We start from the raw sequence: 72,089 nt of genomic DNA, 5'->3' as shown, positions 1-72,089 counted from the left end.
TGAAAAAATATTCACTAATGTACACCATGATCTGGTATACTATATATCCCTCTACCATAGAACCCTTAGGATGTGCTCTTTGTCAAACCAAGCCCTTCCTTCATAAATTTCAAGTACCTCTCAACCATCCACACTGACCTAGTTTGTACAGGTCCACACAATTCAATCTCTTCAACTTGATGCTTGAGGTAGTGTTCTTGAGCATTGAAAAAAGTTGAGTGTAGACACTTACATTTCACACATAAGCTGTGGAATTTTTCTCTTCTAATATGTTATATTTATTTTTCAATTTCTTTAGATGATAACCACCTAAAAGAGATTCAACATGCAAGAACATATAAACAATATTTCAAATAAAAATATATAATAAATTACATAAAAAGTAAAGCAAGTCCTAAAATAATATATGTACACCAAATCTAAGAAATAACACTTCTAACCTCATGCATTTTTTAAGATCATATATAACTTGTTTAATCCTGTTGTCAAACTAGTGCGAGAAGGATAGATGTAGGACGTACTGCAAGCATTAAAAAATAATCTTTTGAGTATATTATGAAATAATACAATAGGTAATATAAGCAATTTTATAAATATATTATAAAGAAAGAACATGACTTACCTTGACGAAGATATGTCAATCATGTGTTTTCAACCCTAACCCAAAATCACCTTTCTTTGATAAGACTGCTAATATTTGCAGCAAATCCTGTGGGAATTTTTCTTATGACTTGTTTTAATGCATCACGTTGCTGCCCCGTTAACAACCAAGGAAGGGCATTCATATTTATGCGGTTTGCATTGCTATTGGACTCGATAAAATTTTTTAGCACATGATTGAATTCATGAATGTCATTACAAATTTTGGCATTTTTTTCTCTGTCATGTCTTCCGTCCAATATTTTCCATAGTGTGTCTGTTATATTCTTTCCAATATGCATAGCATCAAACAAATGCATGATTGAGAGATCTTTGTAGTATGAAAATCGACTAAATTGAGTAGGATAACTTTTTATTCTTTTAGAAATTTGTTTATTGATGCCTTAACGACCTTTATGAGCATCAATTACGTCATTACTAAATAAAAGACAATATCAAAATATAAATTTCAAACTTCAGACCACAAACTAAATATTACCTTGGTGATTTAGTCGATCGTATTTCAATTTTCATAGATGGGGTGTCATTCTTTGTGTGGCCTTGATGTTTTCTTTTCTTTCCCATTAAAAAAATATTTTTCAGTAATTTGATACTTATGATTATTGTGGAAAAAGTGTCTAAACTCATCGAACACCTGCTTTCCTAAACTTCTTTAATGACTTTCCTAAACTTCTTTAATGACAAGATTTCATTTTTGGACAACAAATTGCACATGTGAATTTTTCCTTTGTCTGAAAACCTAAAAGATCATGTACAATTGGATCATGTACAATTATTATGCATAACATAAACATACAACAATAATGTGTAAGCACTATAACAGATCAAAAATATGTGACCTTAACAATATAACATACCGTAAAAATGAGTTAGCCCAAAGGCATCATGTATTGTCCATTCAAACATTGCATGGAATTGAAACTATCTTTGTCTTATTGGTCTAGAGATGTCATACATAGTGACCCTATTCCATAACTTCAACAACTCGTCAATAAGGGGCTCAATATAGACATTCATATCTTTAACTTGGTACTTACCTAGTAATTGAATGAACATAAACATTACATAATTATTGTGACCATTTCGATGCAATGTCAATAAATTAATTTAGATAACTATTAAATGAAAAAAAATCTGGTACAATATTGACAGCATTGTGTGCTCCCTCTTTATGGATATCTAAAGAGGAATTTTATTGTTAATAACAAAAACAAGCCACACTAAGTAAACAGATCTCATATCTCCAAATGGATTGACCCCATCCACTATCAATGAAAATTTGAGATTACGAGGTTCTTCTTTAAAGTGTGGCCATATTTTTTCTATCTTTAAATGTAGAATTATTCGCAAGAATTCACATAATATCATCTTGATTTCTATTATGTGCATAGTAATCCATAAATTTTACCAAGCTAGTGCACTTGAATAATCATTCAAGATGTGAAATAATGAGAATGTACCGAAGAACCTTGTGAGACATTTTTTGTTATTTGATCTGACTGATATCTAATAATATGAAAATCAGGGCATTCTATTACAAATTCATGTTGTTCATGATACAGAATGTGATCATTGGAATATGCATGTATTGTCTGATGCTTTATTCTAGATTGATTCATAATAGTAGATAATTCTTTATACAAATGAGGTAAAATGTTTGATGGTGGTAACAAAAAATCACCTATCAACCTACAACAACAAATATGAATTGTTAAAATAATGAATAGTAATGGTATGTTAACATTGAAGATGACAAAAATAACATACCTAAGCATACATGACCTTTCTATATTCATAACTTTCAAGTTCACCAATAACACTATAACAGAGAGAAGAGTTGTTTGGGAGCCTTGGTATAGGAGCTCATATGCCTTCTCAAGTATAGGTATATCAAAACCATCTTCACTATCATTATTAGATGTGCTAGTACCATCATTGTGATCATCTTCATCAGTTGTGTCAATACCATCTTTTTCAATTATGTCACCTGACACATTATCATCTTCCATGGGAGCGTTATCCTTACCTTGGATATCCACACCTCCATGTTCCTCCAATTGGAAATCGATATTCACCAATTGATGAAAATTGTGGCCCCCTTCAACATAACCATGCTGCCTACAATGACTCTGGGTTGTTGCGATTAGGATTCTTCAATTCTTTAAGCCCTTACACTTTTTGCAAGGAAAATTACATTTATCAACTTTTCTTTGGAACTAAGACCTCAATCTAGCAGTTGTCTTGTTATTTTGTTTTGGGTTCATATTTCCAAGCATGGTCTTTTTTCATAGGAAAACATATCTACAAAAATATTGGACATATTGTACTTAATGTTTATATCTGCACATATGGTTTTGAAAGAATAATTTTGTGTAATTAATGTGTATATCTGCAAAAATATTAGACATGTTGTAAATAATGTTTATATATGCACATATGGTTTTGAAAGAAAAAAATTGTTCTAATTAATGTGTGTATCTACAAAAATATTGGACATGTTGTACTTAATGTCTATATCTGCACATATGGTTTTGAAAGAAAAATTTGGTTACCTCACTCAAATTCACCCATATTATAATCAATGAAAAGTTACCTGCTTACAATGCTCTTTGTTAATATCCTCCTTTGTGTCACTTAATTCTTAATTCTTTTTGAAGATGTAAATACTTAAATATTTTTTATTTCATTGATTTTTGAACTTTATCACTAAAACACCTAATTCTTGGTTTTTGAGTTTTTTGGTGTTCAATAATGGAAAACATGTTTGTTTAACCTTAGACATGAATTTCCTACCATTCCTAAAGGTTTGGGATTAGTTGGTGTCCATTAGGATAAAAAATGCAAAAGTTGCCATATTTGATAAGAAATTACAAATATGCAATTTTGGAAAAGCTGTCAAAAATGTCTTTTGGGCCTCCCAACATTCATAACCATCAAATTTTGGTTTGAACTAATTGGATGAATATATTTAAGACTCATTGTGTTCATTTCATAACTGATCATCAATTTGGATGAAAGAATCAACATTTTATGAAGGGAAAAATCTATTTTCTGGAGCAAATTTGTTTTGTATGGCTTTGTACAGATTGGTACAGATAGATGTTCCACATGTGGAGTTGGATGCTTGTGTTACCTTTCATTTTCAAATTATTTGGTTGAATTTGATTGAGTTTTGAGGTAGCTAAAGAAAATTCTGTGACTGTGGGTCTAAAACCCTCATTTCAAGGGTTTGAAGCCAAGAAATGGCCATAATCTCACAATTTCACCATTGGAAATTGATGCCCTTCGGTGAAATACAAGTAGGTAGGATCCTTTTTTAGACTTCAAAGGCTTTGTATAGGAAAAGCCCATTAGCCACTTCAAACTTGATGCCCTAGGCTAAATATGACTATGTATTTAGCCTTAGAATGTGTTGTTTGAGCAAGTAATCAACAAGGGAAGATTGTGGGTCAGATTTTCTGGATGGAACAGTTCATTCTTGGTCTGTAGGAGGTCACCAAACCAATAGACCACTTTTATGCACCCAATGGAGCCAGTTCTAGAAAGCCCTAGCCTAATTTCTAATCAATAAAGGAAGAGACTATGTAGTGTAGTGATTTTTGTTTCAAATTTGATTAATATTACATCAATATTAATATTAATTTATGCATTGATGTAAGAAAATTATATAAAATAGAAGTTTTTTTTATATAGAACAGAAAATAGTTAAGCCAAGTTTGGAAGTAATTATAGTTTGGATTGTATTAAGAGTTGTTAAAATAACTCATATTTGGCAAGATGTTCCCTATAAAATAAAATTTAGAAAATCCTATAATTGGAAGTAATGATAGTTTGGACTGTAGTAAGAGTTGTCAAAACAACTCGTATTTGGAGAGTTGTTCCCTATAAAATAGGATCCATAAAATCTTATAAATATGTTGAACAAAATGTGTGTGTGTGTGTGTGTGTGTGTGCGTGCGTGCGTGATATATATATAATCTTGTATATAGTGATATTTGAAAATATATGTGGTTCTTTCTAAATTTCTATCAAGTAGATGAACCTTAGAGATTATTGTCTATTAGCGAGATTGGTTTTTTGGCTTGCTCTTAAAGTAGTTGTATTTGATCCCAAGCTCTTTTTTTCCAGAACTATATAGCAACCTCAAAGTAGTTGTATTTGATCCCAAGTCTCTTTTTCTAGAACTGTTCAACAACCTCAAAGTGAACATTCAAGGCAATGAAGCAATAGGTATGATGTTTATATATGCTATGTATCAAAAAATAATCTAAGCTATTGATCATCAATACTTTGATTGGAGAGTGCAAGGGCTTGTTGCATAGCACAAAGGATACTTCTCATTTTAAAATGTGGATCATCAACAAGAATTAGCATAAAATGATAAGACAGGGTGAGAAGAAAACAAGAGATGACACTCTAAGCCAACCTTAGTATTGGAGAGAAGGCTAAGAAGTTAAATTGAATAGAGTATCTCATGCTCCAAGTACTAGGTGTTGCTTTTGATCTAAGCTAAGTACTTGAATTGAAATTATAGCTAAGTTATTCAAAGAATGCAATAATTGAAAGGCACTAGCTCGTCTGGTTGAGAGCGGAGGCCTAAGGCTGCTGGCTACCCCCATGGTCTCAGGTTCAAAACTCTCTCCACAATTAACTGATGGGACAGCTATATGAGCCTATTGTCTCATCCATAAAGGATTAGTCTCACCTCAACTTACCTCTTCTGAGCATTGGGCTAGGTCGTGGGGATACCTCTGTGTTAAAAATAAATAAAAAATAAAAAAATGGAGAAGAGAAGCAACATTTAAAGCCTCAGACATAAGCACAACCCTACAAAATAAGCATAGTATGCCACAATCATTTCATTGTTGAAATGAGAACCAAGCAATAAGATACTATACAAATTACAATATTTACATAATTTCTTGTGTGTATCCATAAATGCTTAGAAGATAATGCAAATACTCTCCCATACTTCTCATTCATTTCTCTACTTCTAGCATCACTACGAATATGATATAATTCTAAGTATTCAACTATTCTTCAATTGAAAGAGTCTCAAACACAATTCAATTTAAGAAGCTTCACAATTAGAATTATAGGAGTTAGAGTCATGACAACATTAACTACTCGCTTGACATAGATTCTTCAAATAATCATGATGAGCTTGATATTACAAAAACTTCTAATCAAGCATGATCAAGTGTTAAAATGATACAAACTTCACAAAAAATCAAAGTCTTGGCCAATCATAACCTTAACATAATAATGGAAATAGCATATTGATTCCCATCAAATTCAAGCATGGTCTGATATTGTTTGCTATATTGTTTTTCAAATCTTCTAAATAGTTTCATTCTATAGTTGTTGCTGGTTGACCTTTTCTTGTATATGCACTTGTTTTTTCATGATGAAACAGGCATTAATATTAAAAATGCTTTTCAAAAATACAAATATATCACTTAAGAAAGTGAGTAAAGCTAGGCATTAATATAGCAAGAGAGAAACTTAATCATCATATCCAAAGAGAGAAACAAATCTGGTAAGTAGCAAGAGCTAAAGCACCATTAGTAGAAGGCAAGTCACTGCCATCTAGTTTCCACACATTTAGGTTATTCTAATCATTAGCAGTAGGTTCCCACCCAGCAAGATCAACTTTACTTATCTTCAATAATTTATAATTTTTAGGAGGTTCACTAGCAACCTTTGTAAGAGACTAGCTATGGTGAGATGAAGGATTTTTCTATTGTCTGGTCATTAAGGAGCTCCTCTAGTGCAACGTTGAGAAGATGAATGCTGATGGGATGATTGGGACCAACCATGAACACTATGACTGTAATCTTGATACAAGAAGTATGAGAATCATCAAGTCCATGCGTATCTTGACTTCTTTCATGTTGATGCCTTTGTGATGGGGATTGATCCTTGTTGGAAGATATTGAAGAAACTCTAGTAACTGCATAAGGTGCATTACTCCAATGGCCAAGAAGCTCCTATAGGTGAGTCACTTGAAGTGCAACTTTATTAGCTTGCACTTGTAGCTACATTGACAGCTGGAACATGTCATAAATTTAGAGTACATAGAAACAATATTGTCACCAATGCATCTAGAAAGTAGAGCATAATTCTCATCTTTCCAAAAGCTAAATAGGATTCTCATTTTGAAAGCATGCAATATCAGAGTGTGCATTTATGGATTCAACTATGTAGGTTTTTGTGGCATCCAAGTGTAATTTAGGAAAAGTATGTGGTCAATCTCCTAAAATCATTAGAGAGGTATTGTGTTGTGGGTTTGAGAAAAAGAAGTTGGATGAGTTTTTGATGTCATGGTTGATGTCAACATGTATTTATTATCATTGGTGGCTAGTTGTTACAGATGGTCTTAAGTTTTCCATGTGGTGGTGGTGTGAGATATTTTGCACATTTCTCCTATATTGCAAATCTATTGATTCAATTTGTGTATGTTGCTAAGTAGCATTTAGAGATATTAGATTCGGGATTTTGTGCTTTGGATCTCAATTTAGAAGAGTACTCACCAGTGTGTGATAGTTTTTGATAGGGTTTCCTATGAGAAATACATGCTCCATATTTCTTGGTTGTTGGTTTTTGGTGCTGAGGATTTGGAATTGTTCTTATGGTGATTGTATATCTTTGTTCAGTTCTATTGGTGTGAGTTTTTATGTTTCAAAGTCGTGTTCTCAAAGTCTAATTATGGTTTCTCTAGGTTTGGTCAACCTCGAGTGTTTACACTTTTACATAAAAAGCTTCAGCTGGTAGAGTAACATGTATCTACATTGAATTCAGAGTCGTATTTGTGACAACATTTATGCCTCTTAGTGAATTATTCAACAAAATTAATGTTTTGCAAGAAAATGCACCTCAAGAATTGTTTGCTCATAAGCAAGAACATTGGTGTTGAAACCGTACAGAAAGTGATTGAGATGAGAGGTCCACAAGTGAAATAGTAAGTATATAGATCATGTTAGCAAAGTTTTGCAATTTTTTGGTTAACTTTGTTCATTTTGTCATCCATTTATATTATTAGAAAATATGCTTATATAATGAGGGATGAATTACAAAATTTAGTTGAGATTTCTTCTTTTTAAACTTTTCATGCATGTTTGTCATCTACCCTTACCATACATGTCATGCCTACATATGATTATGGGACACATTGAGGATGATATGAAATCTTTTGTAAAATCATTTCTTTTTGGCCCAATGAGCCATTTAGAATGGCATCCTAACATATATGAGAATATATTTAAATCATTCTAGTCATATATTTCTTCAAATTACTTTACAAATAATATATAACTAAATCTAAAACAGTAAAACAAGGCATTCAACTAGAGAATTGAATAAAGCTAAAGTAGTGTATAGAACATTCAGCTTAGAATATGATCTCGGGGCTTTATTTACCTAGCATCAATATCTTCAAGAACAATTTTTTGAAAAACTCTTCTTTATACGTACTACAATTGTCTATGGATAGCTATAAAAAAAAATCAAGTATATTGATAGGTAGAGTGGAAGAACTTAGAGAATACCAATGATCCATCAGTCAAAGAGAAAGGAGGTGTGGTGGTGATTAAGATGATGAATGAGAAATATTAACAACCAATTGGGCTTGTGGGGATTATTAGGAATAGGATCACCAAAGTCTAAAGGAAGAATAGAAGAAATTTAATTTGAGGTTTAGCAGGCAAAGGTGAGGTAGGAGAAGTATTTGAATTAGTATATTTGTCATTTATTAGTAAGTAAATAAAGATACTTTCATGAAGAACATATTTGAAATAAGTTGAGGAAAATGCATTAGAAGATGCGCAAGGGAAAGCTAGAGCTAACTTCTACGTAGAACAAACAAAATCCTTTAAAAAATAGCCCTCATTGTAGACCAATCATATCTAAAGAACACTATTTCCTTCAAAAATATCACCTGAGGTCAACCTTTAAACAGATCAAAATCTGATCAAATTTGAGCATAGAAGGTATAGAAACAATTATACAAGATGAAATCCACCTTTATGAAAATCTTAACAACCTTTATGAAACTGGTGTTGGGTCTTGTTCTCCATCAATTGAATCAATAGCTTCAACCACTGGTAATAAAACTATTAGATATGGCCCATTGTTTCTATAGGCACTTGGAACCGAATATGCATATGACCCTACTATGCTTGAATCTAACAATGGATTTAGTCTATCGTGATTTGAATAGGAATTGGTACCCTTGGTTTCCTACTCTTGTAGCTAGCTACTTAATCGCTCTGATAATGTCAAAAAATTTCTCACATACCATGTCCCAATCTCGAACACTAGTGTAAAACTTCTCGCAAATTTGATGCCCTAACAAGGGATATCACTAAAAAATGGTAGGCATCAGTCAATGGTGCAAAAATAATGGTTTCTCTAACAATTCAAAATAACCTACTAAGAACTATATTGAATGGCAAGACATGTCTAGTGTCAAATCTACACAATACAAGACTAATTGAGTCAAAACTTTTGCTGAGCCATCAACACTAACCTGAAATGGCTCCTGAGCAGATCGTCGCCAAACAACACCAAATGTAAATTATGAAATCACGATTTTCTTTTTTTTCATTATGAACCCAATTTGGTCTAAATTTTGACCAAATTGGGAAACCCTAATTTGGTCGACATTTCGACCAAATCAGGCATTAAAAAAAAAAAAAAAAACTCATAGGCCAATATGGCCTTTGGTCGAAAAAAAAGAATGAAATGTACTAGTGAACACTCAAGAAAGGCTTGCTTATCTATTGGGTGTGCTACGTCAAGCAATACTAATGGCTAGAAAAGACACATCAAAAATGGAAATTGATCCATCATCATTCAAACTCCAACTCAACCTGTGTCTATAATTAGTTCAAGATTACATTCTCATTTAAAGTCAAATGACAAGCAAGTAGTGAGGCAACATCAATGGATGTTCCTAGGCAAGATCGATTGTTTTATTCCCCGTTCTTTTTCCCTTGGTGCTTGCACTCTGAATTGGTATAATAAACACTTATGCAAATATATTGGTATTAATAGAATAATGACAATTTCCTTTTATTGATAAAAAATGTTGTCACATTGAAGTTAGCCCACCCCCCGCCCCCGCCCCCCCCCCCGCCCTCCATCTCCCATTCCCTCTATCTAGTATCTTTTGTACTTCAAAATGATCAACTTGATTCAAGTTCATTAGAACTATTGAATTCTCAACCCAAGAGCTATATGGTTAAACTTTGCTATTTTTTAGACCATGAGATGACATAAAATTCAACTTGCCAATGCATGTCATTTAATGAATGTGATAATATTTTTTAAATGAGGTAAAAATCATGGACAGTGGGAATCAATTTTTTTTTCAACTCTATCTAGTTTTAATAGTATTTGAGGATAATGGTGGTAGGGATAGTGTGAGAAACCAAGGAAATATTATAACTTGGATAAGGGATAAGAGGTAAATCCACAACATTATAGAAATAACATACTACATCATAACACAAAGAAGGCGCAACACCAACCATATTGAATGAAGGAATACCAATAATAAAAAATCTTTTATACATATGTACAAGTGGGTATATTATAATGAATGGAGCTATAAGGCTTAAAGAAAAGTGAAACACTAAAAAAAGTAGTGACCTAAATAGAATAATAGATCAATATATAAGAGGTAGAGGACACTAGAGGAGATGGTTGGTAGAAGATTGAGGGAGATTTCAATATAGCAACACTACAAAGAGTTGGAAAAATCTATCATATTACTAATGAGGAACAATATTTCTACACATTTTTCACTCATAACAAAACTATATATGTTGGAGTTGATGAAACAACCACAAAAGCTAAGGATCATCTCTAAGCAAAACATGATCATGCAAAATAGATCGAGAAAAGATGATATGCTCTATAACAACCCTAAATTATGTATTGATTGCAAAAATAATGAGATGGAATACATTATAGTGAATGGATTTCTTTATAGAAAGAAATAGTGCTAAAAATGTCCAAAAGCTAGAGCTTACTAAAAATAGGAAATTGGAGCCAAGATATGCAAACTAGAAGTACATGATATGTGCAATGTGAAAAATGGAGTCTAACTAGACTAGACTAACCTACACTTAGGATCAACTAAATGAACTTAATATAGAGCATGAATATGCAAACATGTTATCAATTTATGCATTATAGTATGCATGAGAGTATTCTTCAGTAAGTGTATAATTAATTAATGTAGCAGTGTATAATTAATTAATGTAGCATATGCTAATGTACTTAATGAAACTAATATGCATGCTCTAACACCCCCTCTAAGTGAAACTTAGGGAAACAAAAAAGATCTAAGCACTAATGGATCCCAACAACAAAGGCCTTAGTAGGTGCTCACTTACAAACCAATACGAGGAAATTTAATGGAAACTAATGAGGTCTCTCTAAGTAGAGAAAAGGTAGAAAAATTGCATAGGAAAGAAATCCCTCTCCAAAGGCAAGAGATACAATGAAAAAATAGAGAAAAAAACATGTGACTAAGATGGACTCCAATTATCCTCCCAAGTATTGAATTGTCACATAAGTACAACAAACACCCCTCCTCATAAGAGAGGGAAGGAGATGCAAAGGGTTCTCCCATAAGAGAGAATCTCTAACATTGAAGATAAAGGCTACAAGATTAATGCTAAAGAAGATTTAAGAGTGGAAAACCATGTTTTTCCTCTTAAGAAGAAATCAATCAAATGGCCAAGGTTGAAGCAATTGCATAAAAGGAAGAAAATGTCTCATTGTGTGTGTCACTAAAGACTTTTCAACTATCCAACTATTTGAATCAACTGAAGAAAACCCAAACAACTTTGTAGATGCTTGATGAACAATCTCTAAAAACACTAATGATGAGATGATAGGAATGCTCAAATTGCCATTTGGGAGGAACAAAATATCCTCAATCATTTCCCCAATCTATCAAATGTATAATAAATCAAACATTTATGTAATGTTTGGAGTGTGTGATGTATCAAATAATGTTGCAATATCTATGAAGTAGTCATCTCACTCCACTGAAACTAGAAATGAACAAATATACATATGAATTTAACTTGAAGAAGTAAGAGGCGAGAGAGTATCAAAACACATCTCAGTAATAATTGGGAATGATTGAAGTATACCTAGGTTTAATTGATTAAACCTCTCCATAGATGTCTAATACAATCTTGATGCATGAGAGTCAAGACCAAACAATGGAACGGTAAGCTCAGTGGGAGAAAAATGAGAGAACTCGTAAAGTCGTAATGCAGGGTCAACTCTACCAATTGCAATGATATCTCTACCATGTGAATCTTTGATAAGCACTAAATTAGGGGTGAACTCAATTGGGTTTCCCTTTCCATGGAGAGTAATCTTGTAGATGGAAAGGAGGTTGAATGATGAGACAAAAAGAACATCATTAAATGTCTCCTCATCAATCTCAATAGAACCACTGCCAATAATATTCATGTAAGCATTATTATCCATCAAAATCTATGGAAAATGATGATGCTCAAAAGAAGAGAACATACTCTCTAATGGCTCTAGAATATGTGAGGTTCCTAAATTAAGAATCCATTTGCTAGACTAGGTGTGTCCAGGCAAAGAGAGTATGGCCTTGTATCTTATCTTCATCATTTCCCATAGAAGATAACCCAAAATGTGTAGGTTTTGATGTGGTAGAAGAGGATCCATGAGATGGTGGTTGAATATTGTGCTTTTGTGGAAGATGTGCCAGCTCATCAATCTTATTTGCATAACATCTTTGCTCATCATGTCATGGCTTGGTGCAATATACACATGCTAGTGTATCCTTCTTTGATGATTACCTGTTGGAAGGGGAAGAAGAATCCAATGAATCGTGTGATTATGTTCATCTCCTTGGGTTTATATTTCTTGTGTTTTCCATGTAAAGCCTTCCAATTTGTGGAACTCTAGGAACTAATAAGAGTATATGATTTGGAAGCTTTCAATATCTCCATCTGAACCAACTTGGTTTTCTCTTGAGTTAGTTGAGTAGAAAAATCAAGTGAAGGCATGGTGTATAGAGAACCAAGTACATCTCTTTGGCATAAAACATGGAATCAAAAATTAAATAATCAGGACCAAGCTTGGCAAGGATTGAGAGAATCAACTGAGAGTCATCCTCCTTGATTTTGCACCACTTTAACTATAATATGAGAGGCTTGAGTTTGGTGAATTAATGGGTGTTTTCAAAAAATTTAGGATTCAAGATAGCAAGCTCATTCTCCAACTAAACCCCCCTCAATATATCTTGCTTCCCAAACAAGTTCTCAATGCAATCTAAATATATGATTGGGTGTAGTGTAAGAATAAACATCAAAGAGGAGATTGAGAGATAAAGACATGCATAATTTATCAAAATCCTAATCACACCTATTAAAACATTTTTCTCTTCTTAGCAAAACCTGTAGGCTTAGGTGGGGGAAGCAGATAAATGGAAAGAAAGGGCTAAAGTATGGGAGAAATTGGAGAAGGTAGGTATAGCAAGTTACATTGCTAAACTCCAGGGCTTCGACCCAGATGTTACCAATAGTATGGTGAACTCTTGGAAGGACGAGAGAGTTAAGGTGAATGGAGTTTCTTTTCAAATTATAGAGGAAGTCATTGCCCTTGTGTCTGAAATTTTGGCGGAGGGCTTCAAATTTTATAGAGACAAGAAGCTGTCAGTGAATGCGGTCAAAGAATTTGCAAAGAAAACGAAGGAGAGGAATGATATGGTAAAATGTGAAACGTACTATGAATTGGATTCCATCAAAAAACTTTGGAGGTATGTTTTACGTGTTGTTATAGAGTATATCTCTTTGGATACCAGATTTGATCAGGTGATAACCTATCACTTTGTTTTTCTCAACCATTTTTGTCATGGCATCAAAATTTCTTTCCCTTATTACTTATTTACTTCTATGAGCAAGGCCATCACAGGATATAAGGAAAAACCTTCTATAAATCCTACCCTACATGAGGGATTATTGTTGTTAATTTTTTAGTATTGTAAAACCCATACTTTAAGAAAATCCCCTCAATCTGGTGTGGTTGCCTCTGAGGACTCAAGTAGCTCTAGCATTTTCTCATATTCTGAGGATATTGAAAGTATCAGCTCGGAGGGGGAGGAAAAAATTTTCTCTAGAAAGAAGGATAAAGAGTCGAGAAAAAAATCACCCTCACCTATTATCCCAAGCAGGAAGAGTCCTAGAGGACATGGGCCTAAAATTACAGGCAAGGGTGATGAAGATAACAATGAGGATGGGGAGGACTTAAAATCTGATGATGATGATGAGGCGGAGACAAAAATTAAGAGGGAGGAACCAGTGGCAAAGAAAAGGAAAAGGGAAAAACAGATGGATGCTAAGGGGGTTTTAGGGTTCGAGAAAGATACCTCTGCTATTCCTCTTTCACCTATCAATCCCCAGGAGTAGGAGAAGGAGAACATTGGAGGAGAGGGTGGAGATGTGATTATTAAGGATAGGCAGAATGTATGGAGAAATTTTAATGTCAGAACATCCAAGATGGGGATTGTCAAGGAGATGATGAATCCCCAAATTCTGGAAGAAAAACAAGGCCAACTCTAATTTGAAGAACTTATCGATCCAGCTATGGTGGCAATAACGGATAATGCTAGAGAAACGAGCATAAATCTATTGAACAATGCTTGTAACAACATGATTGAAAACTTTAAGTCAATCAAATGGCTTTATCACGAACTGGAAGAGGTTAGGGAGAAAATTGGCCAAATAGTAAATAGTAGGATTGAGCCAAGTCTAGGAGATCAGAAGAATAAGGAGGATAGAATCAGTTTAGCTGAGAAGAGAATCCTAAATCTGGAAAACTATAATCACAATCTAGCAAACCAAATGATCTCTATCCTCAATTCTATTAACGATAACATTTTTTCTATTACTGGAATGTTAAAAGCCAAAGGCCTGCTGGACGAGAGTGAGGATAAGGACTTGGATAGAGCTAGGGGGGAGGAGGATACAACAACCAAAATTACTTTTAGTAGCCTGGACCGGGAAGCCCAGAAGAGTCAGGAGTAGATTGTTCAGGGGACTCATAAAGTCTATGAAGCAACTTAGACGATGCAGGAGCTGGAGCAAAAGACAGAAGAGTAACTTTGTTTTATTTATTCTTGTCTTTAGTTGTTAAGTTACCATTGTTTTTTGTTAAGTTGGCTTTTTTGTGTTCTGGTTTTTTGATGTAAGTTGAATTGGCCTTTTCTGTGGCCTTTTTGTTGGCTAGGCTTTCATGCTTATTATCAGTTGTGTGACTTGTCTTTGTTTGGTTGGGCTTTATATGCTTATTATTAGCCTTGGATTTTGTTTTAACTTTTGGGTTTCAGGATCCCTATAAAACTTGTTTTCCTTATCAAAAACACTTGTAGGCTTAGGTTCTAATCCCATGGTTACTTTGTATAACCCTATATGCTTGAGGTGTACCTGTATTTTTTTTTTCTAACCAAAGTGGTTTAATGGAGTATGTAGTGAACTATTATGTGAATACATAATAATTTATGAAAAAAAATCATTGAAATGGACTAGCACAACAATATACATTCTCTCAATGCCTAAATATTCCACTTAAACCACAAAAACACCAACTAATTTGCATGTTTTCCAAGAAAGAGCCCAAAAAGACAAGATTGAGATCTCTAAGTACTTGATAAAAATTGGCAGATAAAGACCTAAGCCATATATAAAAGACATCGAGAGTTTTCCAATGATGTGTAGAAGTTGGAAAACATATTTTGTTTCATCAAGTTATGGCTCTAGAAGCACAAAAAATAACCCTTATTTTTTGGGCCTGTCATAGAAAATTAGTGATGAATACGAAAGAATTGAAATGGTGGGAAGATTGATAACAAAATCAACTTTCCAATAATATCTTGTTTGTGTGATTTTGTATGCTCAAGTTATGAGTAAACTATCAACAACTATTTTTTATAGCTTGGAGGATCAACCTAGTCATCAACTAACTGACAAGATAAAAATTGACTACAATCTAGCTATCATAGAATATTCCCTATGCTAGAAAATTGCATTTACTTTAAAAAAACTTAGTTGCCAGTAAATTCCTTTGATTCTATGGAATATTTTGTTGGATACTCCAAAGATTCCCTATCCTCCAAAAATTGGAGGTTACTGATGATTTTAGTGATGGTGAGTAAACTTGGAAGACTCCCAAATATGGTGGGGTTCATGGCCCAAAAGGGCCTACATTTTCTATACATGTAGGTTGTATGAGCCTACACTAAAGTGCCCCTTTTAATATTTATAAAGTTTTTTTTAAAAAAACCTAGAAAAATCAATACCAAAACTTTTCAAACACAAAATAGATTGTTTCCAAAATTTTAAAACCCCTAACTTGCATCAATATTGATTGTGCAACATGTTTGTTCAAATCAAACAAATTCTTCGAACATTGTGCCCTCTAAAATGATCATCCTAAAATTGACAATGTTAATATTCAATGATTTAACTATGAAATTTTCATCTACCCTTAAATTTTGCCTCAAATTTTCTTCTACAAAACTCATTTTTCATATGTTCAAATTTTGAGAGAAACAACAATCGATCTTAGACACTACAATGATGGCAACTTCGGTTTGAGCTCAATGTACACAAAGAAATACCAAAAACTGGATCCCTCAAATGTGTGGATAGAAACATGTAATATTTGACGCTTTGATACCATGTTGGAATTGATGAAACAACCACATAAGTGGAGGATGTTGTCCAGCAAAAAAGGTCGTTAGACAATTATCGGTGCGGACACGGTTGTGTCGTTTTATCAGCACCGTTTCGGATATTATAAATGTTGTGAACACTTATGTATTTTGGCATCATTATCATTGTTATGTACGAAAGCATTTGATAATGAATAGTATTTTGCATTGACTATATGTTTCTTTCCTGTTCACCTACAGGTTGAACATTTTGTGTCATTGCTAGTTTGAATTTGGAGTAGTATGCAAGGACGAAGATAAATGGGAAGAATAGTACAAGACAATTGGAAGACGAATAACAACGGTGAAAAATAAATTTTAGAAGAAGAGCATGAGGTAGCATAGAACTTTCACATTCTGTATTGCGTAGGTCTGGAAACTTTTGTACGGAGGGAAGCCGCGAAGAACGGGGTTATGACAAACAATGTGTGGGATGCTATGCACGCAAGCCCAACCATGACCAAATTTCTAGACCAACTTCCCCATCTGATCGCACAAGCCTATGTGGCACATAAGAGACGTCAAGTGTAAGTAGAATGTGAAGAATGCCATTAGGAGATCCTCAAGAAATTCTATGAGGAGAGAACTGCACGGCGTCAGAAAATTGAACCATGAGCTGTTGCACTATGGTGTCTAGGGCACTTAGAAGCCTATAACTATTATCACATAAGTCGACACATTATGTATACAAAGTAAATAAATAAAAGAGTGTTCTATTTTGTTTTGTTTTATAATGGCATATGTCAAATGCCCAATCATTTAAATAAGAATATGAATTTGAGGGAAGAAATCGATGAATTACAAACTATGTGTGGCAAAGTTGAATGACAACGGAGAATAAGACAAGTCATCGAGGAATAGACTGAGGAGTAGTTAAAGAAATCACCTAGTGTGGTGGTCGTAGCGGGGTTCACAAGAATCAACGAAGGGTGCCACTGTTCGCGAGCAACGAAGATTTGCTCGAGGAAACTCGACATAGATTAGCGGTGCTTGAGGAGACAAAGGAGCAATGTTTTACATTCATCATGTACACCACTATGAGAGGGAACTTGTGAAGAAGTAGGAGAGAAGGCAAGGCCAGCAGAAGACACCGTGGCAATAGAAAATGCCAGAGCGGCACTGCACGGTAGTCAGAGCAACCTGTCGAGACCAACTTCGAATACTTCAGCGGCACAATCTAGTGGTAATCAACGGGCAAGAAGCACAATATCTCAAAAGCAAAAACTCCCAAAGTTCATAGGCGATAGGAAGGAGGATCCCAGGAAACAATATGGACTACCAACTTGGTCACGGATGCGGATGAATGGTTGAACCAATTTCTCGCCAGACACGGGGAGTGGCGGCGGATTGGTTCTCCGACATGGACAAGGCAAAGATCTCCACATGGAATGATCTGAAGAAAGAATTCCAAGCAGAATTTTGACTGCTCCGAGATGATAACGAGGTTGTAGCAGAAATCTAAAACTGCAAACAAGGGAAGAAGGACACTATTCGAGCCTACAATCGAAGGCTTAAAGATCTTCTTAGTTGGATGGGTACTCAACCCGCAGATGAACTAAAGAAATGCTAGTTTGTAGAAGGCCTCCGCAGGGCATTGAGAAAAAAAAAAATGAAGATAGTTCCACCCACATCATACACAAATGCATACGATCGTGCCCTAAATCTAGAAAGTGAAAGCAAAACAACAAAGAAGAAGAAAAAGAAGAAGAGAAGTAAATCTTCATCCTCCTCTAAGAGTGATGAATCCTCTGACGAGGGAAGTAGTGCAGACAGCTAAAAGCCTAGCAAGAAAGTCCAAGCACTCCAAAAAGACTTATAACAGATGCAAAAGGAATTCAAGTCCATTATGGGAACTAGTGGCCATATGGAGGAAGGAGAAATCTGTTGTATGGATTGCAAAGAGAAAGGTCATTCAAAAGGAGTGTGCCCCAAAAAGGCAATGTGTGATAACTGTCAAGTCCTAGGTCATTCTACAAAGGAATTTTTGTTCAACATGAAGAATAGAAACCAATAGATATTGTTTACACAGGAACAACCATCCACTTCTGCCACAAACAATGAGACCTAGGGCAACAATAATGCCACATTCGGTAGCTATTGGAACAACTGCCGAGGAGAGGGCTCTAATGACAATAGAAATCAAATACAATATGATTCTAAGGGAAGGCCCATAATCCAATGTTGGGCATTTAACTAGTGGGGCCACTTTGTCAGAGTGTTTGAAGAAGAACACTCCACAAAAATTATGTTGATGGTGTGGTCCAGGGGACCATGAAGATGCTAATTGCCTGAAGCAAGTAAACCTCATTAACATCGACGAGGAAAAAGTGTTGGTTATCAATCGCAACCAAGCTAAGCAGGCCACCTATCTTGACCCCTACACGGAGAAGCAAAGGTTGCAGGAGGCACAGGAAGATGTAGAAAAAGCAATGAAGGCTACAAAGGATATGAAAAATGCTATTCCTCGGTGATGGGAGGGAGAGAACAACTTGGTCAATTAGATCCTGTAAATGGAGGTACCCATCAGAGTTCAAAACCTATTACAAGCAGTATTGCAACTAAGGACGACATTACTAAATACCCACGCAAACATGTCGGAGACAAAAGGACAACCAACCATACTAGGAGGGTCCGTAACAGATCTCATGTTGCTGATAGTAAGCAATGACCGTCATCCGACGGTGGTTGAGATGGGAATTCTCGGAACCATCCTGATGAACACCAAAGTGGATGGTGGGTCCAAGGTGAATTTTCTTCCCAAGGAGACATGGAAGAAATTGGGAAAGCCTACCCTGTGGTTGTCCACATTCAACTTATTCAACACCAACCAATAGGGGATAAAACCCCTAGGGACCTTGGTGGCTCAACAAGTAACTATTTGGATGCAACCATTTGTGTTGGATTTTGTAGTAATCCCCTTGAAGAAAGAGGGATATGACGCCATTCTTGGAAGAGGATGGTTGGTGGCCGCAAAAGTAAATCATAACTAGAAGAAGAATATCCTGTCAATGGAAAGTGGAGGGCGGAAGTTTGCGATTGATCTCTGAACTCAAATGGTAAGTGAAGAAATGGCATTGTTGTCGGAGTCCGAGTCAGACGGAGAGCACTAGAGAGATTAAAGAAGAATGAATCCGAACAACGAAGGCATTTTAAAGTTGGAAAAGTGTTCAGAAGATGAGACCAGTTCACTGAATGAACTTTTTCATTAGTAGATGGAAGACTATGAACTCTTCCATACGTATATGCTTGGTGTTGAGGAACTCAAAGATGAGGAGGCATTCCCACCACAGTTCGTGGAATACAGAGAAGGAAACATGAAGATCAATGAGAGTCCCACTCATTGCTTTAAAGGAAAAGAGATAAGATACGAAGAGCCATCCATAGAGGTTACTAATCTTAGAGATGCAGAGAATCCAAGGAACATACTTGTGGGAGACGACTAGAACCCGGTACTAAAGGCCATGACATTCAAAATCTTTCTGGATTACAAAGATGTATTTGCATGGACTTACAAGGATTTAAAGGGAATCTCGCCGGAGATGTGTGTCCACCACATATAGTTGGTACTCACAGCCATACCTGTGCGAAAACGTCCGTAGAGAATGAACAAAAACTACGTAGCCCGCATAGATGAGGAAATACAACTAATGCTAGAAGCTGGCATAATATTCAAAGTTCAAACAAGTGAGTGGGTGTCACCAATTGTGATATCGATGAAAAAGGATGGGATCCAAATCCGAATGTGTGGACTTTCGGTGCCTTAACACTGTTACAATAAAAGATCCCTTCCCAATTCTGTTCACCGACATGATTCTGGAAGAAGTGGCTGGACATGAGATGTATTCCTTCATGGATGAATTCTTTGGCTATAACCAAATCTCCATTGCTGAGGAAGACAAACTGAAAAAACTGCTTTTGTGGTGGAGGATGGAGTGTATGCGTACAACCCAATGCCCTTCGGATTGTGTAACACACCTACCATGTTTCAAAGGATCATTTGCACATATTTGACAAAATGTTGGTAGGCAACTTCCGTGCATTTTTGGATGATTGGTCTATTTTCAATGGACAAGACAACCACTTAAAGGCACTTCAGCAATGTATGGAGAGGTATCAACGGACAAGGTTGGCGTTGAATCCAAAGAAATCTTGGTTCATGGTTCCTCAAGGAAAACTACTTAGGCACATTGTTTGCAAAACAGGATTAAAGACCGACCCTAATAAAGGGTGATAGTAGAAATGGAAGCCTCGATGGATGTATATGGAGTCAAGTCCTTTCTCGGGCACATTGGGTACTATAGAAGTTTTATAAAGAACTATGCTTGAATTGCTTTGCCCTTGGACAAGCTAACACGAAAAAGAACCACCATACATCTGGACTTCCAAATAGGAGACTACCTTCACAGAAATGAAGAATATATTGCTGGGAGTGCACATATTGGCATATCCAAATTGGGACAAGGAGTTCCAAATCCACGTGGATGCATCAAACTTTTCCATAGGTGCAACATTGGCGCAAACTGGTGATCATAGTGTCAATCACCTAGTGTATTTCACAAGTCGGCTACTGTCAAAAGCCAAGAGAAATTATATCACCCCTAAAAGGGAGGCTCTTGGGATGGTGTACTCAGTACAAAAGTCTAGACATTGGCTATTAGCTACACCATTTACCTTTTACATGGATCACCAGGCATTGATGTATCTGGTGAACAAACCAATCATCCAAGGTAGAATTAGTAGATGGTTGTTGCTACTACAGGAATTTAACTTCACCATCATTGTGCAACTCAAGAAGAGTCATGTCATTGCCAACCAACTCTCCCAAATCAAGTTTGGGGAGCCACCGGAAGGGGTCAATGATGATTTTCTGGATGCACACTTATTCAGAATTGTCATTCTTCTAGAATGGTACAAGTCTATAGGGGATTATCTATTGTCTTAATTTTCAAGAGAGATGCCGCTAGGTGAACGATGGAAGCTAGTTTTAAGAAGCTAGACTTTTCAACTAATAAATGGTCTTCTCTATAAGATGGGTCCTGATCAAGCACTTCGACAATGTGTAATGGAGGAAGAAGTGCAAAGTGTTCTAAGGGAAGCACATGAAGGTTTGGTAGGTGGCCACATGAGACTTGACACAACAGCATGGAAGGTTTTGCTTGTCGGGTTATGGTGGTCCACACTATACAACGATGCATGGGAATGGGTGTTGAGTTGTGATACTTGCCAGAATGCCGACAAACCCCTCAAGAGTGTCATGACATTAAACTCATCCCATGCCCAAGAGTTGTTTGAACGTTGGGGACTAGACTTCGTCAGTCCGTTGAAGGCGAGTAGGGCTCGGCACTACCGATACATAGTGGTAGCCACAGAGTATTTAACAAAGTAGGTAGAGGCACGAGCACTACCTAATAATTCTGCAATCAATATGGCTAATTTCTTGTATGAACAAATCATCACACGGTATGACATGCCTATTCAGTTGAAAAGTGACAGAGGGGGTCACTTTGTCAACCACGTGATCAGATTATTGACAACGGAATTCAAGATTTTTCATTCGTTTGCAAGTCCCTACTACCCACGAGTCAATGGCCAAGCGAAGGCCACAAATTAAATTCTAGTGGCCATCATATACAAATCATGTGACGTTGAACAAGTAGATTGGGAGAAGTTGCCTTCGGCGTTGTGGGCCTACCATACCACAATCAAAGTCACAATGGAACAGACGTTGTTCCAGTTGATGTTTGGCTAAGAAGTTGTGATACCAACCGAATTTATGGTCCCAAGCTTGCGAATTGCAAGAGACAATAGACTCGGAGATATGGAGAGTTTAAGTGAATGCCTATATCAATTGAACAAAATGGATGGACGCAGATTAGCAATGCAATGGGTGACACAAGTGGCGCAAGCCTGTCAAAAAGCATGGCACGCCAAACATTTGAAAGGGACGAGGTTCTAGCAGGCCAATTTGTGCTTCGGTACAATGGCCGCAACGAGATAAAACTAGGAAAATTCAAGGTTAAATGGCTTGGACCATATAAAGTGAGAGAAGTCGGCGAAAATGGATCCATAAAACTATGGAACTTGGACGTGCACGAAATTCCTGAGGCCATCAATGGATCAAAGTTAAAAATTTATCAAGAACGATAGGGAGGCGAAGTAAGAAATCGCAAAATTGGACTTAGGTGAAAAAAAATGAAAAAGACAAGTGTCCCGCCGATGCATGTGGCCACGGACACCATGTGTCCCACGGACATGTGGATGCGAACACGATGTGTCCCATGAACACGTGGTTGTGGACACAAGGTGTCCTGCGGGTGCATGTTTCCACGGGAGATGCAAATATAAGACATGGTAGTTATAAGTCACGGTAGTTATAAATTTCTACTGCGAGTCTTTTTTGTTTGCCAAGGTTAATCAATAGCAAGTAAAGTCGAGGAAGGAACAAAGAAGTTTATGCTGAGGATAGAGAAAGGTAGTCCGTGGAAGCAATATTGGTGTCGAGGTACAGGAAGAGCACCTGCAGGAAGCCATAAGAAGAGTATCCACCAAAGGAGAATAGGAAGAAGCTACATTCCAAGGAAAGGAACCATATTTCAAAGTATAGCGTCCACAGGAAGAAAAGAATATCCACAGGGAAGTAGAGGACAACAAAGGCATTCAACGTAAGAACCATTGCCGTCAGAGAATCACTGTCGCAGAAGACAAAAAGAGAGAGAAACTGTAACCATTTCTTTTGGTTACATTAAAAAACAAAACAAGAGACCATTATTATGGAGTTTGTAGGGAAAAGAAAGCAGTGAAAAAATCAGTTGAAGGCAAATATGGAAAAGAATGCGAGTGTTGGCTTCTGGAGTCCGAGTTGCAAGACCAACATCCAACAAGAAAAAGTAGAAAGTGAAAGCTGACCTATCACACCTCACAGTTCAGTTTGAAGGGCTGAATGTCAGTGAGTGCTGGAAATGGTGGCAAGAGATTGTAGATACAATTTAATCAAACAAATTCTGATTTAGCTTAAGTACATTGGGCAATACAACTTCTGGTATTTTCCATTCAGCTGTTTGAATCGATCTTAAGAACTATGATAGAAACGTACAACTAGAACAACAAAACAAGTACATTTGTTTACAAGAAGCACCGCATGACAGTCTTTCTCAAACCACAAGATTTCATTAGGGTTTTTGGCATTCCTGGCCGAGGAGGTCGTAAAGTGGAGACCAAGAATCACAAGTTGTCACAAGAACATAAGGAGTATTTAGTGAAATTGGTGGGCCATGATCTCACACCAGAGGAAATGGAGTCTGTGGTGAAGGGTGCCAAGAGCTGAGGACTATAGAGAGATTTCATTCGAGAATGCCATTGGAGATGTGTTATGAATGTAATTAAAAATAGGTTGACGGGGGCAAGTAGGGCCTCAGATCTAGCCTTGTTGTAGATTACATTCATGAACGACATCATGAATGATACCATGTATGATTGGGCCATAGTCCTCGCCAACAAGATGGAGGAATTTATAACGTTACAACATCAAACATTTTTCATGCCACATCATGACATCGACTTGTTTTTGGAAGTCGCCCTTCATCAAGTTCCAGTCGACAACTTTGAAGTTCCACTGAGGGGGAAGTTGGCACCAAGAGAACTCCCAGTATTCTACTGGAGACATTTAGATATGGGTGGAACTGCAATCGGTCAAAAGAAAGTATTGCAGGGATTGGAGGCATACAAGGACATAGACAGCAGAAGGGAGGAAACCATAGAGAGCAGTGGGGCCAATTTCGAGGAAGGGAATACCTCAACAGAAGTTGGCAACGACATAGCGATGGATAGGTCCCCATTTTTTACCCCTCCCCAGTTGCCAACTTCGGCACACTTGACAACCACTACCTCGCTCATTTCTCCGTTTGGCCAAAGACATGTGCCGGTTATCATGACTCCACTAACGGCCACAACAGATGTCATGACTCCACCAATGGCCATGACAGATGTTATGACTCCTCAAACGGTTATGACGGATGTTATGACTCCAAAGAATGTTTCACCAGATTCAATTGCACCAGCAACAAAGATAGTAGAGATGCCAGCGCCAAAGCTCGAACCTTAGGTTCGATTAGATATGATTGTGTCTAACGTTGTGGTCACCATATCTTCCTCCTTGTTGGCTAAGGCCCAGCCAGCCCAACTAGTACCACCAGCACAACCAGTTGAGAGCATTGAGCCGACACAAGCATCACAACCCGAGAAGATTGAGGTGATGGATAGAGCCAGCGCATTCCTATGATAGTAGTTCTGACGGTCCTTCCATTTAGTCCCCGAGGTATCCCCAGGTTTAGTTGCCATATTGGAGCCATAGGAGGTGGGAGTACCATAGTTTGAGGATGCGCCCGGAGAGAAGGTGGCACTAGATGTGGACATGGCTACCGCAAGAGAGGCAGAGATGGATACTGATGGGGAGTGAAATATCGACGATGTGGAAAAAGAGGATTATGGGTCGGATGAGGATAGATGCAAAGCATACCTCAAAGCTATGCAAGTTGTGATGGAGAGAGGACGCATCGTTGCATATCAAGCTTTGACTCGCAGGAAGGAGTTACATTTGATCCAAGCTTATATTCGTGGGGTCTGTCTTGAGCATTTTCGCTCCTGCTTTGAGGCCAGGGGATGGCCAGCACTGGAAACACCGAAGATGTTGGTTGATTGGGCTACAGAGCCTGAATTGGGACCATGCAACACTCCTATGGAGAAGCTAGCACACGAGGTAGCAGGGGTATAAAAATGTGTCTAGTATGCTCATAGGCATGCAAAGGCAGACATGGCATCAGAGAGGATCACAACTGAGAGGTCTATGACAGTTGAGAAGGAAACTAGGGAGAAGTTAGCTACTGAATTGGTTAGCCAACAGGCAGCATGGGCAGCCAAGCGCGTAGCGCTTTTGCGAGATAAAGAGATGACTGAACAAAGACTATATGCGACCGAGCAAGAATTGCAGACAACTAAGGCCTAGGCCATGGACGTAGTGCTTCTTCTGAAGGAGGCAGTGGAGGTTAACACACGAACACAGAAAAATTTATGCATCTGCATTGATCAAGTGTATGAGTTGTGCCGACAACAGAGCACTTCAAGGACCCAACCTCCTCCCTACTCTATATTGTTTCTATGTTGTATGTTGTTGTCTCCTATTTTTGTTAGTTTTTAAAAGATGATATTGTCTAGCAAAAAAGGTAGTTAGACAATTACCAGTGCGAACATGGTTGTGTCGTTTCATTGGCATGGTTTTGGATATTATAAATGTTCTGAACACTTGTGTATTTTGGCATCATTATCATTGTATGAAATATCATTGTTGTGTATGAAAGCATTTGATAATGAATAGTATTTTGCATTGATTGTATGTTTATTTCCTGTTCACCTACGGGCTGAACAAAGGATCATTTGCAAGGAACAATGCCTATCACACAAAAGAGATCAAGCAAAAAATATATGTTTTATAACAACCCTAGAGTTATGTATTACTCAAACAATAAATTGGGATAGTTAACAATAAATGAATACCTTGCTTAAGAGTGCTAAAAATATTCAAAAGCTAACAATTACTAAAGTTAGCAAATGAGAGCTAGAATATGCGAACTAGAAGTGCAATACAAACTTGAAGTGCATGATATGCACAATGTGAAAAATGAAGTCTAATTAGACTAGACTACCCTAAATTTAGGTCCAACTAAGTCCATGATATGCACAATGTGCAAAAGAGAGCTTAATTTGATTAGACTAACAAAATTTTAGGTTCAACTAACTTAACTTAGGCAAGAGCATAAATGTGCAAACATATGATCATTTATGCATAAATAATATGCATGAGAATTTTCTTGAACAAATGTACCATCAATTAAAACAACATACACAAATGTGCCTATACAACTAATATGCATACTCTAATAATAGATATGTAACTAAATGTGGAATAGCAACATACAACTAGTTAGTGAGAGATGAATATTTCTTATTGACATATTTTTATCATTCAATTGAATGAGAATTTTCTAATTATAGGATTGAGAAGCCATATAAGGATTTAGAAAATCTCTTTCCTTAAACAGTAAATTAGGATTTCATAATCCACTAAATTAGGTAATTAAAGCTTGAATAGTACAATTGATTCAACAATCATAAAATCATAAAAATAACAAATATAAACTATAGCTGTAGAATATATGTGATAAATTTTGTCGCTGTAGTTTAGTGTTGCATCCATATAGCTTAGATTTGTGTAGGCTCAAATACACTTTTGACAAATGGATTTATTGTGCATAAAAGTGAATTTGGTTATGAAATTGTAATTACATACTATCGTCAACATTGTTAAAAGTTTGCCTACAATCATAGGCATGGACCTCGGGCATCCATGTCCATAATAAATTTATTGTGCATAAAAGTGAATTTGGTTATGTGAAAATTGTAATAACATACTATCATCAACATTGTTAAAAGTTTTCCTACAATCATAGGCATGGACCTCGGGCATCCATGTCCATAATAAACTTGACCATAAATCTCATTAATTCAATGAGATTTATGGTCAAGTTTATTATGGACATGTTTCTACAGATCCTCTTTTATTGTGAAAGATTAAAAATGAAATTGAGGAAAACTGTAATGGTCTTGATTGGTTAAGAACAATCTGAATCAATTGAAAATTTTAGAAGATCCAGTGTAGAAGTATTAACGCATGCAAATGCTAAAAACAACAGGATTGAGATCAACCATAAAAGAGAAGACCCTTTCCTAAGCATCCGGAAATGTGCTTCCCCCTAGAAAGTCCAATCTCAAAAGAGAAGAATGTAAATTCTATCTCAGGCATTTGATTTAGAAGACCACTGGCCCCTTTTCTGGATATTGCTAACAACAAGCAAGGCAAAAACTAGTGGAACTAAGACTTCACAAGAGTCCCATGTTGGATATATATTACACAATTTTATCTTGATATGTTATCTGATTAAATTTATTTTTGTACATATAACTTTTAATGTACATGTTTTTTCAAAACTTGTAAGGAAGAATTTTGAATTTTCAAAATGATGAGAAATAAGACGAGCAAGCAAACATACCGACCAACAAATCAGCCAGCCAGAAACATTGGTAAAACCACAGAGTGAAGAAGAAAGTAGTTACAAACAACAAATTAGTGGGCATTACATTATATACAAGAGTAAGCAACCTCTCAATTTATCTAGAATGGATCAATATAACCAAAAATTATTTTGTCTTTGCTTCAGGATTTGGAAGCTGTCTTAGAGATATATGCTTTTCTAGCAAGTTCAGAAAGGATAAAATTGGTATTTGTTGCTGCCTTCTTAGTAGTTGGAAGAGGTAGGTTTTCCATGTACAACCAATGATCATCTTCTTGAACAAAGCGGCTCATTTCCACTAGAAAATTTTTAGTACCTTTGCCGCCGTTTCTCGACAAGTAAGTAACCTTGAATAAAACCCAAGCCTGTAGAATGAAAGCCATGGAGTAAATATAAATCATGTCTTAAAACAAGTCAAAATGGGCAGAGGATAAATTCAGAACTAAGAAAACCATATGTTTCACATAATTAGATGTAGAACATAAATTCATTTTAATAAACCTGATGTAAAACTTTATCCTCACCTCATTTTCAGAAAGATTCTCTGAATCAACAATATCAAGCTTGGTAAACAATAATCTTGCACATGTAGCTCGCACATCTGCTGCTAGCACATCAGTATCTACAGATTGAAATATTATTGGCAGTTAGCAATGACTTTGTGCACAATATCTGTAATATGAAATCAAAATTTTAATCCTGTTCTTATTAAGGTTAATTAAAAATGCCAGTGAAGACAATACTGCTAGTAGCTCAACAATATGCATCTATACAAAAAAATCATAAATTGCCATGTTCTGGAAAGAGTTATTGAGCAAATGATGTAGCCATTTTTCATGGTATATTGCCACCATTCATCTGCTCCTCTTTGTTTAGATATTTCTGGAATCTTGTTTATAATTGTCACGGTAGGCTGCATAGTGGTATTTTAGCAGTTTCCCTACTTAGTTTGTGAAGTTTTTGTTTTGTTTTGAAAGACAGTTTTTCATTTGAGACAGAGTGATCTGAGAAATAAAGTCAGTTGGATGTATTGGAGATAATGATGTGCTGTGAGGGGTGATTGTTTCTATTCACGGACTTTTCTATATTGTGCATTCACATTCTGTAACCGTCTTAATGAAGAATAAAAGAAGCTTCATTGTATACCTGATTACGATTCTAACAAATCATCTTCTGCAACTTCCTTTTCTCAGGAATATGAATTATGTGAACAGGGGGTTCTATTCGAGTTTTAACTAAAAGAGAAGTAAAAATTTATTGAAACACAAAGAGATACAGAAACGAAAGAGCTTAACAAAAAGCTCTAAAGAACCCTATCTCAATCAACAAGTTCATCAAAAACTTGAGATAAATCGGGGGGCAGTTGCCTCTTATCAACAATATCCCAGTCTTGCATGTGAACTGAAGCCTATTTAGCCAGGCAACTGGCAACACCATTCCACTCTTGAGGAAGGTGTGTAAAAATGACAGAGTCAAGAGAACTACATAACTGTAGAATCTGATTAATAACTAAAGCCAAGTGCCCGCCAACATCCCCAAAGTCCTGCTTATTTAGTACATTCACGACCCCAATCGAGAATAAGTTTCAGAAATAATCTAAGTTGCTGGTTCGGATTCGGGTTCAAGAATTGGGATACAAGAATACATATATATAGAATGAAAATACTACTTACATTCATAGGATAACAAGATATATGCCTACAGAGTAATAACATAGCATGTACCCAATTACCACAATATCAGAATGGTGAGAGAATGATTTACTTTATTCATACCAAAATATCATGAGTCCATTATCAATATTCCGAGTGCTTATAAAAGGGTCGGTTGGTTGGGGAGACCAACTGACACATTCCCTCACCGCCTAACTATCCAACCTGCTCAAGCTTAACAAGTGCTAAATACAATATTACTTTATTCTCTACTACATCTACAATTCCCCAGAGCCGTTGCAGGTTGTGTTCAGCTGCCTTTTGTTTTGCCCAAACTCCTTGTAGTACCTGCGAGGCATCCATCTTCTTTGCCTCTGTTGCGGTGATCCTATTTCCCAAGCCAGGTTTTTCTATTCTCCAAGTTTCTTCCATGGCCGCTTTTTCAGCCTTCCATTTGTCTTGAAGAGTAGTCCGTTCCAGCTCCCACCAAGTGCGGCATTCGTTGCTCCTGACACTTTCAAAAGAAATATTCTCAGTAGTGATCTTTTGTGTCATTTTACCCTTGCCCTTTGTCATCTTCCTTACATCCTCCTTAGCTTTCAATGTTGTTGGTTTCTTCTTTTTGGAATCAATGAGGTTCCCTCTACTCGGGTTTCCTATGCTTAATTTCACTATTTTGTGGTGGTGTCGTAATTCCTAATGTGTTTGAAGTGGCTCTGTGCTCCAAGCGTTTCCTCTTGCCGTGTGGACAATACATGTTTTTACCCCTCGGAATAATACCTTTGCCGGTATGGCAACCACAATTTGTCCTTTCCCCAAAAATGCCTGTCTACATATGGCTGTGTACCACCATGAGGGTACGGTAATAGTCATACGGTTGTGCTCGTATGGAAGTGTGACTCTCCGTACGGCAAGCTGATTATTTCATACTGCTAGTTTGGCAACACGTAACACAATCTTTCCTTTTTGCTTTTGTACGGATGTTTGTGCCCACACAACCCCTGTCACTTTTTGTACTACTCTTGTGCTCCCTTTACGACCCTTTTTGCCTCTCGTATGGTGCTCCCCCATACAACCTTCTTCCTGTCCGTACATGCCTCCTCTATCCTTGTACAACCGTCTATACATGCCTCCTTTTCCTTCTTCCTCGTACGACCGTTCGTGCCCATGCCTACCTCCTTCGTACGACCATCCTTACCTATCTCTTCCTATATGGTTGTGTCCTTCTTGCACCTGCATTTTCCCTTTCCCTGATTTGTCCTTCTTTTGGGGCTCGTACTTATGAATTAAGGTGTGAGACCAGTTTGGCTTCTTATATTCCACCTCTTTCTCAAAGATGTGTGCTGGTCTAAGGGTTGCCGCACCTTCTTTGTACTTCGTATACCCCTCCGGGTACCTTTCCTCAGACTCAGATTCTTGTATTTGCAACATATTACATTCTGTGTGGAAAACTTCATAGTCTCCCATTTGCCAGTGGAAAATCCATTAAGGGAACTTGTTTGGTGTCGTCTAAGCATTCCCCCAACTTGAGCTCTCTTTCCTCATCTGGTTCCATCCCTTCATAGTCTTCCCCCTTCGAGTCTAATGCCATGTCCTAACTTACTGACTGGTTCTTTAGGTCTATGATGTACTTTCTTCCTTCTGATTCAATAGATGGAGTGTTTTGTTTCCAATTATGGGTGGCTTTTGTTGTAACCAGCCATCCTCTTCCTAATAAAGCATCATACCCTTTCTTCTCTAAAGTGATAACCACAAAATCAAAGAAAAATTGTTGAGTACCGACTATGAGCTTTTGTCCCCTTAGGGTCCCTATAGTCTTAATTCCATGTTGGTTTGCTCCCACTAGTTGAAATGTAGGTGGCCAGAGTGAGGGTTTTCCCATTGCCTTCCACGTTTCTTCAAATAAAACATTTACGCCGGAACCTCCATCAACAATAGTATTTGAAAGCTTGCACCCTAATATCTCCATTTCTACTATGGCTAGTGTTCTCCCCGTTCCTATAGTGAATAGGGTATTGGCTTTTGTCTATGCTTCTCCTTCGTTCTCTGTCTTAGAAGTTGCCCCTCTTAGGCTTGCTCGTGGTGTTAATGCTACTTGCAACTATGGTAACATTACCAATAAATCAATGATTTTCACAGGGATAGTGGTTTCTAGTACTTGCCCCACAATATTCGATACACCCCTACCCGAAGTAGATTTTTCTAGCCTTGTCTTCCCTTCCTCTCCCATGCTATCCTGAATGTCCTTTGCTTCTTGAAATCTTTTCGTCTCCGTAGTAGCATCTGGATAAGCTAATTTTCTGGCTTGCGTCCTTGTGACCGCAAGAATTTCACCTTCTGGATCTTCAATATCTAACATATTTACCCCCTTCTGTCTCGGGCAATTTGCATCCTCATGATTGCCTGGCCCACAGCATTTACACAACATTCCTCCATTATGTCCTCCGTCCTGGCAATCTCGTGCAAAATGTCCCCAATGATTGCACCTTCTATATTGGATCATCAGTCTCCCCTTAGAATCATATTGGATTGCTCGCCGCAATGTGTTGTTACTATTGTTGTTGCTATTATTATTACTTCCTATTCTGTTATTTTTGTATTTGTATTCTTTGGAGGGGTGGAGGGCGGTGTAGATTGCTCTCCTTGGGTAAAGAATACTTGAGCACTCTATGTTTTCAAATTGTAGGGAGAGTTTTAATTGTGTGCCCTAGTACCTGACAAAACTCACAAAATGCTTTCTCTGGACATGCTCCTTTTGTATGGCCTTCTTTTTCACAATCGGTGCACCAAAGCTCCCTCCCTTCTTGTTTTTCTTCCTTACTCCCTGCCACTTCCTTCATTAGTCGCCTCAAGTCTTTTCTCAGGGCTTGGATGGTTTTGGATTCATCTTCGCTTTCTTTTGAATTTTCACTCCCACTTCCATGCCTTCTTGCCTTGGAAGTTTTGCTCTCGCTTTCTATGTTCATCTCATGAGTATACGCATCCCCAAAGGTTGACGGTGGGACTATTTTCATCTTTTTCCTAAGGGACAGTGTTAATCCTTCAATGAACCATCTTTTCTTTAGTCCATCCCCAAGCTTATTGTCAAGTTTTCCTATCAGCTCTTTTAGTCTTCTATTGTAGGGTTTAATGGATTCACTCTTCCCTTGCCTTGTGTTATAAATCTTCGTAACTATTTCATCATCCTCTCTCAAAAGTTTGAATTCTTCCTCAAAGGTTGTGCGAATATTATTCCATGTGTTTTTCTTTCCTGCCTCCAAACCGGTGTAGTAGTCAATGGTTATACCCCTTAGTGTGGCAGGGAAAGCTTTTAGCCAATCAGCTGTGTCATTTTCTCCATTGGCTTGCCAAATGGTTATGCATGTTTTAGTGGCATGTGGGGTCCTCTGAGCCGTCCCCTATGAACCTCGACAATTTTTGTTTGTCTATTGCCATTATGTTGACCTTTTTCCCTCCTGGCAGAATACTTCCTCCCAATGGAACACTCCCTCCCTCCTGATGGAATACTGCCTCCCAATGGAACACTTACTCCTGATGGAACTCTTCCTCCCGATGGAATACTTCCTCCTCACTAGAAGTTCCCTCTCAACGAGGAGCTTGATTCTTGATTACTAGACATATCCTCTTCTACAGGACTTTGCTCCTATCGGAGGTCTCTTCACACAGGTGTCTCTAGATTTTTGTGGCCTAACTTCCTTCCTGGTGTCTTCGAGATGACCAAATTAGCTATCCCTTCACTTGTATGCTCAATCAACCCCTCTTGGATTCTGGTGGAATCCCCTTGTCCTCCCTCCAAGTTACGATGTCTCTCTTGCTACTGCTGGAGACGTAGTGTCCTCAAGGTGACTTCCTCCTTGGTTTATGCATGAATTGGTTTAGTGTTTGTTTCCCTTCTTCGGATTATCATGTTCCTCCAAGTTGCGTTCTCTTGCCCTCCTTTCAGCAAACTATTGGAGTACTTGTTGCCTCCTTTGTTCCCTTTTTGTCTCGGCTCTTTCTTCCTCCACACGTAACAAGTTGCGTGCCAATAGGCGAGGAATCTGTCCTAGTAGCACCGAAAGTTTGTCATGTACTATACCTTAAGGAACCGTTCTCTCACGGCCTTCCCTTTGTACGTACTGATCAACCGCAACTTTCCAAGCTATCACTAGATCACGTGTCAACAATCTTCCCTGGTTATTTCCACCTCTTCTCCGTCACTATTTGTTACGTGTATAAGTGGTAGAAAGGGCCTTCCCATTACTCCATCTTGTCGACCTCCAGGTTTGGACTTAGGCAACGATGCCAAAAATGTAGAATGGAAATACTTACATTCACAGGATAACATGATATATGCCTACAAAGTAATAACATAGCATGTGCCTGATTACCACAATATCAGAATGGTGAGAGAATGATTTACTTTATTCATACCAAAATATCATGAATCCATTATCAATATTCCAAGTGCTTATAAAAGGGTTGGTTGGTTGGGAAGACCAATTGAAGCATTCCCTCACAACCTAACTAACGAACCCGCTCAAGCTTAACAAGTGCTAAATACAATATTACTTTATTCTATACTACAATATATATTTACATAGATGCTACAACAAACAAGTTCATACACCACTATGCTAATATTAAAGCAACATAGAAAAATACACCAAAATGTCAATGTTTCAGTTCAAAAACAATAATGTCAACATTAATAATTAAGCATCGTTGATCAAATATCATAAAAAACCATCAAGCAAATCATCATCATTCTGTTGTTGCCAATATGTAGCACAAAAAGAAACACTATAGACCCATTTAAGGAAAAGTTTGTGTTTGTTATCATATAGTAAGCTTTGCACATCAATTATCATACTCGATGATTCAAATAAAGTAGCTTTGGATCATATTGGATGAAGCCAAGAAAGCAGGCTTTGGATCCAGGATTATCCAAATTTTGTATAATCCATAGTTTGCTATGTTAGGCTACATGCATGAATTGTGGTGTATTACATACATTCCATAATAGATGTGTGGGGTGATTAGTAATCCAGTCTCTCTAAAAAGATGCGTTTTGTATGATAGAATTCAAAACCATGAAAAACAACACCAACCAAAGTGACGAAGGGGACTTATGGTGTACAAACTGCAAGGAGGAAGGTCACACAAAGGGATCTTGTCTAGAGAATCAATTTTGTGACATTTGCCAAATACCTGACCAATCCGCTAAGGAATTGCCCGTACAACATGAAAACAAGAGGGCCCCAACAAATCTTAATGACATAGGAAGTATCTACCTCAATAGCAGGGGCAAGAACACAAACACCAATATGGCATTTTGGTGGTTATAGGAATAACCGACATGGAAGAAGAGGTGGAAATAATGGAAATGACAATAACAATAATAGGGGTCATAGCCATATCCAATATAATGCAAGTGGGTGGCTGATGTAGTACAAGGCAGGGGTACCTCCAAAGGAGATGACCCAGCCCCCAACAATAACAACACAACAAAAGTATAACAAGATGCAAGTGGAAATAACTCAATTTATTAACAAGAGATCTTCATATACACCATTAAATACTGATTGATTACACAACTCACATACAAAATGATAAGCAATAGGTTAGGTTGTAAGGCCTTCCCAGTTCACAACCTTCCAGAATAGGAAACATGCTATAAAATATAGGACTGGCTCTCAATTAAATAATGACTAGATATATAATACATTACAAAACATTATGCAGCCTCAGGTATAGGTCCACACATTAACCAACTGCTTAGATCCAAGGGCGCATAAGCTAACTCTTAAATATAGAACCTCATCAAATTAAATACTAGGCATCATGTGAAGAAGAACATAGGAAATCAACACCTGGGAAGACAAAGCATAACTCCGCTACTGTAACATTAAATTCTGCGCACTTATGATAATGTTCCATGATAGGTCCGCAATATGAAGCCAAGCTCGTGGAATCTAGAAAGAAGAAACAAGTGTTCACCGAACCAAACTACCAGACAAATAGCTGGAAAACAGAAAATAAGAAAATAACTATTTGGGTGATGCAAGATTGCCAACAACTCAAGGATGCTTCTACATCAGACACCCAAGGTGACAAAATATGTTCCATAAAGACTTGCAAACATTTGAGAGAATCCAAAACAGAAATCCCATGCTCATTCTTAATCGACAAATCCTCTTCATTAATCAACATAGAAGTCTGGCCAAACTCACAACAGCAACCAATTGTTCTATCAGACATCTCAAATCTACTACTATTGCTACAACTTCCAGGATCAAATGAATCATACTTGTTGTGTGCCTTCATCTAATTAGAAGATTTCTTTCCTTTACCTTTGTTCTTAATCATATGTTCAGATAACTTCAAGTCGAACTATCTTTCATCAGTAGTAATCTTAACCACAGGTTCCACTGTCCTCAAACTGAAAGTCTTGAAAACACTTGGGTTCTTTTCTTTTCCATCTTCCTCATCCTTCAAAGGAATCAAAACAAATTTTCTGCCATCTTTCTCAACTATAACATTATTCTTTCTGCAATCATGTATAGCTCCTCTATCAAATTGCCAAAGTCTTCCAAGTAAAACATGACAAGCACTCATGTCTAGTACATCACATAAAACTTCATTCTTAAAAGGGCCAATACTGAAATTAACCAAGCATTCATTATTCTCTAACTTGCACCCAATGATCATCTTGAAACCAACTGATACCATAAGGAGTAGAATGTTTCAATCTTTGTAAACTAAGTTTCCTAACCATCTTTTTAGAAACACGATTATCAGTACTACCCCCATCCATAATAACTTTACAAAATTTATTTCCAGACTAACGAATAGTTCGGAATAAGTTCCTTCTTTGCTTTGATTCCACATCATGCTTAGCCAATGTGATTCTTCTCATCAAAAGAGATTCTCTAACTTCTAGTGAAGCCAAATAAACATCAGAAGATTCTAATTTCTGCTCTTCCTATACTACCAAGTTTTGTTTGTCAACTTTCGCACTAGGACGTTCAAACACTCTGTGTCTATCCTTACCACATTTAAAACAAGTACCTCTAAATACAAACTTCTTATCAAAAACAACTTGCTTACCCTTATCAACTTTAGTCACTCGTTTAGCTAGCTTTCTTCCTAACTTTTCTCCAGCCATCAATGCATAGTGATAAGCCTCTTCAACTGAACTAAGTTTCAACATACTCAATTCATCCTGAACGTTGAATTTCAAACCATTAACATACCTTGCAACCTTTTCCTTAGAAGATTCACAATGTCCAGATCTAATTTGTATTTTGTAAAATTCTTCAGTATAACTCTTCATAGACATCTTTCTGCTTTAAGTTTTGCAATTTCTTACACAATCAGGGATGAATTTAACCTTCAATCTAGAAACTATGGGTTTTCATCTACTAATCTTAGGTTTATCATTATCTTCTCTATCCTTCTGCAATTCTTTCCACCACAAGGCAGCATGACCTTTCAACTTAGTTTGTGCTAACCTAACTCTCTGTGGATCTATAACATTTTCAAGCTCAAAATAATCCTCAAGTTCATTAATCCAATCTATCAATTCCTTAGGATCTAAAGAACTAGAATAATTTGAAACTTTCATTTTATGACTCTTACCAACTTGTGCCATAGCTTTCAACAATCTTTCTCCTTCTACATGGATCTCTACTTCAAGTACTTCAAGACTTGAACAACTTCAACATATTCATCTTTTGTTTCAAGATTTCTTCTCAAGCCATTCAAAACATTTCGGATCTCATTCCTCATCTCAACCTTGAGTTCTTGAAACATATTCTCTAACCTCCTAGGATTCATTCTTCTAGGTGACATATTGAATTACAACAAGATACAACTGCCTAAACTTCGGGCGATCTATCCACCAACAAGGATCAACAAGTCTGTAACAAGATACCAACAAAACTTGAACGAATCCTCTGCAATTATGAGCCAAAACCACAATCTGCCACCTCACAACCAAGGAATTCAAGTCTTCACAAGCTCACCATGATTAGATCGGCAACCATTGGATCCAAACACTCTTTGATAAGTTGCCAACAAGATCCAAACCTTCGCTTAACAAGATCAAACCACACTCTGATACCATTTGATGCAATACAAGTCAGGTGTACTTCAGAACGAGATGACCAAGCCCCCAACAATAACAACATAGCAAAAGTATAACAAGATGCAAATGGAAATAACTCAATTTATTAACAAGAGATATTCATATACAGCATTGAATACTGATTGATTACACAACTCGCATTCAAAATGATAAGCAATATGTTTGGGTATAAGGCCTTCCTGATTACAACTAATTACATTCTAGATTATAGACCGAAACTCCCTATTCTCGAGCTTCCTCCAAGTATCCACCTCCTTGATGATACTACTCCTAAGACTCAACGACATTACATATATAGCCATCAGGACAGACATGTCGACTTTGAGTCACAATCTCCCAGAATAGGAAACGTGCTATACAATATAGGAATGACCCTCAATTAATCAATGACTAGATACATAATACATTACAAAATATTATATGGCCTCAAGTATGGGTCCACACGTTAACCAACTGCTTAGATCCAAGAGCGTGTAAGCTAACTCTTAAATATAGAACCTTGCCGACTTAAATACCAAGCATTGTATGAAGAATATTATAAGAAATCAGTACCTAAGAAGACGAAGCATAACTTCTGCCAATTGTAACATTAAATTGTGTACTTAGGATAATGTTCAATGATAGGTCCACAATATGAAGCCCAACTCGTGGAATCCAGAAAGAACAAACTAGTGTTTGACGAACCAAGTTGTCAAACAAATAATTGGAAAATAAAAAAAAGAAAATATCTTTTTGGGTGATGCAAGATTTCCAACAACCCAAGGATGCTCCTACATCAACGGCCAATGATATAGTGTCATAGCTATAACCAATGGGGCCACTTTGCAAGAGACTACACAAGGGGAGAAGTATTGCAATTTCTCTGCAAATGGTGTGGTCTTGGAGACCATGACGATGCGAAGTGTTTGAAGCTTGGAGTAAACCTTTTAAACATCGAAGGTAATAGGGAGGGAGGTTCTCGCCCTCACCTAAGCACAGCCAAAGAAAGCCACCTACCCAAACCCCGAAAGATGAGAAGAGGAGAATGCGAGAAGTGAAGGTAGACATTGGAAGAGAAATGTTGGCGTAAAGAAGAGAAACAAATGACATTTCCAACACCTTACTAAGGGGTTAGGCAGAACAAAATATCGTACGACGGGTGATGCAAACCGAAATCCCGATCAAGTTGAAGGACTTTAGTGCTATGGCAAAGTTTAGAACAACTCTAATTAAATATGGCACCATCCCCAAAGGTGTTAGATGGGCCAAAGGTGAAGGGAACCCATGGCAAAGGTGAAAACTCTCAGAGGAAGGAGAATCCCCTCAGGATTGCAGAAGATCCCATGCTACTCACGATAAACACGGGAAGGCACCCAACGGTGGTAGAGATGGGCATTTTGGGAAATGTGTTGAGAACGTAACCTAGATAATGCTACAGGTCTGTTAGTACAGGCTGTACATTCTTCTATTGATAATATATATCCAACGATTGACAACTAACACATTTATACCTTCCCTAGAGAAGGCAGCGATTTCCAAAAGGTGTTCTTGTTTTGCATTTAACTTAACTAATGCTTAGTTTTGCTAATTATATTCAAACTCCTTGAAATCGATGATTTAGGGATAATCTTGTGTTATTGTCAAAACTAATAGTCATGTCCCTTGAGGGACATACCCTCCAGATGGGATATATGTAGGGTTGAGAATGTAGTTTGGAGAACACACATTACAAAGCAGTTTGATCTACAAGCATTCTCCTTCCCATGGATACCTAGCAAAGAATTTTTCAATCACAGAAGTTTGAGCATAGAGGATTGGACCTGCAGTAAGCACGAAAGATATTTGCTTCACAAATCTGAATGTACATGTGCAGAAGATCCATGTAATTAACATGGTATTGGAGCCATGGTCAGTTCAAATGATTTGGTGCTCTATTTGAAGGGTAATGGTTCGATCTTCACTCATTGGAAGCAGATCTATCTTGCTGCTAGATCAAGGTTACACCCGTTCACTGTTCTAAGCTTATCGAATTGCCTTTAGAGGCTCAAACTTGACTAAAATGTTGCGGAATGAATTTCTTCATTATATTGCACATGGACTTGGAATTTGGCGTTGAAATAGCCATAATGTTCACAAGACTTCTGTAGGCAAATCACCGAGAATATTCTGGGAATATACCATCATGTGTGAAGACAACTGGCAGCCAGATCTCAACACCACCTATGATCTTAATCTTCCCACATCAAGTCAAGTAAGCAGGATGAAAGGAAAACCGACCTGGACAAGACTGTCAAAGATTAGATTTGAATCCTGGTGAAACTTGTTTGATATCATCAATTTTGTGCATATACAAATGAGGAATAACAAACGGCAATTTCAGGAGAGAATGCATGTTTAGTTTGCCACCACTAAATTAGAGGACCACAGGTTTATTCAGGAAGGACTTGGAGGTTGGTTCCTTCTTGTTTCATAAGTTGATATGAGAAAGTGGCGATATGCATGGCATGAGAGCTCACGAGTTCTGTCATGTTACAAAAAAGGGTACAGAAACTCTATAACTCCCGATGCGCTCACTCTCTAGCAATTGTTAAATTTGTTAAAATTTCATGGTAGCCAGATCGTTAAACTTCATCTCCATGAAATTAGTCTCATTGAACTTCCGAAGGCAGTTGAAAATGAAAACTGAAAATGCAGGAGAGTTATCTCTCTGTTTTAGTGTTTTTTGCCTTGTAACCAAAATCGAGATCGAATAGCAGTTATCTGAAAGGAAGTGGCAAATATGATTTAGATACGTCGATCAGGAATAGTGAATCAAACAATGGGGCTCACAAGTTGTTTGCAAGAAGAGGGCTGTTGACAAATAATATAGAGAGATTTGTAGCAGATTGACTTAGTTTCAGCAGTCACAAGGCTCACAATTCAGATCACAGACTCTCATTAAGACCCGGAGGTAGATCACAAGCCTGCAACCTAGGTTTGGTGTGCAACTTCAGACACCTTTCTAGGTCACGCATGGTTTGGAGATGACTAGACAACTAGGCAGCTATATTTGAGAAATCATTAGTCAAGCCAAATATTGCTTGTGGCTGATAAGGAACAATTTCTGGTTTCCCTATCCTGATCCAATCTGGATTCAAATTAACCTCGAGGTTGAATTCATTTGGATGGAAGGATTCCTTTGGCTTATGAAATATTAGATACTCTTGAAGCAGCTAACATGAAACCCTTTGACCCATATGTTTTGATTGTTACATTTGTAAATTCACAAACAATCTCAGAATAGCAGCAGTTTGCAAGTTTTGAGTGTCAACAAGCAGCAGGGGTCACAAATGAGGGGTACCTTCGATAGTCTTGGAAGTCTCAGTACTTTGACTAGCAAGACTTTACATTTTAAGGGAAACATAATGAACTGAGATGGGTCTGCACTTGAAATTACTTCAAGATCAATACGAGTAAAGGATTTCAGAATATACTATGGACTGAAGCTTGTGATCTAATCTGACTTGTGTTACTGAATGCTTATATCTGTTGACTGCGGACGGACCAAGAAGTACAAAGAGATAAGTATTCTTTATGGTTGAATAATGCTCTTCAATCCCTCATGTTGTTATTAATTCATGCTATATTATTTGGATAATGAATCATGAATGATTCAAGCATTGATATTTCTCTTGGACTGTTATTAATCTCTGTAAAAAGCTGTCAGGATAGCACCAAGGTTAGAGTACCAGATGTATCTAAGTATTCTTCTACCAAGGAGCAATTACTTTTCATAAGAGGAATGCAATGGGAAGATGAGAGATATGTAGACTGCTTCATTGATACATTTAGTTGTATCTCCCACCCTCTGTGGGCAACGCTAGGTAGATCCATCCTTTGGGAGTATGCAAGATGGTATCATAGAAAGTTCATAATGTTCAATATCACCCTCTGAGAATGCCATAGTAATTATGTGAATATTTTGAACGTTTTGAATCCTCCCTAGCTAAGAGGGAGTATTGAAATTACCTAAATCAGATTCTAGCATATTTAATTCTATTGTATTGGCCAGAAATGAAGGTTGTGATCTCTAGATGGGAGATACATTTGATAAGGCTTTGTCAGGTCGGAAATATTAGAGGAGGATACATTAGGCTGCTGGAAACTATAGCCAAGCACAAAATTCATTGTAATATTTGGTGACTATCCACCATTTTGGAAGGCCATTACTCAAAGAGTATTTGGTGAATATCGTTGATATTCTAGGAGGCCAATACTCGTGATATCATATGGAATATCAAAATATTTTACTCAAGGCATTTCTGATCTTTCCTCAAGTCCAAGAGGGAGTGTTAATGATTGTGGACTTAGAAAAGATGCATTCTATATAACCTTATGACTTTTCAGATTATTAGTATTGGTTCTCTTAAAAAGAAGGGAATAAAGTGACATCATACTGTGACACTAAGAGCATTAGCATGGTATGCCTTCTTGACAAAAGGAGAAGCTAAATGATCTGCAATGATGAATCTTGACTCAGAAGGAGTAGACCATGCATTATTTATTCCCGAGTAATAAAGAATTTGTAGCAAAAATCATAAGTATCATCTTATAAGAAGGTTATATGTTAGAGAAAGTACTTAGAAGATTGAGTCGACTCCCCAGGATCTAGGTTATGCAAACTCTGACTAAGTGTACCATGTCAAGATGGTGTATACTCATAAAGTACAAGAGCTTTCATCAAAGTTATGATGGAAAGATAAGTATCTATTGTACTTGAGCTCGTCTTTTACCTTATGTCTATAATATCTTTCATTTGTATTTCTTATAAGAAGAGTATACGCCTTGATTTTGTTTTCTGAAGAATGTTCTTGTAGGAAAGAAGTTTGGATTCAAAGGGAGTCTGACATCTCATTAAGGCAACCTTGAATAAGGAGCAATCATCTAATGGGCCTACCTTTATGAACATCATGGTGTGGAAGCATTTTTCAGCAAACAATCTTGCAACATCAGTTTGCAGTAATAGAAAAGAATCTTCCAGCACGAATTTGATGTGATAGCAAATGATCTTATGGTGTTTTTAAATCAGTAGAGGACTACTGGCAAATCTTGAATAGATTCAAGATTGTGTTGTGAAAGAGACATTTCGATGTCTATGAATCACAACTTGGATAAAGAGAGAATTTAATTGTTCTCTAGACTTCATCCTTAATTAGAAAGCAAATATTCTTATCAAACCTCTCTGAGAGTGATCATCTTAGGAAAGATCTAGGTATGATTGAATTATTTTGTATTCTTATGATAATTTTATTTTTGTCAGGCTATTGACTGTTATGGGCTCCACCATGTGTAATCATTATTTAAAAGGTGATGATCTCTGAAATAATGAATACTTGTGTAAAAGGCATTATGAGAGATGACGATCTCTTAGATAATGTACTAAACAATAGATTTTACTGTAAGATCCAGATGAGTTTTAGATCGTCTTGTGACATTGACATTGCTATGTTCATGGATCACAAATTGGATAAAGGAAATATTTTAGAAATTCTCCGGGTTTATCCTGTATTCTGGTAGATCTTAAACTCAGGATCTTATTGTGATATAGAAATACCAGTTTCTATGAGTCGCAACATGTATCTTATCACTAGTAGCAATGATTTGTCATATCACAAGTTTAGTAATATGACTTTGTATCATGTGTTCTATGATACTACATACTAAGAAGAGACAGACAGATATAGAGTATTAATTCTTGCTTAACATCTGTATTGATGTTGCTAGATATGATATCTCTCTATAGGATTATCAAGTTAAGAGGGAGTGTTGAGAACGTAACCTGGATAATGCTACAGGTTTGTTAGTACAGGCTGTACATTCTTCTATGGATAATATATATCCAATGATTGACAATTAACACATTTATACCTTCCCTAGAGAAGCTAGCGATTTCCAAGAGGTGTTCTTGTTTTGCATTTAACTTAACTAATGCTTAGTTTTGTTAATTATATTCAAACTCCTTGAAATCGGCGATTTAGGGATAATCTTGTGTTATTGTGAAAACTAATAGTCATGTCCCTTAAGGGACATACCCTCTAAATGGGATATATGTAGGGTTGAGAATGTAGTTTGGAGAACACACATTACAAAGCAATCTGATCTACAAGCATTCTCCTTCCCATGGATACCTAGCAAAGAATTTTTCAATCACACAAGTTTGAGCATAGAGGACTCGACCTACAGTAAGCACGAAAGATATCTGCCTCACAAATCTGAATGTACATTTGCAGAAGATCCATGTAATTAACAAACTGTCTTGACTGACAATATTGTGAATGAAGGTTCCAGTGTCAACGCACTGCTGGAGGAAGCATGGAGGAGATTAGGGTGACCTACATTGTTCCAACTCGTAGGCATCAATTAGCACATCAAACCCATCAGGACCCTAATGGTGCAATGGGTGATGATTGGAACACAACTCTTCATCTTGGATTTTGTGGTGATACCATTAAAAAGAAAAGGGTATGATGTTATCCTTGGAAGGGGTGGGTTAGTGTAGGCGAAGGTGAGCCACGATTGGAGAGAAGCGGTAAAAAATTTACAATAGACGCACACAAATGGTGAGTGAGGACTTTGCATCTTTGTTTGAGTCTGAAGTCGAGGACGAAATTAATGAAGGCAAGCGACAAATGCAACCAAACAAAGGAGTTTTGGAAATGGAAGGATGTTTCGACGATTATTTGGACTCATTGAATGGACTCTTCCATTGGCAAATGGAAGATTACGAATTGTTATCCTGCAACATGTTGCAAGTAGATGAAGTGGAGGAAAAACATCCATTTCCAATGGAGTACAGAGAATATAAATAAGAGGAAGTTCAGACAAGAGAAACCCCCGCACATCGATTTGACAAAGAAAAGCCAATAAAGTATGAGGAGCCTTTAGTGAAGGCTATGAACTTGGGGGACGAAGCCAACCCAAAGAGTATTTTTGCAGCTAATGACTAGAACCCATTTTTGAAGGCAGTTGCACTCAAAAAAAATTACAGAATACAAAGATGTATTTGCTTGGACCTACAAGGATTTAAAAGGGCAACCGCCTGAACTTCATATCCATCGGATCCCGCTATAGCACAAGGAGTCGCACTTGTATAAAAGCATCTGTATAGGATGAATAAAAAATCCCCAACACGAGAAAATGGAAAGATTAAAAGAATGCATGATGCAAGAATTATATTCCGAGTGTAGACGAGCGAGTTCGTAACCCCAATTATGATTTCATTCAAGGACGCCAACCAAATCAGAATATGTATGTACTTTAGATGTTTAAACAGAGTGACTATCAAGGATCCATTCACAATACCTTTCATGGATAGTATTTTAGAAGTTGCGCGATATGAGATTTATTCATTTATGGATGGATTTTCTAGGTGCAACCAGATATCCATCACCCAAGAAGATAAACTCAAAACAACCTTCATAAAGGACGATGGAGTGTACACGTACAACCGAATGCCTTCCGGACATTGTAACGCTCTAGCAACATTCCAAAGGATCATCTTGCACATATTGAACAAGATGTTTGTGATGCCGAAGCATACTAGGTGTAAGGGCAATATTGCATCACCCAAAAAAATATTTTTTGTTTTTGTCTTCTCAATAAGGGTTATTTCAATGTAGAGTTACTATTTCTGAAAACTTACAATTTTTAGTAAGTGAGTCATACGAGCTCATAATGTTCAGATTTCACAGGTGGAGGTTCATCTTAGTTATTTCAATCTGCTAGTGGAGCTACATTGTCATACCATATGTATTGCTGAATTTATTGAGGTTTTTAGGTACAAAATCTATGAGCTCAATTTTGAAGGCTTTAGAGGCTTTGGAATGAGGTCAAACCCCAATTGATGATCCTTACGAGGACAAGGCGTTGTAGATCAGAAGTTTTCATTTCCGAAAAGTACTTATAGTTGCTAACCAGAGCTACAGTTTCAAAGTTATGGCCTCCGGAAGTTGGGTTATCTAAAAGTATATTTTGTAATTGTTTTGAGCTTGACTTATGTAATAAATATGAAAACAACAATTATTTAAGGGTCATCCTCAAAGGTTAGGGTTAAATGTCTAGAACCTTCCCAGGCGGTGGGAAATTTGCCTGTATAGGGAAGGTACATAGTGTTGTCTAATGTAGTTTTAGGTGGTAGTTTATGGCTCTATCTTGAAGAATATTGGTAAAGAAAGTGCCCATGTGGTATATTGTATTTCAGAAAATTTGTAATAAGAAGACTATTTTCTGTTCTTGCATAAATTCTCTTGTTTCTCTATTTCTATTATGTGTTTTTGGTATTAAGGGGAGCACCCTTCATCGAGTGGTATCATAACAGAAGTTCCTGAATGTGTAGACAAATCGCCGGCTATGGCTTGGATCAAGTGTGTAGACAAATCACCAATTTTGAAGCAATTTGCAATAGGGTTTCAATGAAAGCACGAAATGACTCCATGAAGGCAACGTAGCAAAAGAGCTGGTGGTGTGACACCTAAGAGTTTAAGAGCCCTCCAGAGACAAATGCAAGCATTGCAAGAACAAATGCATGGAGGGATGAATCTTGTCATAAGAGATGAAAGTGAAAATCAATGAAAAGAAGCAAGAAATGTTGATTAGGAAGGAGAAGATGAAGTTCTGAACCTAAAGGAAGAAAGGCTTTTCAAGGACATTTCAAAGATTGGGAAAAGACTTAAGATTGAGGTTCCTACATTTTTGAGAAATATTAATCCAGAGGAATTGATCGAGTGGATCAATGAATTGGAAGAATATTTTGAATATGAAGATATTGAGGATCCTGACAAGGTCAAGTTTGCGAAGGTCAAATTGAAGGGTCATGCAAAGATCTGGTAGGAGATCCAATTGGAGCAATATGCAAGAGGAAAGGAGATCACAAGATGGGATCGAATGGTGGATAAATTGAAGCAACAATTCACTCATCTTGATTATGAGCTTTATCTGCTAAAGAAAATGCAAGGGTTGAAGCAAGCGGGAAGATTTGTTTAGAGTGTACAGAAGAGTTCTACTGAGTTCTAATCAGAATGGGCCATGCAGAAGCTGACAAGGAGAAAGTTGCCCATTATCTTAGTGGGTTGAGACCAACCATTCAAGAAGAGTTGAATCTAGTCCGAATGAATAGTATTAAAGAGGCATACCAGTTTTCCCTAAGAGTAGAGTAGTTGAATAAGAAATTTGAGAGCAAACAAAGCGAAAGAGGTCGCAATGGAAGATCTGATGGATTATCTTATGGAAGCTGAAATGAAGATCAAAAGAAGGATGAGAGCAGTTGTAGTAATCAGAACCAAAGGGGAAAAAATTTCAATCATTCCCATGATCTAAATAATAGAGATCAGAGAGGAAGAGGAAGCTTCAATGGAACATGTTTTCATTGTGGAGAAGAGGGTAATAGAGCATTTAAATGCTCTCAACGCCAAGGAAGGATAGATAAGGGAAGTGAAGGCTAGGCTAAAGATGCATATGTGGATGAAGATGTCAAATCATCACATTTTGAAGATGCTGAAAGAGGAGAAGTCTTAGTTAACCAAAGGGTCCTATTGAGTGGTGAAAATGAACCAGATCAAAGGAGGAGCTTGTTTCGCACTAGGTGCAAGTGTGAAGATAAGTGTTGTGATGTGATTATTGATGGTTGAAGCACTTACAATTTGGTGTTAGAAGAGATGGTCATGAAGTTAAAACTCAAGGGACAGAAACACCCGCATCCATATCGCATTGCTTGGGTGCAGGATGACCACAAGGTCATGATCAGTGAACACTGCCTAGTGAAGTTCAAGATTGGGGGCTACCATGATGAGGTACTATGTCACATCATACCCATGGATGCATGTCATATGTTGCTAGTAGGTCGTGGCAGTTTGACAAGCGTGTTGTGCATGATGGTCTTACGAGTACCTACTCCTTGACAAAGGATGGAGTGCGACATAAACTAAAGCCATTGAAGGACCTAGAAGAAAAGGTATGTAGTACTGTCAGAATAAGTTTTGTTAATGGAAGAAAGCTCCAAGAGGATATGAGACATGAGCATGTGTTTTGCTATAATTCCAAAAGAGGGTAAAGGTGAAACAAAAGATGTATTTGCAGAAGTTGCAGATTTGTTGAATGAATTTCAAGATATTGTATCTGATAATGTGCCTGATGGATTACCACTTGTAAGGAAGATCAGTCATCAGATAGACTTTATTCCATGAGCCAGTTTGCCAAATAAGGTAGCACACAAAACAACACTAGCAGAAAGTGAAGAGTTAAACAGACAAAAGTGCAAGAGTTCTTGCAGAAACGGTTGATTCAGAGAGTTTGAGTCCATGTGTTGTACCAACAGTATTAGCACCAAAGAGGAATGAAGAATGGAGGATGTGTACATATTCTAAGGCTATCTATAAGATCACAATCAAGTACATATTTCCCTCGCCACACATGGATGATATTATGGATTGTTTAAGTGGAGTTGTGTATTTCACAAAGATAGATCTGAAGAGTGGTTATCATCATATTCGAATTAGAGAAGGAGATGAGTGAAGACTGCTTTCAAGAAAAAGGAAGGATTGTATGAGTGGTTAGTCATGCCTTTTGGACTAACCAATGCACCGAGCACTTTCATGTGGCTCATGAATGAAATACTGAAAGAATTTCTAGGTAAGTTTGTCATTGTTTACCTAGATGATATTTTGATTTTTAGTAAGACATTGAAGGAGCATATAATGCATATTCGCAGGGTTTTTGAGATGTTGAGGGAAGAAAAGTTGATGGTTATGCAGTTTTGTAAAGAAAGAATTAGTGTATCTAAGATGTGTAGTTTTGGCACAAGGTCTAAAAATGGATCCTAAGAAAGTGAAGGCTATCCTTGAATGGCCAACTCCAAGAAGTGCTAGCTGAGGTAAAACCTTTTCATGGTTTGGCTAGCTTTTACAGAAATTTTACCAGAAGTTTTAGTAGTCTTTGTGGACCCTTGATTAAAACAATGAGGGGATAGAAAAGAGTTTTAAAAGTGGATTATAGGACAAGATAAGAGTTTTAATTTGTTGAAACAGGATGCTATAGAACAACCTGTTTTAGCACTTCCAGATTTTGATAAGGTGTTTCAAGTAGGCTGTGATGCAAGTGGTATTGTAATGGGAGTTGTTTTGAGCCAAGAAGGTAGGCTGACACAGGCAAGTCATCCCAATTGGGCAACACAGGCTGGGCTGACCCAAGCGAGCGACCCAGTTGGGTCACCCAGGCTAGTCGACTCAGTTGGGCCTATTGCTTATCTCAATAAGTTGAATGATGCCAAAATGAAACTTTATGTTTATGATCAGGAATTTTATGTTATAGCTCAGGCATTGAAGAATTGGAGACATTATCTTCTTCCTAAGGATTTTGTTTTGTACACTGATCATCAAGTTTTGCAATATTTGAATAGTCAAGGAAAACTGAACCAGAGACATTTGAAGTGAGTTGAGTTTTTGCAGAGTTACACATTTGTTTTGAAACATAAGAGTGGGAAGTCTAATAGAGTTGCAAATGCTCTTAGCAAGAGACAATTTTTGCTGATAGAGATGCAGATTAAAGTGGTTGGGTTCAAGGAACTCAAGAGTTGTATCCAAAGGATCCTAATTTTGGTGAAGCTTGGAAAGCTTGCATAGAACTTTTTACACTTGACAGGACAAAGTGGATGGATTTTATAATCCAAGATGGTATGCTATTTAGAGGAAGTCAGATGTGCAATCCGAGGAGTTTAATGAGGGAGAATCTCATCAAGGATAAGCATAATGGAGGATTGGGTGGACATTTTGATAAAGATAAAACCATTGCTTTGGTTACTAAGAATTATTATTGGGCACAATTGCAACAAGATGTTAAGAGATTTGTACAAAGTTGTAGAGTATGTTAGATGGCGAAAGGGGCGAAGCAGAATATAGAGTTATATCAGCCATTACTTGTACTAGAGAAGCTGTGGGAGGATGTCAGCATGGATTTTGTTCTTGGTTTACCAATGACTCAATGTGGGCAATGATTCAATTTTTGTAGTGGTTGACAGGTTTTCAAAGATGATGCATTTTATTCTCTGCAAGAAGACTAGTGACACTATTCATGTGGCATAATTGTTTTTTAGAGCACTAGTGAGACTACATGGTCTACTAGAGAACATAATTTCAGACCAGGATACCAAGTTTGTTGGGTAATTTTGGCAAGCATAGTTTCCATCCAACCTACAAATATTCAAGGATTTCCATCCTCGGATATGGCTGCTATTGTCAAACCGGCAACAATGGAGAAATTATCAAGTATCAAATCGACATATCATAGTACTAGGAGAAGGAAACCTCTTATATAGATGAAACCACCTTTGGACCTCAGATCACAATGCGTGCTTCTTATAAACCTTTCCCTCCAACAGGTTTGTCCCACTTCTAGATGGCTTAATTAATATTAAAAAAATCATTTTATAGCTTTGCCTTCATGATAAAGTCACTTTAAAATTTATTAGCTCCTTAATCAAATCACTTTACAAGTTTATTTCATAACTTGGTCACTTTATTTCTAGAATTTAATTCTATAACCCAAAGTTACCTTTCCCTTATAATTGTACTTTATGGGCTCAAATTAATATTATTTATTTCTCCATCAATTAATAATGCACAATGCTAGCCTCTCATCCCTTATATCTCTGAAGTAGCCTATTGAGATGACAAAATAATGGACTAGTCAACACCTAAATGATCAATGAGAAGGGGACATTATCCTCCCTTCATGGGATTGCCTGCCCTTGAGCAATCTGCACCTGCATGCTGAAACCAAATACCAAGATCCCATATCAACCTCAAGAACCCTACTCCACCAAAATGCTAATCTACTCATATCAATGCAAATACACCACAAACTATCAAGCAACACAATGAAATCCATGTGACACAATATACCTGACTGGTCAATACTTGGATCCCAAATATAGAACATGTATGCGATGAAATAGGAGTCTAATACCAAGGAATCATCATCAGTCATCCAACCATACATGTATACCAACCAAAGGATGTGATAAGCAACTCTCACATATTGAAAAATCAACAGACTAGGTCACCACATATTGCTGTTATATCTCACACCGGCAACAACTAGAATGGCAATGATGCCATCATACCAAGGCAAAAGTAAAAGACTCGTCTCATGAGGATTTACTATCAAATAATTGTGTTCCTACACATTCCAATGCATACCCATAGCTGATGTAGACCTAAAGAATTCTGAAAACATAGTGAACAGCCATGTAGGGCAGTCACTTGTCACTAAACAACCCATGACATTTGGCTCAAATGCCAACCAATATGCAGTTCTACCATCACAAGAACTAAGTGCCAATATCAATTTTGGAATGTAGATGCCATCACCAACACCCAAAGTCAACCCATGAGTGGTCGGTTCACTAATAGTAACTTCCATAGAATCATTGTGTCCACCAATAATAGTAATTTGTTGCAGGGGACACTTGGCTTGTTGGACTATCAAATCAGCTTCCTTTGCCTTCACAATTACACTTAAAACCATTTGGACTGATTTAGTGTTGTTCCAAGGTGAACAAATTCAATCCTCTCAAAGGATGTATCATCAACCAATGACTCGTGTTCATCTTTCAAACCTTGAATGTCAGCATTAGGTGACTCAATCCCATTATCTTCTCCAATATCATGGGCTGCATTACCTTGAGGATAAAGAGATATATCATTGTTGTTATGACAATCAGCACAGAAGTCACACATTTGTGTCATGTCTTCAACTTTTACAAGCGCCTCTTTATTGGAAACTTAATTCTCCACACTTGCACTTTGAATGCCATGGTCTGATTTTGCTTCATGTGTATGAAGTGTGTCATCATTGGAATCAACCAACACACTAGAGAACGCATTGTGGTCACCCGAAGAATCCATATCATCATTATCCATATCAATCTCATACTTAACATCAAAAGAAGTCATGCTTATCTCTCTTCTAGAATCCTCTCTGCTAAAATCCTCATATGGCTGAAGTGAAGATCTGTCTTCTTCAAATGAATTCTCAGCAGTGGGATGATCAATATGCTTATCATCGGTGACTTCAATGTGTTCATCATTATTACGCATCTTGTCAATCTTTTTAGCTGCTTCCAAAATCAATTTCTCTAACAATGACATATCTGATTGCTATTTTTAAAATGCCTGAAAGAAATCATTCATACATTTCTCCATATGTTGATCATTTCTTTATAATCTTTCACTATTTTTTCTATCCCTTTCTTTAGCTAGTGAGGCAAGAAGGAAAGTAGGTAACAATCTCCCATTTTTAATTTTGGTCATTGATGTAACCTTCTATACGCTCATTGCAGCTGTCTGAAATGAACACTGAATCAGTTTCCTCTATCCCTAGCAATATACCTCTGAGCTCATTTACTATCACACATGAATCAAAATACTAACATGCTGTAATGGACACCCTGGAAATCCCCAAAAACTGAACCAATGGCCGAAATAGATTTTTTATGCAAACTTAAGATGGAACCGATGCTGAAATTATATTAATTCCCAAAATGATGAAATCAAGTACAAGCAATGTATTCCAAAGGCCAAACCCCAAGGGAATGACGTCTAGAATGTTACAAGAGAGGATGAACGTCCCTTATTGCCAAGAAAGATATGTGATTCACACATCCAAGCTCTTATCAAATGTCATTCACAAAAATCCAATGCTCAACAATGAGACTTTCACCCCTATTTATCCTTTTCCTTCACCCTTCTAAAAAGCACTAAAACATTAATTAATTGCAAGTGCTAGAAGCTTCCCCCTTCCAATAATTAATGCACTCTCTAGAAACTCCTCCCTTTGCAATACAATAATTAATTGTGTTTCTAGAAAATTAAATTATTAGAGGCTTTCGCCTTTCCAATAGTTAATACACACTCTAGAAGCTTTTCCCTTGTAATACAATAATTAATTTAATTAATTAAATATAAAGTCACCTTTTAATTTTTAATTTATTTAATGACTTTATAAGAAATTAATTTAATTTCCTCTTATGCTCCACTTAGACTTTGGAGAACATGAAGGCTAAAAGATGGGGTCATTACAGTCCGCCCTCCTTGAAATTGCTTGTCCTCAAGCAATCTCAGTCCTATTTGCTATAGCACCTGCTCACTCTCCCAAGTAACATCTTCTTCTGGCAGATATCTCCATTTGACTAAATATTCTTTAATCAACCTGCTTCATAGAGTCCTTTCTGTAACATCCAGAATAGCCTCAAGAATTAATACGAGCTTTCCCTCCTCATCTAATGGTGGTAATTCTGTTGAAGGCACAACTCTCTGACCGATGGCTTTCTTAAGCCTTGACACATGAAACACATTATGTATCTAACTAACCTCTGGAAGCTCAATCTCGTAAGCAACCTCGCCCACCTTGCAAATCACTCTATAGGGACCATAAAACCTAGGCTTCAACTTTTCTACTACACTTTTCTTGAGTGATGACTGTCTGTATGGTTGTAGCCTCAAATAAACCATATCCCCAACCTCAAAACTACGCTCTATCCGGTGCTGGTCCGCATACAATTTTTGCTGATTTTGGGCTTGCTGTATAATCTCCTTGAGCACCCTCAAAATATCCTGACTATCCTGCAAGAAGTATATCGCTTTGGGCACTCTACTATCCCCCAAAACCAAATCCATGAAACTAGGTGCTTCATAACCGTATAGTGCCATAAATGGAGTCATCTTGATGGACATATGATAAGTGGTGTTATAACAGTACTCTCCCATATGTAGCCATTTGACCCAGGCCCTCTGTTGTGCAGTCACATAGTTCCTCAGATATCCTTCCACCCATTTATTCACAATTTTTGTCTGCCCATCTGTCTGTGGATGATAACTAGTGCTAGGTGTAAGATCTGTACCACACAACCTAAACAGTTCTTGCCAAAAAGTACTCATGAATTTATTGTCCCGATCACTGACAATGAAACTAAGTAGCCCATGTAACCTGAATATCTCTTGGAAGAAAAGATCGGCCACCTGTGCTGCTATGTAAGTGGATGGAATAGCAAAGTAGTGAGCAAACTTTGTTAGCCGGTCAACTATCACATAGATGCAATCTTTCCCTTGTACTCGTGGTAACCCGGTGATGAAGTCCATAGAAATACTTTCCCATTTCCTATCCGGAATGGGCAAACGCTGTAACAACCCTGCAGGATATGTGTGCTCTCCCTTATTCTGTTGGCAAATTGCACACTCCCTGACATGCTTCTAAACATCATCCTTGAGCTCTTTCCATGTAAACCGCTCATAGATTTTCCTATAGGTCTTAAAGACCCCTGGATGTCCAGCTGTAGGTGCATCGTGAAAAGCCTTCAATATTACCTCCCTAAACTATGATGAAGGAACCAAATATATCCTACCCTAATACTTTATCAATCCGTCTATCACCACGTAACGATCATCATGTATGGTGCCTGCAACTACTCCAAAAGCCCAAGTGTCCCTCACATACTCTTCTATGATCTTATTTCTCCAATCTCATGTAATCTCAGCTAGAGCACAAATATGAGGTCTCCTAGATAAAGCATTTGCCACCACATTCTTCTTACCTTTGACAAACTCAATGTCAAAGTCATAGGCCTATAACTTCGTAATCCACTTCTGTTGTCTATCATTCAAATCATGTTGGCTCATGAAGTATTTGATGCTGTTGTGATCGGTTTTGATAACAAACTTTACCCCAACTAGGTAGGACTGAAACTTAGCCAATGCATGCATTATAGCCAACATCTCTCGATCATAGATGGAATAGCTCCTCTCCACTCCACGAAGCTTCCTGCTCTCAAAAACAATGGGATGCTTCTCCTGCATCAAGACCGCCCCAATCCCATCTCCTGACACATCACAATGAAGCTCAAATGGCTTTGTGAAATCTAGTAAAGCTAGTACTGGACATGATGACATCACCTTCTTGAAATGATCGAAACTTCTTTGAGCTACCTCTGTCCATGTGAAGGCCCCTTTCCTAGTAAGGTCTGTCAAGGGTGCAGCGATCTATGAAAATCTTTTAACAAATCTCCTGTAAAATCCGCAGAGACCAAGGAATCCCTTAGGCTGTGTAAGAGTCATAGGAGTAGGCCAACCAACAATAGCCCTAATCTTTTTAGGATCTACCCGAACTCCATCTGCACTGATGATATGCCCAAGGTATAGTAGCTCAGTCATCCCAAACTCGCACTTAGATTCCTTGGCATACAGTGACTCTTTCTCCAAAGTGGACAGCACCATCTCAAGATGTTGTAAATGCTCCTCCCGAGTCTTCCTAAAAACTAAAATGTCATCAAAGAAAATCAAGACAAATCTCCTAAGTTGCTCCCTGAATACCTGATTCATGCAACTTTGGAATGTAGCAGGGGCATTGGTTAGCCCAAATGTCATAACCAAAAACTTGAAGTGGCCATAGTGATACCGAAAAGCTGTCTTCTCAATGTCCTCCTCCCTCATCCTGATCTGATGATACCTTGACTGTAGATCAATCTTTGTAAAAGAGCATGCACCATGTAACTCATCAATCAGCTCATCTATTCATAGGATGGGATATCTGTTCTTAATGGTTTTCTTGTTTAATGCCCTGTAATCGATGCACATGCGCATCATCCCATCCTTCTTCTTTACCAACGCTACTGCTGAAGCAAAGGGGCTCTTACTAGGCCTGATATGCCCTATTTCCAACAACTCCTTAATTGTCTTTTCTATCTCATCCTTATGTTTCTTAGGATGACGATAGGGAGTAATCATGATTGGTTTGGCTCACTCCTCAAGCTCAATAACATGCTCTATCCCCCTGCCAAGAGGAACCCCATGCGGAATCTCACCAAATACCTTAGTGTGCCTATCAAGTATCTCTTGGATATCTAGTGGATGACTCTTCACCTGTGGCTCTTGTAAAGTTGGCATAGTGAAACATTCTGCTGCCCACTCTATGTTATTATGACGAAAAAGTCTTTGCATTCTCCTCAAGGAAACTACTCTGCAACTCCCATCTGAAAGTCCTCTAAGTACAACAGTTCTTCCCTCATGCTAAAACTTCATCTCCAATTTTGCTAGGTTAAGTGTGAACTCTACCAGCGAGGCCATCCATACCATGCCAAGGATAACATCATAATCTCCCATGTCTACCACATAGAACTTGTCTTCCAATTCATAGCCATCTCCAGACCTAATGTGAAGATTAGATATCTTCTAAGTGCATAATAGTTTGTCACCATTAGCTACCATAGCTCTAAACCCAGCGTGCTCCTCAGTCTATAGACCTCTCTTGGCTACCAATTGTGCGTCTATAAAATTATGTGTAGCCCCAGTGTCAATGAGTGAGATCACTTTCTACCCTTGGATAGTACCTCTGACCTTAAATGTGATTGCCTTCTGAGCCCCAGTTAATCGTGCTAATGACTTCTCATCCTGAGGAATGTTGCTCTCCTCTGTAGTGCTATCCTCATCTGAATCAGAGTACTGATCCTCCCTCTCTGATTGTGATTCTTCTGCTGAGAAATATTCAATTTGATTTGCCTTAGCCTTGAGAGGACACTTGTGAGATAAATCCCAAGGCTCTCTACAGTGAAAACATAACTTCTTCTTTCTTAAATCATTCAAGGTGTCATTATCCAACTTATCTCTTTTGGGCTAAGCATCCTTGTGAAAAGGTTTTTTGTCCTTCTCCTTGTCCTTTTTCATATAAGAATCCTTGTGCTGAAATCTGCTCCTAAATGAAGAAGATGCTAAGTCACGAGCCTTTTTAGTGGCTTCCTGCAACGTAGCTAGGTCATGCCCCTTGACCCAACTTCGTAAGGGTTCTGAGAGTCCATCCATAAACAACACTACTAACCTCCTCTCTAAAATATCAGTGACCAACACAGCTAACCTTTGAAACTCACTAATATACGTCTCAACTGATCCCCATTGCTTGAATTGTGCCAACTCTTTAAACTGTAATTCAAGATCCCTGGTATTATTAAATTAAGTTGTTCGTTTGAGCATCAAATGTTCTAATTTCTTCCTTGGAGGTTCACTTTAGTCATATAAGCTTGCCAATAAAGTTTCATCACAAGATAAGTTTGGTTTGAAGATAATGAAAAATTTCAATTTTGGCAGAGGGGTACAAAACTTCGAACTCAGTTTTGAATGCTTTAGAGGCTCTAAAAAGGGGTCAAACCTGAGTTAATTGATGCTTCACAAGTCAAGCATTGTAGAGAACTTTGAAAGGTTTCCAAAAAGTGGCATAATAGCCAATCAGGACAGCGAGTCAAAAGTTATGGCCTCCAGAAGTTGCACTACTTTGGAAAGAAACATAAAATTTCTTCAACACTCATTTGAGTTTTGAAAACCATTTGGGGCATATTCTAGGCATATCCCAATGTAAAGAAGAAGAATTTAAGGATGGTCGGCCTCAGAATTGGGGGTTAGAATTTCTAAATCCTTCTAGGGTGATTAAAATTCCCTATATAAAAAAAGCAAATAGGATTATATGGGGCAGTTTTAATGTGCATATGGTGACTCTGCCCAATTTGCTCAATCATGAACCCTGACTAAGCCCATCTCTCAAGTAGAATTGGGTTTCTGTCCAACCTACAAATATCCAAGGATTTCCGTCCTTGGATATAGCTGCTACTGTCAAACCACCAACAATGGAGAAATTATCAAATATCAAATCAACATATCATAATACTTGGAGAAGGAAACCCCTTAAATAGATTTTCTAAACCATCTTTGAATCTAAAATCACAATATATGATTCTTAATAAACTATTTCCTCCTCCAAGAGGTTTGTCCCACTTCTAGAAGACTTAATAAATAAAAGGAAATCATTTTATAACTTTTCCTTCATGATAAAGTCACCTTATATTTTAGTACCTTCTTAATAGAATCACTTGATGACTTTATTTAGCTTAAGTCACTTTACTGTTATAATTTAAGTTTATAACCCAAAGTGACCTTTCCGTTATAATAATAATTTATGTGCTCAAAATTAAATTATTTATTTCTCCATCAGTTACTTATTGACAATGCTATCCTTTCATCCCTTATATCTCTAAGTAGCCTATTGAGATAACAAAATAATGGACTACTCAACACCTGAATGATCACCAAGGAGAAGGGAACATTACAGTTGCCTTGCCAATTGAGATCAAATTACCTTCTTTGTGCATCTTCTTACAGAATCTAATTGATAATGAAGAATACAGAACCACAAGTCTCTATGAGTTTGAATTTCTTGATAAGAAAAGGTTCCAGGCTCTGTGACCTACAATCATGGTAGAAGTTATAACAAACAAGTGAAGTACAAAGAATTTAAAATTGGTGATATTGCCTTAAAAAAGAATAAAAAATAAACAGACCAAGATCATGAGAAGAAAGGAAAATTTAAGCCTAATTGGCTGGGTCATTACATCATCAATGCTGAGTATGGATCAAGTACATATAAGTTGGCTAAACTATAAGGTCAAGAGCTAGAAGAGCTAATGAATATCGTGCATCTCAAGCTTTTTGTGCCTAACGTACAAGCAAACAAATGAATAAAATAGGGGGAAAAAAAAAATTTTAATGGAAATGTAAGAAAATTAAGAGAAATTTGTTGTCCAATGGTGAAAACCATCCCTATGGGCCATGGCACCTCGAGCAACTACCATTATGAAAATCTAGAAAACAAGCATCATGTATAAGACTGTCATCAATTGTCTACAAGAACCTTACACTTGGAGGTGGGTTTGTTCCATCTACCTGTGGCTGTTTACCAATTAGACATTCCCTTCATGACTTTCCATCACCCTCTTAGTCCCCTTCCCAAGTTGACCTTGACCACAGCCTGACAGAAGTGTCGATTCATGCTCTGGAAAAATCATCTTGATACCCACCATCCCACTTAGGCAATCCTTTCGTTCTTTAATAGGTCATACTTTTATCACTGTTCTTACTTGAAACTCAAGCATGCAAACCAAATAAATGCTCCCTAATTAAAACATTCAAACACAAATCCTTAAAATATTGTAGGTATCAACTCTAGGTCCATGTGCAGCAACAAGTAGGTATCCCTAATTGGTAAAGCTGATAGTGGGAAATATCATTCCCAGTCCACCTCTCTTGCATATATCATTGCTTGAAGGTGTCACAAAGTTGTCATTAATGCATATTATTTTCCTTGTCTTCAGTTGATCTTCAGTTTTAAAGCTTGACCAAGGGCATTGCCTTTTAATCTCCATTTGCTCTATCTGAGTGTGATTTATAATTTGAGTTTTTTGTTTATCCATTTTGTTCTAACAATCTAACTCAGTTTTGCAGGTCAATTAGGGAAAATGCATATATTATAATAGGACTTGGTTTCTAGGAAGATGTAGAATCTTTGCATTTTGGGCAAAGGGTCAGATGCTAATCTTTAATTCCCTCAACGGATGAATCTTTTCAACTAGCTCAAGTGATCAGCTCATCTAACACACTCTTTTGTGTATTAGAAGATTAATTTCCTTCTACTTAGATGAATAAATTTTTCTTCTTTACTTAGTTCTACGTATTTTCATTTTTCAAGTCAATCAGTTGGTGTTTACCGTATGGGGTAAATAGTTTAATGCATGTAGACAACAGACAAGAATATGTAACACAGCAGTACTTCTTTTATTATTCGCATATATGCCGAAGAGATTACATAGTGCTTCCAATCATGATTACAACAGTGATCCAAAGTTGAACATATACCATCCCGAAGAACCTTCCCGAAGGGCCCCGTCGGCTACATAACCATTGCCGATGACATCAACCCATCGGCTACATAACATTTACTGACGACAGTTAGCCTTAATGGTCATCTAGTTAAGCTGTAACATCATAACTGTAAATTTCCTAAGCTGTCACTGTACAGTCTTCATAATATTTTCTTTTTTTGCATTCCTTCCCTCTTCCAATATGCATGTATAAAGTCCGTGATATGCTAATTATCCAAAAATAATCATCATCTTCTGGATACAGATATTTCCAATCTCTTAACATCAATCACTAATTGTAACCAATCTAAAATGACCCATTGTTGCTCAATTGAAACCAAAGCTTCACTGCTCACCAATTTTTACGAAAACATCATGGTGTTTCAACCAAATTATTTCTCTTCGCAACATGTAGCTCTTTTTCTACTAACCACTTAATGTTGAATATATATTATATACTGAAACTAATAATTCACAAATTCTTGCATGCAACTCTGTAACTTTAAACCAGTTCAAGATTGTCTACACTTAATGCTTGCATATACAAAGATCTCTATTACAAGAGAGAGATAGCATACATCTTTTCTTGGGAAATTGAAACATCCATTACTCTTCCCTCACTGAGAATTAGTGTTGTATTCCTACGAGCATGTGAATAATGCTTCCAACCCTCACATGCACAGCTGAGAGTTTTCATGTTTAAGATCATGGTGCATAAAACGTGGCCATGTCAGTTTAGGGAGCAGAGGCACAATCTATCTGCCAATTTGTGAAGAGTATGACACCCAATAAATTACTTCAAACAGGAACTATATTCACTTTCTCTTCCTCGCATTGGCATCATTTTTCTGGAAGCAGCTAAGTAGTGTCTTGAGGGTCCATAGCATACATAATTTCGGGAAAAAAACTTCACAACAAGTATTAAATGGCTGGCTACAATATGTACAGGTCGGATAGTGGAATATTGATCAAAAAGGTTCACACACTGCAGGTGAAATTATTGTTTTAAAGCTCATCCTAAGTATCCCTATTTTTGGCATATGCAATTAAAAAGATCTAAAGGCACAAAGCTACATTGTTCTCCAATTTACCCACAGAATAGATGAATGCAGTATACCCTGCACTGATCTCCATTTTAATTCATCTTGTATTCAATTTGTTGACATCTAAATTCCAAATATAAGTTTCTTGACTTTGGCAGCAAAGCCTGTTCTGCATTGGCAAAGTTTAAGTGGTCTGACCTATAAACCTTGTGTGAATTTCGCTGAAAGTGCAAACTGAGAAAGAACAGAACAGCAAGAAAGAGGAAAAACACAAACACATGATTTTATCATGGTTCACCACAAATTGTGGCTACGTCCACAATATAGGGAAGATCTCTTATTAATGTTGAAGTCTGAACTTTACATCACAGCTGTAGCTTCAGCTCTTCAAATACAATATGAAATAATGAACCTCCAATACATATATATAGAGTCTCAAGAGAAATGAAGAGACAAACAATTAGAGGGAAACAATAATAAATGAAAGACTGTTGGGCTTCACATTTACACCCAACAAACCCCCACTTGAACTCCAACTGCTGTAATGTATGAGTCTCCCCTGAATCCCCTACTATTATTTCTTTACAATGCCAAGAGAAGCTTGGCGAAACTGGAACTTCTCTCGTGGAACAACCATTTGAGTGCATCATCTGGATTCTCCTTGGTGTTAATCTTCAAGACCTGAAGTTTGCCCTCCTCAAGTTTACTTTGAATGAAATAATAACGTACCTCAATATGCTTAGTCTTGTTATGAAACACTGCATTTTTGGCTAAGTCAATGGCACTTTTACTATCACAATACAAGGTTGATCCTTGTTGAGGACAATCAAAATCACCAAATAGATGTTGCAACCAAATCAACTCTTTTGCTCCTTCAGTGAGAGCAATGTATTCAGCCTCAGTACTAGAAAGTGAGACCACTTGTTGCAACTTCGATGCCCAACTGATCGCTGCTCCAAAAAAAGCAAATACATAACCAATAGTAGATCTTCTATTATCTAAATTTCCAGCCATATCTAAATCAGTATAACCTCTAAGTGAAGTGTCTTTGCCACCAAAACACAATACAAAATCAAGAGTGCCCTTAAGATATCTTAAGATCCACTTAATCGCATCCCAATGCTATTTACCCGAATTACTCATAAATTTGCTAACAACCCCCACTGCTGGGGCAATATCTGAACGAGTGCAAACCATTGCATACATAAGACTCCCCACTACTAAAGAATATGGAATGTTCATGTAGTTTTGTTCTTCTTGTATCTTGGGACACATGGCTGAAGATAATCTAAAATGATCAGCAAGAAAAGTGCTGACCGGTTTAGCATTCGCCATGCCAAATCTTTCTTATACCTTGAGAACATAGTGTTCTTGAGAAAGTTGTATTTCCCTCTTGTTTCTATCATGGATAATGTCCATGCCAAGTATCCGTTTTCGCTGCCCCTAGTCCTTCATGGCAAATCTTTGTGACATCTTTTCTTTCAATTCTGAAATCGGCTTCATAGATGAGCTGGTAACAAGCATGTCATCAACATAGAGCAAGTAAAGAACAAAGGAACCATCAGGTAACTTTTTGTAGTAGACACATGGATCAGATTCACACCGAATGAAGTTATTTTCAGTCATGAATCGATCGAACTTGAGGTACCATTGCCTCAAAGCTTGCTTGAGACCATACAAGCACTTTCACAATCTACAATATAAGTTTTCTTTACCACGTTTAATAAATCCCTCAAGCTGCATCATGTAGATTTCTTCATTCAGATCACCATGGAGAAATGTCGTTTTGACATCCAACTATTCAAGTTCAAGATCATGAGCAGCAACTAACCAAGAATAGCTCGGATTGTAGTCATCTTGACCATGGGTGAGAAGATTTCATTGAAATCTATACCCTTTTGCTGATCAAAACCTTTAACAACCAGCCTAGCTTTGTAACGCTTCTAATTTTTGCCTTCATCTTTCAACCGATAAATCCATCAATTTTTGAGTGCTTTTCGATTTGGTGGCAAAGGAACCAAATCCCAAATTTTATTTTGCAACAGAGAATCCATCTCTTCCTGCATTGCTGCCTCCCATTTGTGAGAATCTGATGCTTTGCAAGCTTCTTTGAAGTTTTTTGGTTCAACTTGGTTTGAAAGTGTTGGTAAACAGATTTGTCACAGAAGAATTGGCCCAATGGAGTGTATGTGGCAAATCGTTCACAACAGTTGGATAGGCCCTTGATATCCGGCCTTCCTCTGCGTTTGGAGGGGCAGCTCCCTCATATGATATAATTTCGAAGCTTTTCAAATAGATATAAAATTAAAATTGAAGGGGGAGAAAGCTCATGATGACGAATGCACCACAAAACTACTAACTTAAAATTGCTAATAACAATGATCAAGATCTACGCTTGAAAAACTATTACTAGCACAACGCTGATCCACAGATTCATAAACATCTACACCATACCGTGAGAATGCTCACTACAAAGAGAATCAACATTTGAAACAATTTAGATTCGAAAAGAGGGAACTCAAACTGCACATTCCATTATTTTCTTGCACCAAGAAAGCAATAGAGGTTTTTCAATTCATAAATAAAAAGTGTACATACTTTCCAAATTTTATCCCTGGATCAAAATTTCAGCATGGTGTTCCCTTCTTTTTCCAACCCCCAAAAGTCCCTCCTTTACAAAGCTCAAAAGAGCCCTTATATAGACATAGAGGTTAATAACTACCTATTCGTGGTTAATAACCACCTCCCAAATACGTGATTTGGGTGAGGTAAATTAACCTCAACAAAATTAACCTATATTCTCTGAAATTTGGACTTTGGTTATTACAAGCCCTGTTGCAAAACTACTAGACTGCCATAGGCTCGAAGAATACTTGTGAGAGTAACTTGGTTTGGCTTCATTTCTGCCTCCTGCATTTTATTAAACAGCTTCACCGCCAATTCACTATACGCAAGATCCAATTTTGATCATGTGGCCATGGGTTTGTTTGTCTTCTCGAGCTTTCCATTCTTACAAAGCCCATTAATGAGGATACTGTAAGTAATGACATTGGGCAAGAAACCTTTGGCAATCATTTTAAAATAGATACTGAAAGCCTCTTCAGTGTTACCTTCTCTGCACTTCTCATCAATGAGAGTACTGTAAGTAACAACATTTGGTTTGACGCCGTTTGGTCCATTAAATCAAAAACCTTGAATCCTTCAAGAATGTCTCCCTTTCTTGCAAATATGAATCTAGAATTGTAGAGTAACTCACTTTATTCAGGAACCAGTTCCCAATTTCTCATATCCAACAAAAGCTTTTCAGCTTCTTCAACTCTTGAAAGCTTGGATAATCCATTAATTGAAGTATTGTAGATAACTACATTCATTTTCAGCCCTCCTTTTACCATACGTCTTTTATTCTGAAAACACTTTCTACCTCTCTCACCTTGCAATAACCATCTATAAGTAGGCCATAAGTCATACAATCGGGAACTAAATTCTTTACCTTCATTTCCACCAAAACAGATTCAGTTTTTCCCAAACTGTTTTTCGTGCAATACCCTTTGATCAACGTACTGAAAGTAATAACGTTGGGACCAATTTTCTTCTCCAGCATCATTTTCAAAACATTTGACATCTCAATACCATTAGCACACGTATCTTAATATTCAGTGCGCTCTATGAAAAACATTGTTATCTCCCTTGATGATAAGATGCGCACTTGTATTGGGTTTAACGAGTTCTGATTCAAAAACTACTCTCCCATGCTTTTTACATCACAATTTTCCAATTTGATGTCTTAGCAGATATGAGATGATAGGGATGCTTTTGAACTCTGTATACCTTTTGCTCTGCATTCTTCAGAACACATCCTTCAATCTGCATTCATAGCTAACATCAATTCCATGAAGTTTTGGATTTGGTGCCTTCACTTTCAAATTTCCAATCGAATCCTTTTAACACGTGATCATCATGCTCCAAAATTGGATCTTTTAAAGATATGGAGGGTAAATTTTATGAAGTCATGCCATGCGGTTGATTGTGATGAGTAGCGGGCATTCTATCATATAGTTTGCATGAATTCGTATGAATTGATAGCATGGCCCTGCAATCAATCAACACAATGAGCTGGCTGCGTAATTGGCTTTAACACCGTCATCTCATAATAAATCCCACTATGAATTATTATGAATTCTGATTGAATTGTTGTGCTATGAATCTCCATGCTCGTTGTTGGTTTTCAAACCATAGTTACTATTGTTTCCTATGTAGATCTGATGTTCATCTTCACTTTCCTTTACATCATGCAAACATAAAGTATGATACAGGATCCTTTGTCGCATTATGGATACTCTTCCCGCCTTTGTTCATTGTGTCTTTATCTGTAGCTTTATTCAATTCATTAAACAATTCACGTGCTTTATCCATAATTCCATGAAATGGTTGAGGGTTGCATTTAACTTCTTTGTGCATGACCCCAATGGAATCATGTTGTGGCACAAAGAAAGATCTTTGCTTTGCAATCCTTGCGGGTAACGAAGCATCTCATGCTCTGTATGATACATATTGAAGATTGGATGTGTCAAATAAGGACTATTCTGGATAAAACTCTTAGGAATTGAAGATTCTACCTCCTTTGCGAGGGACTCTACCATAAACTTTGCAGGTTTACCATCAGAGAAGGCCTTCAGTAGCTTATTCATGTCTTCTATATTTACTTATTATTGCCCTTCATATTATGCTCTCTTCCATGCTCATGATAACGTTTATCTCGCAAGCAGCCACAACTAAGTGCATTGCTAATAATACCTCCGTTCTGTGCATGTTTGGCAGAAGTAACTCCGGTGCCATTCATAAAAGAGCGTATCAGATTATACTCTCCAGAATGTGCTTCGACATCGGTTATTTATGCCATTTTAATATTTTATGAATGAATGGAAGGGAACCATTTTTCGTTTTCACCTTTGATTCAATAAGACTTCATGTTTCATATAATGGATCATGTTGCACCCAAGCAAGTGGACTTTTGAATTGGCTAACCGTATTCTGCTGATGGTTCCATTTCAATTGTCTCAGGCCTGATTGAACCATTGCCAACATGAAGACGTATTTGTTTACCCTTCTGCAAATCCAATAACGCTGCGCATGCCCAGATTACAATGGGGAAAGTTAAGAAGTCAGGATGTGTGGTTGCAGCTCGCATTTCAAAATACAATTCGAGCGTCTGCTGCCAAAAGCCTTTCCCGGACTACCCTCTTATTATTGCATGCCACAGGAACACATTTCGTTCACTCATTTTGTTAAACACTTTGCGTGTATCACCCAAATCATTGAATTGGCATACAGAGTTACAAGTTTGGTACGAAGACCATTAATTGGAGTGTGAGCATGAAGTTTTATAAGTTGTGTGAGGCTACTGCACGCCTGGAGAAGACGGGCGTAGGCATTGAAGCCATCCTAATTCATTCTCTCTCTTCACATTTCATTGTCTTGTAATTCTGAGTTTGGGTTTTGTTCGAGAACAGGAACATTGCAAATGCCATCATAAGTAGGCACACATGCCAAAGTATAGCTGTATTTCTGAATGCTTGTTTCATAAGAAATGTGTTGATGATCACAAGCGGCTTCCATTTTTCATGTGTGACTTCTCATAGAAGAATTTTAAACAGGTTAGAGAAATTTTTAAACAAGTTAATAACCATCTCGAAGAGGTTAAGAAACGCACATTTTTGGAGAGGTTAATTAACCTACTCCAAAATTGCGCTATCATTAACCTCTTGAGAGGTTAGGAAAAACATGTTTTTGATCGCTATCACTAACCTTTTGAGAGGTTAAGAAAAACATATTTTTGAACGCTATCATTAACCTATTAGGAGGTTAGGAAAAACACGTTTTGGGTGGCGATCATTAACCTTTAATAACTTGAGGCTCAGGAATCGAATTTTAGTGATTTCAAGTGCTGTGCAGAGCTGCTAACGAGCAGGAGACATAGAGGCTTAAAGACTCACAAAATTCAAAGATAGAATGGCCAATTTAAGGCTTAAAACCAGGCAAGTTTTAAATATTAATCGAGGCTTATAAAATTGAAACGATTTTATAACTGGGCAACAGAAAGCAAGCATTCTGGCTCTGCTTCTTCGGAATATAATAGTTCATAATCAGATAATCTGGCAGGAAGCCTTCTCTGTCTGGTTGATTTCCTCCATCCTTGAGCATTTTCATTATGATCAGAATGTCCCTTTTCTTTATCCTGGGAATTTTGTGTTTGGAGTTCAAAATCACTGCCCTTTGAAGATGTGTAATGAGAATTATAGTTATACTGATGATCATATTGCCCAAGTGGAGATTGATGACTTGATGCCATAACCTCATTTTTACTTTGTGCAGCTGTCATTTCAATGCTGTGAGTACGGGCATGGACAAGGGAGACAAATTGACCCTGCAATTCCAAGCTGTCTTCTTTATCAGTTTGGCCATGTCCATATTTATAATTATGACCATGCTCTGTCTCAAGACCAGCGCCATGGGAATTAACTTCCCTTTGAATGACCCTGTCTTCATCCAAGGTGTACTGTTGTCTATTGTCGATGTGAGGTTGTCCTATGTGGCCGGCTACAGTGGTGGATGGTCCAACGTGAGAGATCAGACCATGCTCGTGTTCCACTATGGACGTCTAAGGACAGATGCCATATCCGTTGTTTGTGCAGAGATCCTGGTAATTGTTGTGTGCCTACAGGACACCATGGTCTTTGATTTTTTTTTGGACAGTGGAACAACACGATGTGTCCTTAATGTGTCATGAGTGGCAGGTGAACTCCTCACGCAGTGGTCTCTCTGTTGTTGTGGCATCCTGCCGACCCAAGTCCAAGATGCATGAGCCATGGGTGAGTTGATGTTTATCAGTGATTTGAATATCCATCATTTTCTCATTGGTTTCCCTTTCTCTTGTGTGATCAAACTGACGGGTGTGTTGGAAGTGGCGAGCGACAAAACCACTGTTGTTGTAGTGTGGGGAAGACCACGAGGCTCTTGTGTGGAGTCCACCTCACCCGTGAGTGGCATATTCTCAGTATTAAAATTCCTATGACCAAGTGTATCAGCAGGGAGTGTGCCGTGATTAGCATATTTTCCAAAGTGTCTGTACTCAAACAGAGGATTATCATCTCTGTTTTGATTTAAATTTGAGGATGGGGTGTTATTGCTTTGATTGTAATAATCTGAATTTTGTTCACCATGTTCATCATTTTGATTCCACGTACTTCTAGAAGAGGAGGAAGAGGGGCAAGACCTAAAACTAAAGTGGGAGATAGAATACTTGAAGAAACAATGTTCTGATTTCTATGAGCATTAGAGTTATTATAAAAAATAGAGAAAGGGATATATTCACTAGATTTTTCTTCTATGTTGAGAGCCAGAAATACCTTCTCATTGAAGATGACATCTCTACTTCTAATAATTTTCTTCCCAACTGGATTCCAAATTCTGAAACCGAATTGGTCTTTACCATAGTCCACCAATATACCTCTTTGTGATTTTGGATCAAGCTTCCTTCTTTTCTCCTTCGGAACATGTACATAAGTTTCACATCGAAACACCCAGATGTGAGAATATGAGATTTTATTTCCCAGCCACTCTTCCTCTGATATGCCAAAATCCAACCAGGAAGAGGGACTTCGGTTGATTAAGTAGACTGTTGTATTACATGCCTCTGCCCAAAACTCTTTTGCCTAAACCAGCATTAGAAAGCATACAGTGAGCTTTCTCAAGGATTGTTCTATTCATCCTCTCCACTGCTCCATTTTCTTGCGGGGTCAATGGAACACTCTTAATTCAATGGATGCCATTATCCGCACAAAATGAATCAAACTCCAATGGGCAAAATTCTCCGCCATTATCCGTTTGCAAGCACTTTATTTTGTGTCTAATCTAATTCTCAACTAAAGCCTTAAAAACTTTAAACTTGCTAAAAACATCAGATTTCTTATGCAATATGTAAATCCATACCTTTCTTGTGCAATCATCAAGGAAAGTGAGAAAGAAGTTTGCTCCTCCAATAGAGCTTTCCTCGGTGGGTCCGAACACATCGGAATAGACAAGTGCAAAGGGAGTGCCTTTCTTTCCATGTTCGGTCCTCAAAAAGCTGACTCGCTTCTGTTTTCCATAGAGACAGTGTAAGTCAACTGATTTTAGCCCCGGTAATTGTTCCCTTTTATGCATAACAGCAAGACCCTTTTTACTCATGTGACCAAGCCTTTGATGCCACAATTCTGAATTGCTATCTTCAACTGTCATGGCAGCCCCCACTTCACTGATATTTTCTACAATATATAAACTCCCAGTCTTTTCTCCTTTCGCAACTAACATGGATCCTTTCGTGACTTTCCATAAATTAGTTAGAGAAGTGACAAAACCTTGTGCATATAGCTGACTTACGGAAATCAAATTTCTCTTTAGTTTTGAAACATGACGCACATCTCTTAAAAGTTATTTAACACCTCCTTTCAAAGATAATAAAATATCTCCTTTGCCTACTATTTCACATGCTTTATTATCACCCAACTATAATTCACCGAACTTACCTTCTTGAGAAGTATTTCATACATGGAGAGGTGTGAAATGATGCACCGGAATCCAAAACCCATGAGGCTGAAGTAGTCTCGGTTGTAGATAAAATTAGCGCACTATCATCTTTGTCATAGACAGTGTTGGCTTGACTTTCCCGCACTCATTCTTGTGCTCTTTTATAACCTCTACAATCCTTTTTCACGTGACCACTTTTGCCACAAAACCAACAGTCTCCTCCTTTCCTCTCCTTTGACTTCGAGCATCTAGCTGATTTTGATCTTCTATGATGATTGTTTCTACCCCTATTTTGGCTTCTTCCTCTATTTTCAATGCTCACCACTGTCAAGGCCTCACCAAATAAGGATTCCTTGTTGCTTCTCCGCATATCCTCACTAAGTAGAGTTGCCATTACTTCATCACAGACCAGCTTGCTCTTTGAAGAGTCGGAATTACTAACTGTTGTAACAACGAGATCCTAGCTATCAAGTAATGAACACAACAAGATGATAGTTTTAGATTCATCATCTTGTGTCATGCCAACCGAGGTTTCTTAACATAATAAAGTGTTCAAATCATTTATGTGATTTGACATTGCAGTCCCATCCTTCATTTTCAGCTTGTAGAGCTTCTCCATAATGAATATTTTGTTTGCAACTGAGGCCATTTTGTACATACTTTGAAGTATATCCCAAACTTCCTTGGTCGTAGATTCTTTGTGTACATTGAATAAAACATTCTATGATAAAGAAAAAATGATTGTCACTTTTGCCTTCTCATCAATTTTATCGCAGTCTTCATCCTTCATTGCATCTAGTTTCTTTGCTTTTCTATCAATTGCTACTGCCAAGTCTTACTTGACTAGCAATGAATGCATCTGAACTTTCCACAAACTGAAATTCTATCTTGAGAATTTCTGCACTTGCAAATCTTCCTTGACTCCGGATTTTCAAACACCGAAATCAATTCCAGCGACTATGCCAAGCTCTAATACCAATTGTGAAGTTAGCTGAAAGTGCAAACTAAGAAAGAACAAAACAGTAAGAAAGAGGAGAAACACAAACACACGATTTTATCATTGTTTACCACAAATTGTGGCTACGTCCACACTGCAGGGAAGATCTCTTATTAATGTTAAAGTCTGAACTTTACATCACAGCTGTAGCTTCAGCTCTTTGAATACAATATGAAATAATGAACCTCCAATATATATATATAGTCTCAAGATAAATGAAGAGACAAACAATTGGAGGGAAACAATAATAAATGAAAGACTATTGGGCTTCACATATACACCCAACACCTTGTCTCGCAATTATAATCTATGCAGAATAATCCCAACCCATATTGATTCTAGTTGATTAATTGGAAATTTTCCAAAATCGCTTTTTTATCAGAAATTACTTGTGCATTTCTAAGTCATATGAATAAACCATCACTCATATCAATGAAAATTTTAGACAAGAATCACACCTGTATAATCTGGGTTCTTGGGATGCGTTGTCTTCACAATATAGTCCACAACTCCATTGGCATAAGCTGTGAATCTTGCCTCTGCAAACAACAACGAATATCATGGTACCATCATAACTTAGACACTTTAGAGACAACTGATTTCCCAAATGGGTGTAGATAAGGATTAAAATTACTCATAAGAGTAGTGGCATCTGGTTCAGTGGCGACCCCATCATGAAAAGGCTTGCAGCATTTTTCATATTTCAATTTGAGGCGTCCACCCCCGCAGGGACAAACGTCAATAGTGCTTTCTTTGGTAATTCTGTTGGATTTTTTCCCAAGACCCTTTCCAAAGCCTCTGCCAGCAGTGGCATCTACCCTAAAAGTCACTAACTTGGAATGCAGAGTATGATTGCGGACAGTTGAGGATTGTCGTATAGTTGGGGTTAATTTGCACGAATTGGGGGTCTTAGGAGCCGAAGAGATTGAAGTGTGAGAGGAGAACGTGATGGTCTCCATGCGCTCCAGATTTCATCCACTGTTCTAGATGCCCAAAATCCATTAAATCGCACATTTCATCCTAATTAATTATGTGTCCGCTCAGTGAATGTATTTATAATTTTAATATTCAATATGATTATTGTTATAATATTCAATGACATAAAATAAATATAATAAATTAATTAAATAAAGTTTTAAAATAATTAATTTTTTATATTATATATTTCTTAAAATTGAATTTGAAAGTTATTACGGAATGGCCAAAGCTAATTAAATTTCAATTGTGAAAATATTTTATTTTTGAACAAAACTAAGTGAAAATTTAGTTATGAAACAATTATAACAGAAGTTACAACTTGTTTTTTTTGTCTATTTTTCTTTTTCTTTTCTATCACTGATTTTAATCAATAACTAATGTCACTTAATAAGACAAGCACTATTAATAGAGTTGAAATTTTAACATAATTATACTTTTCTACAATAAGTAATAAAATAATGTGAGGTAATAATTTTTATCATTTTATTATTTAAAAATTTTACATGTTATTGAAGAAATAAATGCAAAACCTTTATAAAACTAAAAATATTGAGTTCTAATTGGTTGAAATAGATTGTATTAATAACTAGTTAACAAAATTGATTACAACATATATGGCTATTGGCAAATACTACTAAAGTTAGATGGGCAAACCAAACATGTCCTAGTGTCAGTTTCAATTGCCCTCAAATTTCAGTTAAACCAATATATTACCCTCAAATTTCACCAATATATTACCCTCAAATTTCAGTGCATTAGGGCAAAGCATTCAATAAACAAGGATTCATAACCTCTCATTTTTGTCCATGTAAATGGCTAAAAATTAGCACTAAAAGTCTTGCCAGTATAGTGTGGGGTTAAAAAAAACACATTCTTGAGACAAAATTTGTGAAATTAATATTAGGGGAAATGATCTAGTAGTTGCTCATGTACCAATGATTGTTGTGTCTATTGTTATAGATCCTTCCCAATTACCGCTTATAAAAAGTTCCAAAAAAGATAGCACATGTACTAATAGTTGATTACACATGTATTAATAGTTGATCATTTTTAGTTTTCATGGTTGATAGTTGATCCATTTGTGCAACAAGCACTATTTTTTTGGTGAGTTGTTATTGGGGGGTGAACATAGCGGATTTCGGCCAAATGTTTAAAAATAACACTTTTAGACCACCTCGTACTCTACGAGTTCTACAAGCTTTGTAAATTAGGAAAACTTGAAAGGTTAGCTCTTTAGTCACCTATGGAGGTTCATCAAAAAAATGCCAAATTTTGACATACAACTTAGGAGTTGTAGGTGGGCAAAGTTAGTCTAGTGGTTGCTAGGTCATCTCCCCTATTCTGTCTAGAATTAAAGTCTTGAAAGAGAATGTTGCTTTTTTATTTTGATTATTAAATCCTATTTTTGATTGGCTTGTTTAATCTTGTTGGG

The 72,089-nt window shown here is 37.2% G+C and overlaps 1 protein-coding gene across 1 annotated transcript; it reads right to left on the bottom strand.

Annotated features, from left to right (window-relative positions):
* Positions 1-27,591: 27,591 nt before the first annotated feature.
* On the bottom strand, positions 27,592-70,719 carry LOC149576344 (uncharacterized). The gene is made up of 4 exons (XM_089816924.1): positions 70,314-70,719; positions 70,138-70,218; positions 28,077-28,174; positions 27,592-27,917 (listed from the first exon to the last, which is right to left on the bottom strand). The coding sequence occupies exons 1-4, from the start codon at positions 70,636-70,638 to the stop codon at positions 27,696-27,698; spliced, it is 726 nt and encodes a 241-aa protein (XP_089673050.1). The 5' UTR covers positions 70,639-70,719; the 3' UTR covers positions 27,592-27,695.
* Positions 70,720-72,089: the final 1,370 nt, after the last annotated feature.

The sequence above is a fragment of the Cupressus sempervirens genome, chromosome 1 (assembly GCF_028749045.1).
Source record: "Cupressus sempervirens isolate cs-2001-9-10 chromosome 1, ASM2874904v1, whole genome shotgun sequence".
Taxonomy (NCBI): domain Eukaryota; kingdom Viridiplantae; phylum Streptophyta; class Pinopsida; order Cupressales; family Cupressaceae; genus Cupressus; species Cupressus sempervirens.
This window is presented reverse-complemented; position numbering and strand designations above follow the sequence as displayed.

Coding starts and splice junctions, on each gene's coding strand:
- LOC149576344 (XM_089816924.1), bottom strand. CDS start 70,638: ATGGAGACCATCACGTTCTCCTCTCACACTTCAATCTCTTCGGCTCCT. Junction 28,175..70,137: donor CAAGAACCCAGATTATACAG/GTGTGATTCTTG, acceptor TTCAATCTGTAG/ATACTGATGTGCTAGCAGCA. Junction 27,918..28,076: donor AGAATCTTTCTGAAAATGAG/GTGAGGATAAAG, acceptor TTCATTCTACAG/GCTTGGGTTTTATTCAAGGT.